General features: G+C 45.5%; 1 protein-coding gene across 1 annotated transcript; it reads left to right on the top strand.

Moving 5' to 3' along the window:
- The first annotated feature begins 15,871 nt into the window (after positions 1-15,871).
- LOC144265915 (scavenger receptor cysteine-rich domain-containing protein SCART1-like) lies at positions 15,872-51,600 on the top strand. Its single transcript, XM_077819016.1, is given in 15 exon segments — positions 15,872-16,232; positions 19,849-20,169; positions 27,546-28,091; positions 30,850-31,167; positions 34,947-35,261; positions 35,742-36,056; positions 39,295-39,357; positions 39,444-39,758; positions 40,105-40,140; positions 40,508-40,645; positions 41,518-41,598; positions 44,133-44,216; positions 46,241-46,330; positions 47,424-47,576; positions 51,476-51,600. Coding segments are annotated over 15 exon segments (3,261 nt in total).
- The last annotated feature ends 20,489 nt before the right edge of the window (positions 51,601-72,089 follow it).

Here is a 72,089-nt window from a genome sequence, read left to right as displayed (position 1 = left end):
GGCACAGTTGGCAACGGGCTTTGTTGCAAGGATAGGTTCCTGGGTTAGTGGTTCTGTTGTGTGGTACGTGGTTGTTGGTGAGTATTTGCTTCAGGTTGCGGGGCTGTCTGTAGGCAAGGACTGGCCTGTCTCCCAAGATTTGTGAGAGTGTTGGGTCATCCTTCAGGATAGGTTGTAGATCCTTAATAATGCATTGGAGGGGTTTTAGTTGGGGGCTGAAGGTGACGGCTAGTGGTGTTCTGTTATTTTCTTTGTTAGGCCTGTCCTGTAGTAGGTGACTTCTGGGAACTCTTCTGGTAAGCTATTACCAGCAGGACAGTGGGGTGGGAGGAGGTATTGTTTCATGGTCTCTGTGTGTATATAATGTCTTCTGCAGTTTCCACGGTATGCATCCGATGAAGTGAGCTGTAGCTCACGAAAGCTCATGCTCAAATAAATTGGTTAGTCTCTAAGGTGCCACAAGTACTCCTTTTCTTTTTGCGAATACAGACTAACATGGCTGTTACTCTGAAACCTGTCAGAATTTCTTTGTGTCTAAACTAATTTCAAGGCAGTCACAGACCTTTAAGGTCAGTACTTTGTTGTAGATTTAACATTTTAAAATAAGTAAAAAAAATGCCATAATTGTTTTCTTTTGCATTGCAACTTAATGTTCCTGTTCAAAATGTTCTTTATAAATTAATTCTATTTTATGTATAAATATATATATATATATATATATCAAAATATAAATATAAAAGCCATTGCTAAACCAAATATGCTAAAAAAACAAATGCAAAAGCACCAAAAAGCTACATCACACCTCTATTAAAATATATATAAAAAAGCAAAATAACAAGTCTAAAAATAAATCAAACACCTATCAATAAAAACAAAATAGCTATAATCAAATCCAGCTTAAAATAACTCCCTAAAAAACTTAATAAAAATAAAAAAAACTTAAAAAAACAAACACTCATCAAACATCAATTAATTACAACATAACAATGCAAAACTCATTAATCTCAATAAAAAAATCGCTATATAAAGAAAATACCTTGCCATAAAACTTTGGGTTCGTCCTACCAAAACTTCCCCAAAGCATCATATCACAAACAACAAAACCCAGCTCCTCCCTACCCATAATCAATTTAGCTAGACACTAAATTAATCCAAACTCTAAACTTTAATAACTATATTATCAACTAGCAAACCAATGTATGTATGTATATAGTATAATTAAATACATATGCTAATTGTTATATCTTCAATAAATGCAGCTTATTGCCTTTTCCCCTAAAAAATATCCCATGTGCTTCTTATAAGCATAACAGTGTGTTGATGCTAAAGGGAGCAGAAGTAGGGTTGAAATTACTGGCAAAAACAGATCATAGAATATCAGGGTTGGAAGGGACCTCAGGAGGTCATCTAGTCCAACCCCCTGCTCAAAGCAGGACCAATCCCCAATTTTTGCCCCAGATCCCTAAATGGCCCCCTCAAGGATTGAACTCACAACCCTGGGTTTAGCAGGCCAGTGCTCAAACCACTGAGCTATCCCTTCCCCTAACATGTATGCCCAGTGCAGTGGCCTGAGTCCCACACGAAGGGGAATGGGAGAAGCAGGCATTTAGAAAAAGAACACATGCAGTGTGGGATTCATAATAGGAACCTAACTCTCATGAACTCAAGTAAACACCGTCTGGCTAGCAGAGCTGGCCTTTGAGCCTTGTGAAGCCCCAGGCTATGGGGCCCGGCCAAACCCACCCCGCCTAACTTGGGATAACCCAGAAACGAAAAAGGTAATATCCGCATTTATGTTAAAAGCCAAGTTTCTGGCCTGGAAAGAATGCATTTACAGCTAGGGCTGGGTGCTTGTCCCTGTTATCTCCTACACATCAAAGGGTATTCATAGTCCACCAGTGTAGGCACGCTGTGCTGAGACCAAATCCGGCAGTTGAGAACATGTGTTCGGGGAAGGGATTTTAGGGTTTTTCCCTCTCTGTCCCCCACTCAGCCCAGCTCCTCTCCCTCTCTGTCCTCCATCCAGTCCTGCTCCTCTCCCTCTCTGTCCCCCACTCAGCCCAGCTCTTCTCCCTCTCTACCCCCCATCCAGCCCTGCTCCTCTCCCTCTCTGTCCCCATCCCGCTCTGTTCCTCTCCCTCTCTTTCCTCCACCCAACCCAGCTATTCTCCCTCTGTCCCCCACCCAGACCAGCTATTCTCCCTCTCTGTCCCACACCCACCCCAGCTCCTCTCCCTCTCTGTCCCCCACCCAGTCCTGCTCCTCTCCCTCTCTTCCCCCGACCAGCCCTGCTCCTCTCCTCTCTGCCCCCGATCCAGCCCTGCTCCTCTCCCTCTCTGTCCCTCATCCAGTCCTGCTACACTGTCTCTTTATCTGTCATCCAACCCTGCGTTCCCCACCCCCAGGTTTGTAGGGAGGATGTTGCCATTTCAGCCTGGCTTGGGCAACCAGTGGCAGTGGCAGCTCATTCTCCTCCTCCCACTCTCCCTTCCCCGGCACCACATCTCCCTGCCAGCTGGTGTACTGGGTTCTCATTTCAGTGTTGCTGCCAGTGGTAGGGACCAGCCTTCTCAATGTGCCTCTGCTCCCCACCTCCCTGTCCCAGACTAGACCATGAACAGCCTCCCCACGGACAAGGAGAGCACCCTAGCTTGAGTTGGTATGAAGCATATGGGGGAGAGGGGGAACTGCCCCCCGATCCAAATGGAGCCCCTGGAAAAATATTCCTAATTTTGTTAACCTCTTGGTAACTTCATTAAAAGAGCCCAGTATTATGACTGTTACCACTTGAAGTCAGGTATGATTGGGAAAAGTTTCCAAGGAAGAAGAGAAATAGGATCTGTTTCCATTTTCCTCAGATATTTTTGATGGGGGAAGGGAGGAAGATCCACTTTGCCAGAGGAAAGAGGAAGAGCACTATGGGTATGTCTGCACTGCAGTGTAAGCCCGTGCTTCAGCACAGGCTCAAGCCCAAACCCCCGTCTGTCTACACACAAATGTTTTGAACTCAGTCTCATACCCAGGATTCTAGGACCCCACACAGGTGGAGAGTCCAAGCCCAAGTCCAGCCAGGACCCAGCTTTCAAGCCTTATCATTTTGTCGTGTGGACACACCCATGCCAGATCCACCAAAGCTGTTTCACAATCTCATGTGCCGTTGTCCTGTGTCCTCTCTATCCCACGAGCTGCCAATCAACTCCCAGGAAATGAAAGTAACCCCCCTTGTTCAAGTACATCTTGGCTTTTAACCCTTCCATTTTATTCTGACCACTGAGCTGGAAACACAATAAACCTTCTCCTGCATTTGCAGCAGCCACCAACCAGAAGAAATCCTTTGCCAAGCACGCTACTTCATGGTTTCAGGAGCACAGCCTAATTCTGGTGAATCTCTGGTGTGAGGTGAGCAAAACATTTGATTTTAGTAAGAGTACCAGGAATGACTAGGCATACCAGCAAATAGCAAAGAAGTTGACAGCATTGGAAATTTACTGACCGGTGACTAGTGCAGGGAGCATATTAAAGTAGCTCAAGACTGACTACTGCAAAGCCAGAAATCAGAACCACACCTCTGGGAACTTGCCCATCATGCCCATTTTAGGATGACTTTGACCAGGTGCTGGGCACTGTGCCTAGTACAGAGCCAACAGCTGTGCACAATGACCTGGATATCTGGGATGGTGAACTGCTGGCCCCACAGTCCAGCACCGGAGCCAGCAGCTGGTGCTGGATGAAGCCACCAAATTGACTCTGGTGTTGAAACAGGTCCCCAAGGTGGCTTTGCTGCAGGAGCAGCTGCAGCATATCCTGGGGCTATACTTTCAGGAGCTTTTTCAATGCCCCCTGGAGGACTGGTCCACCACAGAACCAGCAGAAGAAACTAAAGAGGCAGAAGTCGCCCCAGAGCAGGATAAGTTTCTGGTTCCATTTTTGTGTTTATTAATATAGCTATGAGAGGGATTTCTGATTAATGAACTAATGCAAAAGTTATTACAAGTCATCAGGATGCTGCGTTAGCATCAACATGGTTGGTGCCTTCCCACAGCTTCCAATGCAACTTGTTATGACTGCATGCAAATACTCAGCAATCCTTCAGTATCCCCCCATCCCTCCTACTATGTGGAATTCAAAATGGAGACTGGGAAGTGCAAACAGTGAAACAAGCCTCCTCATGTGAAGTTTTACTGGAAAAGCATACATATTTGCTAAGACGTGCCAGCCTGTTAAAAATAAGATCCTTATATTGTCTTCCCGCTTTGTACCAACCCAACATTGTAATGAGCCATCTGCAAACAGCGAACTGTGGGAGGCGTTGAAATGTAGTCCATTTACAACAGTAGTCCATTTCAGTTAAGCGTAGTCTGTGTGATCCATTTGTCTGAAGTACATCTGGGGGTTTGAATGCTGTCCAGAATTGTGCCAGAGGAGGCAGGGGGATGAACGGGGATGCTGGTGGGGTTCTGTGTGTTTGCATGTAAGTCATAACAGGTTGTATCGAAAGCCATGGGATGGCACCAACCATGTGGATGCCAATGCAGATCCTGTTGATTGCCTAATGAATGTTGACCCAATCCCAGGTGCTGATAGTTACAAACTTTTCCCATAACAGGAACTTCAGATAGGTAAGTCACAGTTTGGGAAAGGACATATTTTTCAGGCCACAGGGGTAGCTGACCTGCCGACACCTCTCCTAGATGTACTGTTCACTCACCATGCATTTGATTACTTCAGTGTCACACTCTGCTGTCTTCCCACCAGCAGCTTGGAATAAAACCTCTTTTTTCCACTCTGGAAACACAAGAAATGTCATACCCTCCAAAATGTGGAATGCCTGAAATGACAGAGTCTTATGTAGAAAGCCACAGCAACCACCTTCCCCCAAAGCCCAAACTGGTCTTCAATTTTTAGAAAAAAGTGCTTGTGATTTTTCACTTGCCATATTCTGTGCATGTAATTAACCTGTTCAATCACAGGTCCAAGGAGCTCCTTTGGTCTGAAGTGTCTCTAACAATATACTGAAGTACATTGCTATAAAGTAACATTTTATGTCCTTGAAATTCCAAAAGGAATTTTTTTCTGCTCATGTGGTGTGACATTTCAGCAATGAACACCTGTGCCTTCTCTACTTCCATGCCCATCTGCCTCGACAGCTCATCCACACTCCAATAGAAGCCTGGGTCACCATAGTGCTGCAGACCGGTCCAAGAGGAAGTGTGTCCATGATGAACTTATCGTTGACGTTCTGGTTAGGGCCAACAAGCAGGTCCAGTACCAAAGAGAGAGGGACTTGCAGCAATTGCAAAGGCAAGATGAGAGGCAAGTGGAAAGGCTCAGGCTGGCTGCACAGCTTGAGGACAAGATTTCAGTGTGGGAGCAGACACTAGCTTTGCAGTTCCTGGAAGAGGAATGGCATCTGAAGGAGGAAGATAGCAGAAAGAACTCTTTGAGTGGCTGTTTTTGCTAATGGCTGCCAGCGTGTAGGCTCCTGATGAGTCCACCCCATGGTGTGAGTCCCCTGCTCAGTACAATGTGCTGCAGATCAGGAATAGTTTGGACAATTCCATGTCTGGGTGAGCCATGCAGTCGGGCCCTAACAATAGATGTACAGGCCAAATGTTCCCCATGCAGTCCCCCAAACTGAACCCCTCCCTGTGGATGCCTTCTCCCCACTGCCCAAGCACCCGGTGTGCAGGAAACATGTAAGGAATGGAGAAGAAAACAGGGACCAGGGGACTCGCCACAGTAAGGAGCTTTCTGTCTTGGAAATTATTTCACTTTTTGCCCTTGTTCATGCACCTTGTCCCTGGTTTGGTTTTGCTGTTCCTGGTTTGGTGTGCTAATAGCAGCTGGCCCACCCGGCAATAGTTTAATACTGTGCTTTTCTAATAAATGTTCAAAAACAAAGATTTTTATTTTATAAAGAAATCATACTACCAGACTGCATCACATCATATAATGTGTATTTCAAATAATAAAAATAAACACATAAGGGACAACTGTGAAGTTGTATAGAAACACTATTTATTTCTTAGTACAGACATCTACATTCACAGTTCACCTCCCCCCACCCACAATTCTAGTTTCCTAAGTGGTCATCTCATTCATAAGGTACAATTCATGGGAATCAATCCTCCCCCTCCCTTACCTAATGTACAGGAAGCATTGCACAAGCACATTGATAAAGCTACTGTTCTCCCTCTTCCATTGGCCCATGCAAATTTATGAGAGCACCGGGCATCCCTAATTTCTGTTGCCTGGGTGCATCCAGCTCCAGCTGCAGTAGCTGCACTTCCTGGCTGGGAGTACTGGCTCAGCAGGATGTGTTGGTGGGCTGCTCAAACTACCTGTGATGCACAGGAATGGACAATCAAGTTATCTCACAGTGCATTGTGACGGGGTGTACACCCGGAGTGAAGCCTGGAAGCTGTTGGAACCACTGTGCCCCCCAATCATTCAGCTGGGTTGGCCTCCCACATTGCTCTGCTGGTGACTCACAGCCGGCCCCTCCAGGCCCTGTTATCACCCAACATGACAGCAGGTGGCGCCACACACCCAGCTGAGTCACTGGAGTGCTTTACTTAAGCCACTCATGACTAACAATGGAGGCACTAGCCAATTTCACAGCTCCCCAGCTTTGCACCCCTACTGGAGTATACGTCCAGAATTATACTGTCTTGCACTGCACAGGGATCTGTATGGTGCAAGCTCATTAATTAGTCCATTCCCCCCCCCTCAATGTGGGGAAGATATGCACAAGCCTTTGTTAACAGAGCTAAGATTCCCTAACACTTCCCTCAAAAACACACTGGTTAAGATAAAACATAAAACAGGTTTATTAACTACAGAAAGATAGATTTTAAGTGATTATAAGTGATGACAAACAGATCAAAGCAAGTTACCTAGAAAATCAAACAAAATCCAATCTAAGATTTATACAAATTAGATAGGATTTGAATCTGCAGGATTACAGATTCTTGAGGCACAGGCTGCATCTGCTTTGCAGTCTGGGTTCCCTTCCCCTATTCAAAGTCCTTTTTCTTCCAGAGGTTCTTCCAGGTGTTGAGTTGTGGAGAAATGAAGACAAGTGATGATGTCACTACCCATCTTTTATAGTTTCTTCCAGATTGCTGGAAAGTCTGTGTATGTGACGTGGGGGTCCACCCCCATTGGCAAAACATTCTCCATGTTCTCTTTGCTCCTTCCGAGGAGGCTTCCTTATACAGAGTTCCTGAGCTAGTGGATTCTTCCCTTGATGGGTGTTGATGACAGCAATTAACACTGTCTGGCTGCTCTACTGTTGTACCTGAAAGGCTGGTTTTGGGTGTTTCCAGTCACACATCACACTTTAGTAATTCACACATAGCAAGATTTCATAACTTCACATATGATGATAGCACATACAATCCACTGAGATATTAATGTTTAGCAGATCAAGACTTTTAGAATGATACCTCACAAGGCATACTTTGTACAAAATGTATCATAATTACATCACCATGGTAAATATATGGTGCTTTGGGGTGCAGAATGTCACATGCATCACACATAAAGGGCTAGAACGGCCACATTTCAGAAGGGCGCTAGGAAATCTGGGATATTGTTAGTTTGATTCAGGACTGTGTGCTGCAATACAGATGCTGGAGCCCCAGGTTGGGCCCCAGGTTTAAATATTCTCAGCCAGGGGTCAGTAATCAATGTAGATGCTCAAGACCTGGGTTCTCATACCCGAGGTTTGCTGACTCCAATTCCGCTAACCCTGGGCTTACGTTACAGTGTACACATGTTAAATGGCTAAGGGCCACTGGTATCCATACAGACAATGTGAAAGAAACTATGGATATTGCTAAATATAAAAAGAAGACAGTATCATCAGACTTTCTATAAAAGGCTGTGTGAGGAGGATCTTGGTCAAACTAAGGTCCTCTACTGTACTGAATAGTATTTTATATAGGATATGTGAGATCCTAAGACCAGAAAATGGGTGAAACAGCTGGTAGTCCCCAGCATTTTTGGCTGGCAGTGAAAGGTAGCTCATCAAGTTCCTTTAGCAGGCCTTACAGGGAGGGACAAGATATTGGCCAAAATTCTGCAAAAAATTTTCTGGATGAATATTTATTAAGAAGGAGCTGAATGGTGTTAATCCTGCCCAGAATGTCAGATAGTGGACCAGAAACAATAAAAAACAGACAGCTGATTTCAATTCTTATTGTAGGTACACAATTTGAAAGGATTGCAATGACTCCATTAGAACAGAGTTACCAAATGAATCAGGTTTGCTGTAGCTCTGTAACAATGAAGTGAGCTGTAGCTCACGAAAGCTTATGCTCAAATAAATTGGCTAGTCTCTAAGGTGCCACAAGTACTCCTTTTCTTTTTGCAAATGAATCAATACATTTTAATTATTTGTGACTGTATGACTCAATATCCAGAGGCAGTCCCTTTACAGTGCTACTGCCATGAGAATTGCAGAGGAAGTGATGATACTCTTTAGTAAGGTGGACATCCATAGAATGTTCCTGACGGATCAGGGAACTAATTTCCAAGCATCCCTTTTACTATCTCTTAGGCATTAAAGCCATCTGAACTAGCCCTTATCCAAATGATCCCTAACCCACTGGTGGATGGGCTAGTGGAAAGGATGAATCAATCCCTGAAATGAACATTAAAAATCTATGCACAGTCTGTACCCAGACAGTGGGACTTTATCTTTCATTTGCTTATTAAAAAGCCACACAGGCTTCAATGTAATTCTCTCCATTCGAGTTGTATGGTTGACAGCTTAGTGAGCCATAGACATGATCAAAGGAAGTTTGCAGGGATGAACTACTGACTTTTCCAATATTATTGATTACATTATAAACCTGAAGGACAACTTGCAGAGGTCTCCCACATAGCTAAGGAAAATCTAGAAGAGCAGGCACAAACAAGATGATATAATAAACTAGTTCAGGAATGGCAGCTTAGGGTGGGAAGTAAAGTTCTGTTATTGTTACCCACCACTACGAAAGATAAGCTGCTAGCTAAATGGCACGGTCTGTTTATAGTATCAAGGCAGGTAGGAGTGACATATTGTGAAATCGAATTATCTGAAGAAAAGAGAAAAAACTTTCATATAAATATACTAAGACCCTGGATTGAAAGGAAAACAAGGAATTTAGCATTGACCATGCCCCCAGAATTAGGTAATAATGTATCAGAGGAGGCATATACCAGAAAGTCATTTTCGTTGCCCTCCACTGGAGTCTCTCCAATCTGTCCACATCCCACTACAGAAGGGATGTGGACAAATTGGAGAGAATCCAGCGGAGGGCAATGAAAATGATTAGGGAGCTGGGGCACATGACTTACTGGGAGAGGCTGAGGGAATTGGGCTTATTAGTCTGCAGAAGAGAAGCGTGCGGGGGGGGGGATTTGATAGCAGCCTTCAGCTACATGAAGGGGGGTTTGTAATGATGCTGGTTCTGGCAGGATAAATTGGCAGGACAAATTCAGGATAAATTGCTTAAAGCAGGGCTGTTGCAGCCCAAGGCTGGGGTTTCTATGCACACCAAGGCAAACCAAACCAGCCAGACAGAGAGGACTTTGGTTTTACCCCACTGGCTAACCACAAGTCACACAAGCAATTCCCTTAGACACTCCAGTTTCCCAGTATCCCCAGCAGTGCCACTTGTTATGGGGACAAATGGTTATGATAACCAGTACCCCAATGAAAGAAAAAAGGTGTCTCGATCCCAAAGGAGCAAGCCCCAGACCCAGATCAATATACAAATCCAATCTTACCCACAAATCACGCTGTCGCCAATCCTTTAGAATCTAAAATCTAAAGGTTTATTCATAAAAGGAAAAAGATATAGATGAGAGCTAGAATTGGTTAAATGGAATCAATTACATACAGTAATGGCAAAGTTCTTGGTTCAGGCTTGCAGCAGTGATGGAATAAACTGCAGATTCAAATCAAGTCTCTGGAGAACATCCACAGCTGGGATGGGTCATTCAGTCCTTTGTTCAATGCTTCAGCATAGCAAAGTTCCTCCAGAGGTATGAAGCAGGATTGAAGTCAAGATGGAGGAGCTGCAGCAGCTTTTTATATTCTCTTGCCATGTGATCTTTCTTTCTTTGTTCCAGAGACAAGCTGTCCATCACATGGCATGGAAAAACCTCAGAGTTCTCTCCATAGGCAGGTCCCTTCATACCTTGCTGAGTCGCAAGGCGTGTCTGCCTTCTCTCAGTGGGTCAATTGTATAGCTGATGGTCCTTAATGGGCCATCAAGCAGGCTAGGCAGAGCTGACACCAACTTGTCTGGGGTGTCACCCAGAAGCATAGCATAAGTTTGAAATACAGACAGTATATAGCCAATACTTATATCTTTAAATACAAAAATGATACATGCAAACAGATAGCATAATCATAACCAGCAAACCATAATCTTGTCTTAGACACCTTATTAGACCCCCTTTATACAAGATTTGGTGCCACTACAGGACCTTGGTTGCAACCATGTTCTATATGGTTCCAGTTCAAGTCAATAACGTGACAGGATTCCAAAGAGGATGGAGCTAGGCTGTTCTCAGTGGTGGCAGAACAAGAAGCATTGGTCTCAAGTTGCAGTGGGGGAGGTCTAGGTTGGATATTAGGAAACATTATTTCACTAGGAGGGTGCTGAAGCACTGGAATGGGAGGTGGTAGAATCTCCACCCTTAGAGGTTTTTAAGGTCAGGCTTGACAAAGGTCTGTCTGGGATGATTTAGTTGCTTTGAGCAGGGGGTTGGACTAGATGACCTCCTGAGGTCCCTTCCAACCCTGATATTCTATGGTTCTATGAAAGAAAGGTATATGAGTGCAGAAGATTATCCAAAGGGGCAGAAGAGTAACAGCTGAACAACATGTGGAGTTGAGCCATCTATCAATAAGTTCTGGCATGTAAATGATAAAATACTATTCATTTGGATCTACCAGTACATCATTAACTAACCACCTTCCACTAACTGAGTTAAACCCAATGAGGGATAAGAACGTGCACTACTAGATGGTATTTAGCCCTACAATTATATCAGTTTGAGATAAAACATAAAGTCTATGGAGAGATGCAAATAGAAACAGTAATTCCCCCTAGGAAGGGAGAGGTATGTGACAAAGTGGTCTGGCGCTTTACAGGGTGTATGCATTATTAGGGGAGGTTTCATTAGTCTATAAAACTCACATTGCATGTAGGATGGTTAAATTAGTGAATGTGATACAAATAGAGTACGAAAGATCACGTTGCCTTTTTTTTCTTTCTTCCCTTTGCTCGACTGCAACATTTTTCTGTTCAAATTCCTTTCTCACTTTCTTTTGGAAATCAAATGAGCACTAGGGAGTGATGACATGTGGGAATCAGTTGGGTTGCCTTAACAATTGGCCAGAAGAGACAGGGGCTAATTACACTGGTTTAATCCTGAATGATTAGGTGGGGCTTGCTGAGGAAAACAGAGTCTGAGGCCTATCAGGATAAGAGAAGGGCCAGATAAAAACAGCTCTCCTGAGTCTGCATGGGGGCAATTCAAATGCTGGAAGTTGTTGGCCTCCAGAATCTGAATGCTGGATCAGTTAAGCTTCAGATTCAGGGGCTACATCTCAGAGGATGCAAGCTGAAACATGTGGTCTTGGGAAACCTGAATTTTGACTTCGGGTTTTGTGTTTGGAATATTTTTCTGCATATTCTTTCCTAGCCCAGGGTAGGGCAAATAAGTGATAACAAATTTTCCCTCGGAGAAAGCACCTGTGACTTTTGTCGTATGAAAGCCAAACCCACCATCTGAGTTATAGAGTTTAGAACCAGAAGAAACCACCTGTTCATCTAGTCCAGGGGTTCCCAAACTTAGTTCGCGGCTTGTTCCAAGTAAGCCCCTGGCAGGCCGTAAGACGCTTTGTTTACCTGAGCGTCCACAGGTACGGCTGCTCACAGCTCCCAGTGGCCGTGGTTCACCATTCCCGGTCAATGGGAGCTGCGTGAAGCGGTGGCTTGGTTCGCGCCTTTTCCCGCAGCTCCCATTGGCCGGGAATGGCGAACCGCGGCCACTGGCAGATGCAAATGGTCGTACCTGTGGACACTCAGATAAACAAAGGGTCTCATGGTCCACCAGGGGCTTAGCCTGAACAAGCCACGAACCAAGTTTGGGAACCCCTGATCTAATCTGACCTCCTGTATATCACAGGCTGCCAGCACCCACACACTAAACCCAACAACCAAAATGAGGCCAAAGTATTGCAGCCCAGTATAGAGGCATCCCTGTGACAAGACTAATCAAGTCACCTCTCAAACTTCTTTCTGACAAGCTAAACCAGATGGATCTCTTTAAGTGTCTCATTATAAGGCATTTTCTCCAGCCCCCAAATCATTATAGTGGCTCTTCTCTGTACCCTCTCCAGTTTTTCAATGTCCTTTAAAATATGTGAACACAAGAACTGCCATATACAAAGGTAAAATCAATTCCCTACTCCTACTTACTACCCATTATTTACCACTCTGCCAATCATTGTGTCATCTCCAAATATTATCAGCAATGACTTATATAGCTACTTCCAGATCATTGCTGATCAGCACAGTATGAGTACAGAAGCCCACTACAAACACACCATTCAATCATGATTCCTCATTAACAGCCACTTTTGGAGATCATAATCCATTTAATGTGCTTTATTATTACAGTAACTCCTCACTTAAAGTCGTTCTGGTTAACATTGTTTCATTATTAGGTTGCTGATCTATTAAAGAACATATTCGTTTAAAGTCACACTCGTTTAAGGTTGTTTGACTCACCCCACTCCACCCAGTGGGGAGCAGGGTCGGGGTGTGGGGGCTTGCCCCGTTCTGCCCAACTGGCATTCCAGCTGGGGAGTGGGCAAGCCGCCGACCCCACTCCGTGGCAGAAGTGTCAGACCCCACGCCAAGCCCCCGTGCCCCGACCCCACTACGCCCCGCCTCAACCAAGCTTCACAATCATCATTGATGAGTACAATATTAAATAGTTTGTTTAAAATTATTTAAAACTTATACTGTATATGTATATAATGTCTTTTGTCTGGCAAAAAAAATTTCCCTGGACCCTAACCCGCCCCCATTTACATGAATTCTTATGGGGAAATTGGATTCGCTTAACATTGTTTTGCTTAAAGTAGCATTTTTCAGGAACATAACTACAACTTTAAGCGAGGAGTTACTGTATTGTATAGTGCTTATTTTTAATCAGAATGATGTACAGTACTAAATCAAATACCTTACAAAAGTCTAAGTATCTTACATTTACAGTTACTTGTATCCACCTGTGACACTGAGTCCAAAAGCAGGCTACAGAACCCAAATTCAACCTTTAGAGACATATTAAAAAGTATGTAAATGGTAATTAGGGCCATTCCATATTAGATAAACTTGAGCTTTGAAATGTAGACTTGTATTGATAGAGAATTAGAAAATGTTTACCTGTATCTTGTTAGAGGTTAACAATGTAACCAAATGGTTCCTGTCTGTCACTATGTTCTGTTAATTCAGAGATCAAAAGGAAATGTTAACATTTAGATGAACCGTGAATGTAACAATATCATTGTCTTTATTTCTCTTTGAAGTTTGTAGTAAGCTACTGTCAAGGTTCCTTCCCCACTCTGAACTCTAGGGTACAGATGTGGGAACCTGCATGAAAACGTCCTAAGCTTACTTTTACCAGCTTAGGTTAAAACTTCCCCAAGGTACAAACTATTTTACCCTTTGCCCTTGGACTTCCACTGCCACCACCAAACTTTATCTGGGTTCCTGAGAAAACATAGTTTGGAAATGTCTTTCCCCCCAAAATCCTCCCAACCTTTGCACCCCACTTCCTGGGGAAGGTTTGGTAAAAATCCTCACCAATTTGCATAGGTGACCACAGACCCAAACCCTTGGATCTTAGAACAATGAAAAAACATTCAGTTTCCTTACAAGAAGACTTTTAATAGAAGTAAAAAAGAATCACCTCTGTAAAATCAGGATGGTAAATACCTTACAGGGTAATTAGATTCAAAACATAGAGAATCCCTCTAGGCAAAACCTTAAGTTATAAAAAAGACACACAGACAGGAATATTCATTCTATTCAGCACAGCTATTTTCTCAGCCATTTAAAGAAATCATAATCTAACGCATCTCTAGCTAGATTACTTATTAAGTTCTAAGACTCCATTCCTGTTCTGTCCCTGGCAAAAGCATCACACAGACAGACACAGACCCTTTGTTTTTCTCCCTCCTCCCAGCTTTTGAAAGTATCTTGTCTCCTCATTGATCATTTTGGTCAGGTGCCAGCGAGGTTACCTTTAGCTTCTTAACCCTTTACAGGTGAGAGGATTTTTCCTCTGGCCAGGAGGGATTTTAAAGGGGTTTACCCTTCCCTTTATATTTATGACAGCTACCTGTAACTGGGGGGAGATGGGCAGTTGCCTTATTCTAATTCATGCAGCTAATTACTGGTGGTGCTTAGGAAATAGAGGTCTTACTTCAAAGCCACGATGATTGCCTATTGTTCACCGGAGGACTGCATGCTGTTAAGAGGCTGCCAGAGAACTATAAAAAGAACTCCAGGGCCCTGATACTGTTGTCTTAGATATCCTTAAGCTTCTTCAGGGGAAGTTTGAGTCACAAGACTGAGGTCTCCAGTCTTGGATCACCCTGATATTGGACCTTGGCCTATAACATATTAAACTAATTCTGACAGGTTTCAGAGTAGCAGCCGTGTTAGTCTGTATCCGCAAAAAGAAAAGGAGTACTTGTGGCACTTGTGTTTTCCACTGCATGCATCCGATGAAGTGAGCTGTAGCTCACGAAAGCTTATGCTCAAATAAATTTGTTAGTCTCTAAGGTGCCAGAAGTACTCCTTTTCTTTAAACTAATTCTGTTTCAACTAAACTAATTCCTTTCAACTCTAAAGCTCACCATCTCTACTATGAAACTGACCTAAGAACTTTATTCATATCTGTATATATAATGATCTTTTAACCAATACTCTCTCTTTTTTTAAAAATAAATTTTAGTTTAGTTAATAAGAATTGGCTGTAAGCATGTATTTGGATAAGATCTGAAATATTCATTGACCTGGAGGGTAATGTGTCTGATTCGTTGGGATTGGTACAACTTTTTATATGATAAACAAGATTTTCAGTAATCCCCTCATCATATTTGACTTGGCTGTCTGGGTGGGAGCCCAAGTCTGGGTTGCTTTAAGCGAACAGTATTTATGGTTTCTGGGTAACCAGTAGGTATTGTAGAAGCTGTTTTGTTGCTGGCTTGGTGAATCTAATTATTAGAAATAACCACCAATTTTCGGAATTGTCTGTCCCATTCTTTGCAGTTTTCCCTGATTAAGCAATCTCACTGTGGCCCCCCTGGAATCCCAGTCGGGCAACCATTCTAGTAATCTCATCAGCGTTGTGGGAATTTCCCCAGTATTCCAAGATTTCTTAAAAATGAACATCAGCAGGCTAGAAATCTTCTCAGCCTGCTCTTGAGTGCAAGTTATCTGGCCCTGCTGATTTTAAAATGTTTATCCCCAGTAAATAGTTTAACATCCTCTTTAGTTACTAATGGACTAGAAGGTATTTCATCATCCTCATGTGATATGACTAAAATATCTTGCTTTTTTCAATATACAACAAAATTATTTATTGAACACTCCTGCCTTTTTTGTATCATTATTAACAATTTTACCATCTCCATATAGTGCCAATGAAATATTTTGAAACAGAGATTACAGAATATTTTAGAAAAAACACTGGGACTTGTTTGTGAAAGATTCACAAAGCATAAACCACTGCTATTTGCCAAATATTATATTTGTTGAATACTATTTGACCAGCTCCATTCATAATAATGATGGGGACGTGGCTCAGTGCTCTCTCTGGTAATTGTGTCCTGATTGTGTTTGAAGGTGGAGCTGCTGATCTCAGGCTGTTCAATGGAAGCAACCCATGTGTTGGGAGAGTGGAGATTGAACGTAACGGTCAGTGGATGAAGCTGTGTTTTACTGCTTCCCGTGCTGCAGAAATCTGCCAACATTTGAGATGTGGAGAGGCATTTGGTGTCCATAATGCTGCCCATTTTGGAGAAGATTCCAGACCATACTTGATGGTAGGAGATGTATGTTATCAATCAACAATCTGGAACTGCAGGCTGGAAAATCTGAATACAGAGTCAACATGCTCTCATCCTTTCTATACTGGAGTGACCTGCTTTGGTAAGAAATTACCCATCCTGCTACTTGGCATTAGAGAAAAGGGATTGAATCCAGAGCTTGTTTCATTCCTGCAAACTAATGTAGAAGTGGGTAAATATGATCAAATCCTGAAACTATGCTGGAGTAACCTGTGTAGGTAAGAAACCAGACATCCTGCCACTTGTATATTTCCAGCCCACAATAATTTCTTCCTGGAAATGACAGGTTTATTTGGATTCTGGAAAAAGGTGAGCCTAGGCACACCCAAAACTAAATGTTGGACCCCTTGCTCGAGGGGAGGGACCTCAAGGCACAAAACACAACTGAGTATGTGGGATAACAAATGCAAAAACAAGAAGGGAGTATGGGTGCTGGAAGGTACAGGACTGACTGGAGCAGTAAGGGATTAAACTCCACCCCACCTACCTTGTGTCACCTAGGAAGACATTGGAAGATTTGCTCAAATATGTGTGTTCAACTTTGAATTCATGTGTATGAACTAATATGGCCAATAGTCTCCAGACAATCTATCCTGGGCCTTGGTGACCTTGCTGTGTAGGAGTAGGAGAGGTAGTATATAGCTGCTGCAATTATACGTTCTATAGAAAAGCCTACACTAGGCTAGAATAGACAGATAGAGTTAGGTTGGGAGTCAAATTCACAAATTTACCTCAATTCTCTAATAACTAATAATTCTCTTCCCTCCACAATGGATCACATACTCCACCCACCTCCCAGCCCCAGGATCCTAACATCTTTTATTGGACCAACTTCTGTTGATGGAAGATACAAGCTTTTGTGCTTCACAGAGGTCTTCACCAGGTCTGGGGAAGGTCACCAGAGTGTCTGGTTAGATTTCTGAATATTCCTGAAGGTGGCGATGCTAAGGAGATATGATTGAATCAATATGCAAATAATTCACCAACTTCATTTTTTAGTATTTGATCAGCTGTAGATACTGCTTTGTTACTGTCCTGAAGATATTCCTCCATTATTCAGAAGGACTTAGCTTCAACAGAATGCTCATGTAGCTGGTGGAAAGCACAGACAAGACCCGTGGCCCTGTGCTAGTTTTGTCATCATCATCTCCTCTTCCTCTTTGAAAATGTATTTCTTTCTTATCAGTAGTATTACCATAGTGCCTAGGAGCCCCAGTCATGCACCAGGACCCTACCGTGCTTCATCTGTACCGAGACAGAAAAAGAGATGGTCCCTGCCTCAAAGAGCTTACAGTCAAAGGGTGTATCTACACTGCAAGCACTACACCAGCACAGCTATGGTGCTGCAGGTGTGCTGTTGGAGCACCCCGGTGTAGATGCTTCCCACAGTGATGGAGACTTTTCCATCGATTTAGTTAATCTAACTTTCATTCTTACATCAATTTAGCCACATCTACAACAGGGTTTAGGTTGGCATAGCTATGGTGAACAGGGGTGTGAATTTTTCACATCCTGAGAGATGTAGCTATATTGATCTAAATTTCAAGTGTAGACCAGGCCTAAGTAATTCTATCCTGGTGAATCCTCCTCCCTTGAGGTATCTTCAGTTCCAGTAGTCATAAAACTTTTGAATCTATTCCCTTATCTACTTCCTGTAAGAAACGAAAAAGGGTGTGGAACTGGGTAGAGCCCCTTCCCCCTTTCTTCTCCCTTTCCCTCTCCCTGCTACTCTGTGCAAACTTGATTGGCTGTGTGCGGGGCGTGCCATTCTAAAAGAAGGACACAGAATTAACTATGAACCACTTGGGAGGGTTTGAGTCAATGGGGGGACAGGGAACAAGCTGTAACAATGCTGCCTCTGGCGGGACATAACTGAGAGTATCGATTCAGGACAAATTGCTTAGAGCAGGGCAAATACAGCCCAAGGCTGGGTTTCTTTTATTACTAAGGCACACCAAATCAGCCAAACAGCGAAGACTTTGGTCTCACCCCACTGGCTGACCTTAAGTTATAGAAGCTATTCCCTCAGACTTTCCCAGTATCACCACCAGTGCCACTTGTTATGCGGACAAATGGTTATGAAAACCAATACCCCAGTAAAAGAAAAAAGGTTTTCTTAATCCCAAAGGACCAAGCCCCAGACCCAGGTCAATATACAAATCAGATCTAACCCACAAATCACGCTGTTGCCAATCCTTTAGAATCTAAAATCTAAAGGTTTATTCATAAAAGAAATAAATATTAATAAGAGTTAATATTGGTTAAATGGAATCAATTACATACAGTAATGGCAAAGTTCTTGGTTCAGGCTAGTAGCAGTGATGGAATAAACTGCAGTTTCAAGTCAAGTCTCTGGAGTACATCCACAGCTGGGATGGGCAGTACAAACCGCTCCCTGATTTATGCAAGACCCGACTTACGCAAATCTGCACTTACAGAAAAAGTTCCATAAACTAGAAATAGGAGGGGTTTTTTTTTGCTTAATGATCAGGTATATGTTTCCGACTTACGCAAAATTTGAGTTACACGGATCAGAACGATTGTGTAAGTCGGGGAGCGTCTGTACTTTGTTCAGAGCTTCAGTTTGTTGTAAGGTTCGTCCAGAAGTAAGAAGCAGGATTGAAGACAAAATGGAGGGATTTCCAAGGCCTTTTATATTCTTTCTCTTGTGGGCGGAAACCCCCTTTTTTTTTGTGCAAAATCACAGCACCAACATGGAGTTTGTAGCCACATGGGCAAGTCACATGTCCATGCATGACTCAGTTCTTTTACAGGGAGATCAGCCATTGTTCACATGCTACTTTGAACAGCCCAGGAAGACTTTTCATGTGGATTGGAGTCTCCTGAGGTCCATTGTCACTTAAGTGTTTTTTGATTGGGCACTTAATGTGCAAATTCCTTTCTCAAGAAACTGACCAAATGTTTCACTAATGCTACACATTGAGATACAAGTACATAGCCAATATTCATAAACTTCGACTACAAAAATGATACACACATACAGATAGCATAATCATAACCAGCAAATAATAACCTTTTCATAGACACCTCACACAACAACCTTTGTACAATATTTGCTGCAAATCATAGAATCATAGAATATTAGGGTTGGAAGAGACCTCAGGAGGTCATCAAGTCCAATCCCCTGCTCAAAGCAGGACCGACACCAACTAAATCATCCCAGCCAAGGCTTTGTCAAGCTGGACCTCAGAAACCTCTGAGGATGGAGATTCTACCACCTCCCTAGGTAACCCATTCCAGTGCTTCACCACCCTCCTAGTGAAATGGGGTTTCCTAATATCCAACCTAGACCTCCTCCACTGCAACCATTGCTTCTTGTTCTGTCATCTGCCAGCACTGAGAACAGCCGAGCTCCATCCTCTTTGGAACCCCCCTTCAGGTAGTTGAAGGCTGCTATCAAATCCCCTTCACTCTTCTCTTCTGCAGACAAAATAACCCCAGCTCCCTCAGCCTCTCCTCATAATTCATGTCCCCAAGCCCCCAAATCATTTTCGTTGCCCTCCGCTGCACTCATCATTTCGCTTAAAGTAGCATTTTTCAGGAACATAACTACCATGTTAAGTGAGGAGTTACCGTATTATATTTTTCAAAACCTATTTGACTAGCTCCATTAGTAATAATAATGGGGATGTGGCTCAGTGCTCTCTCCAATAACGCTGTCCGGATTCTACTTGAAGGTGGAACTACTGATCTAAAGTTGGTCAACGGAAGCAACCCATGTGCTGGGAGAGCGATGATTAAGATTGGTGAACTGAGCGCCATTCTGTGTTCTACTGTCTCACCTATGAAACATGCTGCAGTAGCTTGCAAACACTTGGGATGTGGTTCTGCAGTTAGTGTCCATGGTGCTGCCCACTTTGGAGAAGATTCCACACCATACTTGGTAGTAGGAGATGTTTGTCATGGGAGTGAGTCAACAATCTGGGACTGCAGATTTTTAACACGGAATGTAAATTCAACATGCTCTCATCCTTTCCATGCTGGAGTGACCTGCTCAGGTAAGAAATCAGCCATCCTTCTACTTGCCATGTGAGAAAAGGGATTGAATCCAGAGTTTGTTCCATTCCCACAAACTAATGTAGAAGTGGGTAAATATGATCAAATCCTGAAATTATTACTCTCACATTATAGTGAGCAAATCCCTATGTAATTCCCAACCCAGATATCTTTAGAGTCTCCTTTATTAACCTCACTGCAGTTGTCTCAATACCACATTTTCCATTTTCCTTTCATGGGTTTCAAATTTATTTTGTATATCCAAACTAGGGAAAGTATTGGTATTTAATAAGCTATTCTATGTACATATTTAAACTGCGCCTATCGCCATGGCATTGGTGTGCCTACCTGGAAAGCCCATAAAATCCTGTTGAGTAATAATGTTTTCAAAGGAAATAGACCCATACTTTTCTCTATGCAGCCATTTGAGAGCTTAGAAAGTATCAGACAATAGGAACTTTTAGTGGCAGAGAGTAGCCAGATCCAATTACAGCATCATTTGGGTGGGAGGAATAGCTCAGTGTTTGAGCATTGGCCTGCTAAACCCAGGGTTGTGAGTTCAGTCCTTGAGGGGGCCATTTAGGGATCTGGGGCAACTATGGGAGATTGGTCCTGCTTTGAGCAGGGGGTTGGACTAGATGACCTCCTGAGGTCCTTCCAACCCTGATATTCTATGATTCTGTGATCATGCAAGGCATTTCCATTAGAGTCTTGTCTAACCTCATGTCACACATCTAATGGTAGATCTGTTATTTCCCACAGTGTTTATTCAACTGCATGATCACTCAGGCTTTTAGAAAATTATTCCCAACCACCAGAGTGAAATTCAGAGCCTGATTCTTCACTTTTGGGTATGTTGTGCATGAATGTAAAATGCTACCAAACTGGAAATCACTCTGTCAGACTGGAGATGGACAGGAAGAGAGATACCCCTGGGTGTTTGCCCTTTGCTTATATAGTTCAGTCCCCCTCATAAAATTCTGTCCAGCTGAGCAGAAGGAGACATGGAATCTAGTAAGGAAAGATGCTTCATGTTGTTTATTTCACCTGTATGTTCTGAAAAAAGAAAAGGAGTACTTGTGGCACCTTAGAGACTAACCAATTTATTTGAACATGAGCTTTCGTGAGCTACAGCTCACTCATGCTCAAATAAATTGGTTAGTCTCTAAGGTGCCACAAGTACTCCTTTTCTTTTTGCAAAGACAGACTAACACGGCTGTTACTCTGAAACCTGTATGTTCTGAGATGCAGATTTTCTTTGTCTCCTTTATTTTCTCCCCTGCTGTCTGAGGACTCTGTTTACAGAGTATATGTAAACTGAGGTAACTGCACATCCCTTTGTTTAAGACCTACTTGACCAGTTCTGCCTAATCAGACCACAAGAATTTGAACATGTCCCTTTAACATCACACAGGGGAATTTCATAACTGCACACATAATGATGCTACACACATTTCCCCATGATATTATTACCCAGTGAGTTATTAGTTTCCAAATGATACTTCAGAAGGCATATTTTATACAAAGATTATTACAATAGTGTGCAGGTTGTGATTACAGGGGTGCATTTGGCCACAGTTTCCTTGCCCCCCCAGTCCACAGTGTGTCTGCATAGTCTCACTCCTTATAGCATTCTCTGATTTATGAGTATCTATCATAAAATGGAGTGATCAGAATTCACCAAATTCCTGTTGTGGTTGTGCAAGGGCTGAGTAAAATTGCATAATTGCATCTAGTATGGGAAGGGTCTCCTGTGCACATACACCTTCCACTAGACATAGACATATTGTGTTACCTAGGGAGGTGGTGGAATCTCCTTCCTTAGAAATTTTTAAGGTCAGGCTTGACAAAGCCCTGGCTGGGATGATTTAGTTGGGGATTGGTCCTGCTTTGAGCAGGGGGTTGGACTAGATGGCCTCCAGAGGTCCCTTCCAACCCTGATATTCTATGATATTCTTTGAGTACACAGTGTGACAGACAAAGGCATTGGCACCTGATGTACTAACACAGGTGCCCTCTCTCCTGGGGTATGGCCTTTTCTCTCCCTGGCACTTACTATTGTTATGCTTATAAGAAGCACACGAGATCTTTTTCAGGGGAAAAGGCAATATGCCACATTTATTGAAGATACAACAATTAGCATATGCATTCAATCACACGCACACACACTGTCCCGCCAGTCAATGTTATAGTTACCAGTCCAGAGTCCGGCGCAATCAACTGGCCAGGTAGGTAGGAGCTCGGTTCTGTCAGTTGCGACACGATGCTCTGGGGAAGTCTTGGCAGGACAAATCCAAAGTTTCATGGCAAGGCACCCTGTTTATATAATGATTTTTCTCATTGGGACCAATGATTTTTGAATGATTATGCTCTAATCAATTGTTGTTTGATGAGTGCTTGTTTCTTTAATTTCTTTTTTTTTTTTTAATTATTTTATTATTTTGTCTTTCTATTAAGTTTTTTAGGGAGTTATTTCATGCTGGTTTTGATTACAGCTATTTTGTTCCCGCTGATAGGTGCTTGTTTTATTTTATTTTTTTATTTGCTTGTTCACAGGAGACAATCAAGTAAATAGAACAAACCCCAGCAAAGGAAGGACACATAAAAAATAACAGCATAGCAGTGGTGGTAACTTTACTGTGAACAGGAAACTAGGCTCAAGGGAAGGAAAAGGTTAAGGTTAACTAATCTATATATATAATATAACGGTAACGTACCCATCTATGCCATGCCAAGAGTCCTAAACCACTGTGATATTAGAGTTAACTCAACCATTCACCACCCCTACTCTACAGCTAATTTTCATGCAACAATTTAATTGGTTGTAATGAGTCAGTGATACAAGAGGGACAGCACAGATCATGGGGTCCTTGGCCCAAATGCCACTGTTCTTCAAAGTTTGATTTGCCACCCATACAACTCACCACAAACTCCCCAAGGCAACTGACACACCCAAACAAATCAACATAGCTTTCCCAGCACAACACAACCCACACACAAATCAACACAACCACTCACAGAACACACAATAACATCAAACACACACAGCTCCTCACCTTAGCCCACACCCCTCATTCACCACCTGCACAAATCAGTACAAAACTCTCAGCACAACATACATACTCACCCACCCTCATTCATACTTACCATAAAACCAGTAACTTGAGTGGCAAAATTGCTGGTCATCTCTTGTAATAAGTAAGCCTATTCTCCAGAATTTAACACTCATAAATTCTTCCAAACCCCAGCTGTCTGCCTGGCACCTTACCAAGGCAGACACTATGGCTGAGTTTGTGTATCCTGGTATAGTGTCTGCACCGCTGCAGCATTGGCCGGCTTACACAAAAGTCCCCTTAGCATTTCTCCATCCCCGAATGGGGCAGGATCATGTCCTGTATCCAACCAGGCTTGCTATTCCCTGGTCTGAAATCCTCCTAAGGTCTCAGTTGGCTATCAGTAGCGAGTCCCAGATAGGATCTCTCTCTCCAAATGCTGGTGCTGCCTGGTCCATGCAGCTAGAGTCTAAGAGCATGAATCTCTGAGTGGTGCTGTCTCTCTTCCAGCTTCCAAACTAAAACTCACTGTGTAAAATCAGTCTGTCTTGTCGCTGAGAGCTGTGCAGCTCTGGCTTGTCATAGGCTCAGTGGACTGCTCATCTAGATCCCCCATGCAGAAGCCTCCCTGTTGCCCTTGGACAAGGTTTTTAGTTCCTTCTGTCCCCACCCCTAACTCCAAGCAGGCTGGAAATGGGGTCAGGAGGCTCTAGTAGCCATTATAGCTGTAGTCCTTTAGGATAAGGCCCTCTAGAGGCTGAATCCTGAACTCCAAGGGCTGGCAACCGTAGGTGGGGGTTACACACAAATAAAAGCCTGCAGGACTCTGTGGAACACATGAGGAAAAATAAATAAAATCTAAGGAAGGAGGAGCTGCCAGTGGTGCAGCTAGGTGAGCAGGAGGCTGGCAGCTCAGTGCTCTCCTGGCCTGGCTGGACCCTTTGTACAGCTCATGCTCTAAAGCCAGACATGGGCAAAGGGTGAGCTAGTGCGGATCCCAGAAAGGCAAACAGGTGAGATGGATGGAAGAGGGGATTCAGGCTCCAGCAGCTCTGGTAGGACAGGCTCGGATTCTAAAACACGACCTCTGCGCCTGCAAGAGCTGTAGGCGAGAGGTGGGACCAAAAATATCATTCTCTCCTCACAGCTGCAGTGGTACCAACTCTTGCCATTTTGTTTTGTGTCATACTTTCAAAAGGAAGTTTCTAGCCTTTGTGGGTGGGTTGAAAAGTTTGAACAAGTGACCCCTAAAGGCTCAGAAACCCGAAGGCAAAGCAGAAAAACCCCCTTGTTCTATTTCTAAAATCTCTGTGCCTTTCACTACATGTCCCTCTGCACACACTGTGGCCTCTGGGATCTCATCTACAAGGGCCCTGCCCTCTTCACATTTAGTCCCTCTTATAGCCCAGAGTTGCCCACTCTTGCAATTTTTTCCACAAGTGACACAACTGTGGCTGGTCTGGGGCCCAGTCCTACAATGAGGCAAGAAGCTCCAACCTGAGTCCTCTGATTGGCTGGCTGCCTTACTTGCCCGCCTCCTGGGGTAAAACAACCCCAGTCATAACTGTTTCCGGCAGAGCTCTCTTCCTCCCCCTTTCCCTTCAGCAACCTGAAGCCATTTTCATTGGAGGGTGGGGGAGCAAAGAGCCATCAGCTCAGGGTGGCTCTTCCCCCCCGTTTCCCTCCCTTCCTGTGAGCAACAGGCTTCCCCTCTCCCCAGTGGTCGATTAATGATTTTGCCGCCCCTAGGCCCAGAAATAATTGCCGCCCCCACCCCAGCTCGCCTCCGCTCCACCTCTGCCTCCTCCCCTAAGGGCGCTGCCAGGTCCTGCTTCTCCCTGCTCCCTGCCAGTGCTTGTGCATGAAACAGGTTCGCGAAGGAGAGGAGGCGAGGCTGGGGTGGGGATTTGGGGAAGGGGACCAATAGGGGCAGGGAGGGGACGGGGAAGGGGTGGAGTTGGGGTGGGGCTGGGGGCAGAGGGTATAAATCGGCACTGGGGGAAGCAGCCTCTGGCTGCTATTATAAATTTGCCGCCCCTGCATATTTGCCACCCTAGGCCTAGGCCTTCCCGGCCTAGGCGTTAATATGCCACTGCCCCTCCCACAGCACTGGCTTGGGAGGGGGCGGAGCTCCCTGGAGGGGCAGAGTTGAGGCTGGGGGGCTTAACTGAGGGCTGGCACCTGGGAGGGAACAGAACTGATGGGTGGCTAGGTAGGGACAGACCTATTTGCTGGACAGGGGCAGGCAGATGTGGGGGTGAGAGCTCCTGTAGCCGGGGCCAAAATCATCTTACCCAGTACCGTGGGGAGAGTGGGCAACACTAATTATCTCACATGCCATGCTGTCTCCAGTAAATCTATTTAATTTGTATAAAACTTTCTTTGTATAAAACTAAACTTTCTGTACCTGTCTCTCTGTCCTTGGACCACGTACTCCCTGTAGCAGGAACCTTCCCTTCTAGAATGTCTGGAAAGCATCTAGCACACCGTACATGCTACCGTAACATAATAATAATAAATAATAATAATTAATAATAAGAATAAGTAATAATAAATAAATACATTTGCACCCTCAATTCGCACTTGGGGAGAGGAGTGTTCTTCTCTGACTCCTAAAATCATGCCTATTCTTGCAATTAAAGTTTGCCTCCCCGGATGTTAGGCTCAGACCCATTCATATTGCCAAATCCTGAGGTCCTTACACATTTTTTCTTCTCAGTCTTTACTCTGGCAAAATTTCTTTTGGTTTTAATACAAATTTGCCTTTGTTTTCAGTAAGGCACTGTACAAATGCAAAGTAAATAATCAGTCTCTGCTTCACAGTCTGAATGGAAAAGACAGACAAAGACTACAGGCAAAAGCGGAGGTCCAGAAAGGTGAAATGACTAGTCTGAGGTCAGACAGCAGGTTAATGGCAGAGCTAACCTGGAGCATGGGGCCACAGGACAAGTGCAACCTCCCCCAGGGAATATCTCCAATGCAGAGTGCCCTTACATCAGGGACAGAGCCAGCTGGTTATGCACTGCCACTGCCTCGGTATCAGTATTATTTAATCGCAGCAGCGGGAATAAGGCAGAACAAGTTTTTACACAACAAATATGCTTCTATCTTACCTAAAGCTTAGCATCTTCCTTAAAACTTAGGCAGGTCCAGCTGCTTAAAAGTTAAGACCCATCCTCCAGGGCTTGTCTCTGTTATCAGTTTGCTCCCCTTGAGCAATAACTTGACCACTTCCTCTGCCTGCTCTTCAGGGACATTCTTTTTATCCATTTCAAAGCATTTTATTCCAGTTTCCCACCTGGATCTCCCCCGACTTCACTAGCCAAGCAGCTGATCGCAGCATGGACAGTGTTAAAATTTCAAAGGTATTGTCACCTGTATTTTCTTCTGAATATCAGTGAATGAGTTATCTAAAATATTGTCTTGTTTCTTGTGGAAACAAACCATCCAGGTCTGATTTAACCCTCAGGGAATGCATAGACTGCAAAAAAGTGTATTCTTAACGTGGGTTAGCTAACCCCCATTAGTTAACTCTAATTAAAATATCAGTGAAAACATGGCAACTTGCCTTTTAACTCAGGTTATCAGCTCAAATTCAACCTCAGGCTGCCCTGGGCTTGATTTGAACTGCTAATCTCAGGCCAGGTCTACGCTATGGGTATAACTACACTGCTCATAGGTGTGAAAAATCCACACCCCTGAGAGACCTAGTTATACCAACCTTAACCGTCCGTGTAGACAGTGCTATGTTGGTGGGAGAGCTTCTCCTGCTGATATAGCTACCAGCTCTTGTGGAGCTGGCGTAACTAAGCTGACAGGAGAGCTCTCTCCCTTCGGCTTAGAGTGTCTTCATCAAAGCACTACAGCTGCACTGGTGCAGTTGCTGATGCAGCGTTTGTAGTATAGGCCTGCCCTGAGTTAAAAGCTGAACTGGTGTGTCCTCACTGCTATTTAACCCAAGTTAGCTAAACTGAATTAAGAACACACCTCTTCTTGGAGTACTTTTAGTAATCCTGTAGCAGACAACACAGCAAGAAAACAAGCAAAACTGCATAAAATAATACAGGCCTCTCTCACATCCTTCACAATTAGTTAAAAAACACTGACAGTAGTGTTCGTTTCTAAATAGTGACACGAAGGTCCATATTTCAAGAACAGATATTTAATTACAGGTACTGTATTTTTTAATGTACTCATAGGTATAATCCATGATTTCTAAACATTGTTATGAAAAAGTTTGAAAAACATGTCTATTTACTGAAAGGTGTAGTGGCGAGTATGGAGTGTAAGTGTAACATTCATTGATGGATTGTTTGACTCTCTAGGCTACTCACAGCCTCAGCTGGTGGGAGGAGATAATCCCTGCTCAGGACGTGTGGAAATAAGACATGGTGAAACATGGGCTACACTCTGTGATGCACACTTTGATCTCAAAGCTGCCAGTGTTATCTGTAATGAATTAGAGTGTGGAAGAGCTTTATCTACCCCGGGAGGAGCTCACTTTGGAGAAGGACAGGGGCTGATCTGGACTGAAGAGTTGCAGTGCGTGGGGAATGAGTCACACCTTGCATACTGTCCCAGGATATCACATGTGAATCAGACATGCTCACATGCAAATGATGCCAGCACCATATGCTCAAGTAAGAATTCAGCATGATGTCTATCAGATGCCAACGTTCTCTGTCATCAGCTCGACTGTGGGTTCGCTGTATCAGCCCCAGGAGGAGGGTATTTTGGGAAAGGAACAGGCTTTGTCTGGAAAGACACATTTCATTGTAAAGGGACTGAACCCCATTTGGGCCATTGCCCTGTGACTGCCCTGGGGGCATCTCCGTGCCCGCATGACAATGATGCCAATGTAATTTGCTCAGGTAAGTGCAGCAGAAATGCTGGATTAATGACACCTGCCCCTCAGTGTCTGACACTGCCCTCCAGAGCACAGGGAGAGGAAGAAGGATCTAGAATCAAGGATCATGAGGTAAAATAATAGTTACTACCTGGAGAAATCCCTGTACTCCACACTTCAGCAATGTTGCCTCCCAGACCATTTTATCATGGAAGATGCTAAGACTGAACAAGAAGAATAGGAGCATTTGACTCCAACAGAAAGGAGCTGCTAGGACAGAGCTAGAATTCATCAGACTGGTACCGAGAGTGCCCCTGGTGGCTGCCCCACTGTATTGCGTAAGATGATTTTGGTCCCGACTGCAGGAGCGCTCACCCCCACATCTGCCTGTCCCCTGCCCAGCAAATAGTTCTGTCCCTACCCAGGCATCCATCAGTTCTGTTCCCTCTGAGTTGCCACCCCTCAGTTCAGCCCCCCAGCCTCAACTCTGCTCTTCTTCATGATGCAGAGTGAATCATCTAGCTCAAAGCAGGACCAAAAGCAAGTAAATCATCCCAGCCAGGGCTTTGTCAAGCCGGGCCTTAAAAACCTCTAAGGATTGAGTTTCCACCACCTCCCTAGGTAACCAATTCCAATGCTTCACCACCCTCCTAGTGAAATAGTGTTTCCTAATATCCAACCTTGACCTCCCCCACTGCAACTTGAGACCATTGCTTCTTGTTCTGTCAAGAAACAAAGCAATGAAGCATTCAATGATTTTTAGACTGGTGAACCCTTTTGTACTTTAAGGTGCACCCTCAACTGGTTTACTTTTTAGACAGTGAAAATGGTCCTTTACCACAGATTTCAATGGGCAACATAGAGGCCAATACTCCTTTATTAGGATAAGTTAGGAGGGTGGCCAAAATTATAAAAGAAACTCAGTCCCAACCATAAGTATGCAGTGACTGCCACCGCACCATATTTGGATCTATTAGTTAATTTCTTTGTGTTAAAATCAAGACAAACAAACAAAACAAACTATGTGGGACCACGTACTAGAGTTTCCCCATTGTAAACAGGGTTCTCTCTCTCTCTCTCTCTCTCTCTCTCTTTTCTGATCTTTCTAGAGATTTTGGCACAAAGACTCACTGGTCACTGTTCTCCAGAGCACCTTGGATTGTTTCCTTAATACCACAAGCCATTAATGTCCCTTGGCCAAACTCCCTTAGATCAGTCACAAAACCCATTTGCCTACTCAGGTGCCATTCTCTGTCTTCAAGGTATTTAACTCTCATTGAGACCATAGACCTGATTCTCAGTCACTCCGTTTCTGCACTTGGTTGGCAGGGAAGGCAGCTTTAAGCCACATTTACGTTCTTTATTCTGGTGCCGTGTAGGGCCTTGCCCAGACCCTGGTGTAACTAAGAGCAGATTCAGGGCTGTTCTAAGTTGTACTTTTCTCCCCATAGTCTCCAGAAGAGAATAGCTGTAGTGTTGTGCACTGCGGGAACACTCTGATTAAACCGTGATTGTTCTTGAGGGACCCAGGGCACCTAGTGGTCTCTTGCCTCTGGTAAGAGGTAGCCTTGCCCATGGTGGGTGGGTGTTAGATCGTTAACATCATCAGCCTGCTAGTCACTCAAACACTCTCCTCTGGGCTATGTCAGCCATGTCTTTGCCTTGCAGGTTAACACAAGGTGCATCCTAGACTCCAAGTCCCTTTGAATCATTCCTCTGTGATATCCAGCCCCTGACACTGGCTACTCACAGAAGACCCAGATTCTCCAAAAGTGCAGTGTGCCCTAGTTTACTAGTTTTAATGTAAACTCCTGTATAATACACAGCACTTGTAAGCTCTTATAATAAAACAGGAGAAAATTTATTTAAGAAAGAAAGTTCACTAGAAACAAGAGAGAGTGGTGAAAACAAACGGTTACAATATAAGACAAAACCATAAAACATGACCTAAGGCTTACACTTATCAACAGTTACCTTTCCTATGTAAAAAATAGGTTTCCCGGAAAAGTTAAGTCTGTTGCAGTGCTGTCTGGCTTCACAGGAATCAGGATCCAAACTTGCACAAATACACCCCTGCTCCAAAAAATGTCTCCTCAGTGACAGGATCCAGAATGCCTCTCCCACTCTGTGTTATACTGAACCAGTCTTTTGTCTAAATTCATAGGCAGGGTGATTCCCTGCTGTTGTATTGTTCCTTTTTTACCTTTTTTACCTCTGTTTTGGTTTTGATTGTTTGCAGTTGTCTCTGAGGGTTTCCATTGATAGTCTGGGAATGGAGCAATTGAGCCTCGAATTACCTCACTGGCTAACCAGGGAGGGGTGTCAGCTCCCTCCTGCTTGAATGGGCCATCACTGAGACTTGTTATCCCTGGTGACTAACTTTTACTGCAAGTCCGTAAAGTCTCCATTCAGTATACTTCCATGATTACTTAAATGTTACCTGCACATACATCTCATAATGGTTCTGAGTCGTGATAAGTTATGAGCTTTCTGTAGACACCTACCTGTTACCCCTTATGGATAAATTCCCTACAAGATGCGTGTTCGGTGTAGTGAGTTTGTCAGGTCTGAGGACAGAATTTCAAAGGACTGGGGAGCCTTTGCCAAGGGATCTCTGTGTCACACACACCACTGCCACACACGATCACTACCTCCTTGTGACACATGCAGATGCCTGTATCAATGCAATGACTTGAATATGGGTCATTTTATTCACTGAGCTACTATAGAGTTCATATTGTTCCTAATGTGCACAGTCTATTTCCCATCTCTCCTGGGTCCAGGTCATTCGGAATCGCTCAGACTGTTGAATGGAGAGAGCCGGTGCGATGGGAGAGTCGAGATTTCCCTCCATGGTGTGTGGGGCAGAGTGCTGGATGACCAGTGGGACATGAACGATGCCAGCGTGGTGTGCAGGGAGCTCCAGTGCGGAGTTACTGAGAAAGCTTTTAACCCCCCTAAGTCTGGGCGAGGAACAGGCCCTGTGGGGCTGAGAAGTGTCCAGTGTGCAGGAAATGAGACTCGCCTGACTCTCTGCAACATCTCCGCATTTGAGACAGCCCAGGCAAGAATTACTGAGGATACCGGTGTTGTTTGCTCAGGTGATTTACTGTAAACATTTTACAAACAGCTTGTCCTTGTCCAATAGGAACATGACCCACCCCAGGGCCTGCCTCCACCCACCTTGTGCTGAGATCTCAAACAGATATGGATTTGAGATTCACATTATGGACCGTCTCCAGTAAAAGTATGTGTGTTATATGCAGAAACAACAGCATAACTACATTAGCGATTAAGCACCAGCAGCAATTCAGCAATTCCGCACAATCCAGCCTGTGCACGGAGTGGGGCCTGTGAAAAAAATAGTCTGTGATCAAATACTCCCAAGTCGGTATCATAATGCACGCGCACAAAGAGCCCATGGTAAGGTTGCACTAGCAAATGTAAATCTATTTCCTAACTTTTGACAGCTTGAATCTGCAACCCAAATAACGTTCTTTTAATGTAGTTTTATGTGAAATTTCCTATAAAAAAGAGAGAGGTAAAACCAAATTCTATTATGTGCACCCCTACCACTCACCTCCCCCTGTGACTCCTCAGTGGGGTCTGACCCCTACTTCATACCTTTGGCACGAGAGCCCAGATTGCTGCTACTATTTAACCTGCAGAACTAACAATGTCAGCTAGCAGCAGGAGAAGGCTGTTATCCAAGAAGGGAATGGGTTGCTGGGTCTGCATGATGGTTGTGGGGAAATCCAGCCTGGTCTGGCTCTCTCTCCCTCACCTTCAAAATTGGGGGAACTCCCACGCCATGTATTACCCCAGATTGCAGGATTTTCTGTTGGACCATGTGCTGTGAGAGCAGGATGGTTGGTGGAAATCCACTCTGTGTCTCTTTTACTCCATGGCCAGGTTCTTGGGGTTCTAGCCCCATGTTCTGCCCCCAGAGTGTGGGGTATGGTGGTAAATGGGCCACTGAGGCCAAGTGCTGGGTTTGGGGATTTACAGAGGAGTGGGCAGGAACCCAGTCCTGCTCTCTTCCCCCTCTACAGCTGCTCTGGTAACTCCGAGCTGGTCACAGTACAGTGAATGCTCTGCTGTTGCTTTGATGATAGTGTTAGTGAAGGGTCAGTGATTCTGACGGGCTGCTAACATTTTCCTGAAGAACTCAAATGAGAGAAGGGAAATGGCAATTTTGAACACTGTAGATCTTAGCCAAATCTGAACAGAGTTTCATGGGACAAATAAAAGGCAGAGCTGTAGCCACAGGAGATTCCCTCTGCTGAATAGCCAAGACCTGTTGCAAACAATAGAGATGTGAGAGCTCAAAGAAAGATCACTAAAGCCTGGACCTATAAAGGAAGTAGGCATTGCAAAACTTATCTTTTAAGAGCTTAGAAAATCACAGGAATGACGTGATCTACAACACCTGAGTTAGGCGCCCTATACAATGAGTGGGAAGAGATAGGAGCCTTAGAATGGGACTCACAAAAGCCAGCTCACTAGTCAGGAAGCCTTGTAAATTAGTCAATGGGAGATGCTAGTGAGAGGGGTGTGTCCTAAACTCTGCCCCTCTCATGGAGACAGGCACCTAAGTGTATGTCTACCCAGCAATTAAACACCTGCAACTGGCCCAGATCAGGTGCTGCGAGGATACCAGAGCCTGGGCCCCAAGCCAAGCCCAAAAAATCAACACAATTGTTGCAATTTTGTCAAATCATCATTTTTGGATGGAAAATGTTTCTGTCTGACAAATTCAAATAGTTCTTCTGAGAACCATACTGGGAACCTCTCTCCTCTCCCAGCTCTCCAATATGATGCCTCTATGCATCCAGTCTAGAGTAGACAGCTTAGTTTCTTGTAGTTTTATCACATTGCACGAATGGGTGGCCAGTGACCCGGCCTTTGGGGGAGGCTAGCCCCCAGCCTCTCCCCTTGTGCCCAAGGCCCCGCCCCTCCCCTTGTGCCCCCCTTTCTCCCTCCCCTTGTGCCTAAGGCCTTGCCCCTCCTCTTCTTCTTCCCCTCCCCCACCCCCCCAGGAGCCCAAAGCACCCCACCGTGGCCCCCAGCCCTAGCACAAGGGGCCGGGGGGCGAGGCCCCAGCCCCAGTGCTTCAGGCAGCTGGGCCACCTCCAGCCCCAGTGCGCTGGGCAGCCAGCCCCAGAGTGTCAGGCTGTGTGGCTGCAATGCCCCCAGCCCCAGTGCGCTGGGTAGCACAGCCCCAGCCCCAGCCACTCGGAGACTCTGCAGGAGGCAGGCCAGCCAGCCCCAGCCAGCCTGGGCCAGACAGGGCAGAGCACTGTGTACCACAGGAGAGGGCCTGGCCTGGGGACAGATCGTGGGCTAGGCTGTTTGGGGAGGCACAGCTTCCCCCGTCTTTGATACTTGTTGCCCATGATTGCAGTCTCATATCTATTCTATTTACCTTTCTTGCCGCTAGGTCTCTTTAACTTTTGCTCCTTCTCAGCTGATCCCAATGATTATATGTGTTTCATATTATTTTTTACCAGACATATTCACTTCCATTTTCCTGAACTGAATCTCATTTTGATTTCCTTACCCAAGGGCCACATTGCAGGGCTGGCCAAACTTACTGGCCCGCCGAGCCACATACGATGGTCTTCAGAAGTTCAAGAGCCGGAGCACACCTGCCAGGAGCCAGGGCTCAGGGCTTCAGTCCCATTCCTGCTGAAGCCCCAAGCCTCGGCAGGTGCACCCCATAGGACTGAAGTCCTGAGACCCTCCTCCCTGCTGGACAGAAGCTCCTACCCCACCACCAGACTCCAAGGCAGAGGTCCCGAGCACCCCCCAGCCCCGCACCACCCCGGGTGTGGTAGGCAGAGAAAGGGGGATAGAGGGAGCTTGCGAGCCATAACTTAATGGTAAAAGAGCCACATGTGGCTTGTGAGCCACAGTTTGGCCACCCCTGCCATATAGTGTCATCAGGATGTAAGCACAATTCTCTTTTGACTTTAGTGTGGATTTATATTTAGAAGTTAATGGTATATAATGGGGCTTTATATTTTTGCTTATGATTTCACACTTTTCAGTGTTCATAGTCTCTCCCAGTTTTGTATAATCTGAGACTTTTGCTATATATAACATATTGCCATTTTATCATTATATTTCGTGTTCCTCCCTGTAGCTGATCACATCCTAGCCAAAATCATATCTAAGTCAGAATGCTGAATGCTGAAAGCTTGATTTTGTGAGAAACTTTATCAAATGCTTTACTAAAATGCAGAGTTATTACATCTATTGTATTTTTATCATCCATTGATGTGATAGCTATTAAAAAGCAGTATAAGGTACTTAGCATGACCTGTTTGTAAATTTCAGCTGCTAATGGCTTATGGTTACATTGGATTCAGGATAGGAATATGAATTACAGGACAGTAGTAATCAGGATCACTTACATAATTGTTAAAATAAATTGGTGCCGTATTTGCTTTCCTCTAAGCTTCTAGTACCTCCCAATTCTTCAGCACTTACAAACATAATTATTAGTACTTAAGCAAACTTGTGAGCTAATAATTCCTTGAATGCCCTCTAAACTTATTTTCAAATACATGTTTGAAAAGATTTGAGTTTTGAAGGCACGACTGATTCTGCAAATCCACAAACTCTCAGCTAGTTCTTTCTCCTAGGTAAGTCAAGCATTCAGGATTAAGCCTTATTCCCTTATGCACTTTTAAGATCTCTTTACCATGCCTTAATCACTTTCTAACTCTGCAGACTTCTTCTCTTTATGTTTCATGTTAAAGACAGACTTTTAAAAGCATTTCAATATTTCAGCCATTGGAGCAGCATCATTGGTTTGCATGGAAGCTGTCCAGTTATCATTATATTACATATTACCCACTGGGATTCATCCTTGTAGGGAGCAGGCGGATCCGGCTGGTGAATGGGCCAGGTCGCTGTGCCGGGAGAGTGGAGATTTATTACAATGGTACTTGGGGAACAGTCTGTGATGATTCCTGGGACCTACCAGACTCCAATGTTGTTTGCAAACAACTGGGATGTGGACGCGCCATCAATGCAACTGTCTCTGCTCATTATGGGCAAGGATCCGGGCAGATCTGGCTGGACGATGTGAACTGCTCTGGGAACGAATCTGATCTCTGGGAGTGTCCTTCCCAGGGCTGGGGCCAGCACAACTGCAGACACAAAGAGGATGCAGGAGTTCTCTGCTCAGGTCTGTTCTGTGAATGATCTCGTGAGTTTGGTTACTAGGGAATTTAATGAAGTATATGGGTGTTTGGGGAGAGAGATGAGAATAACAGAAAGTTTATCTCCCTTTCCATTTCTCTGTCTGTCTTTCTTCCTGACCTATCCACCTGCAATGGTCACCATTAAAAAGTCTACATTGACAACAGTTAATATCAAGGGGTACTGGAAATATTGTATTATTACCTTAGCTTTAGAACATGTATTAAATTCTGAATCTTGGGTACCATTGTGTGTAACTATTGGTGAATGGTGTCTTTTAAATACCAATTCCATTGTTAATATGTCTGTCGCTGGTCTCCAGAAAAGTCTTTCTGACTTGAGAAATGAATCTTGCTTCTGTAGAAGAATGCGCAGGTTTGTTAGCGATCTCAGGGATTCAGCCTTCAAACCACAGTGTGTTTCAGAATCAGAAAATGTCACAGCCAACTTCTGCATTTCCTTCTAGGGCTCATGGATCTGAGACTGGTGAGCGGCAGTGCCTGTGCTGGGCGGCTGGAAGTTTTCTACAATGGGACATGGGGCAGCGTTTGCAACAGTCCCATGGATGCGGTCACCAGGGCACTTATATGCAAACATTTGAACTGCGGAGACAGTGGGATTCTTTTAAGAGACTTTACATATGGAATAGGCTCTGGCCCCACCTGGGTGGATGGCATTCGGTGCAATAAGCAGCACAGCTTCCTGTGGCAATGCCCGTCAGACCCATGGAATCAGCAGTCATGTAGTACCAGAGGACAAGAAACCCACATCTTTTGTGCAGGTAAATAGTAAACTATTTACACTATATAAACACTCAAACCACAAGTCTAACTCGCTGACAGGTTTTGATATAATTGTGGTATTTTTTATTTTCACTATATTTTATGAAATTCATAGTTATATTCTTTAAACATACTCAGCAATGGCACAAACTTATTTTCAGTTTCTGAAGTTATAGAGATAGGAATGTAGTCTGTTAATAACAAACATGGAAATCAATTATTAAAAAATACCCATTATACAGCATGATCAGTTATGACCTAATCCAACACCCAGTGAAGTAATCAAATCGAAGTAATCAAATCCTAGATTTTAAGGTCTGAAGAGCCTGTTAAAATAATCTAATATGGCAGGCCATAGAATATTAACCAGTAATTCCTGCATAGCCCAGTGGTTCCCAAACTTTAACAGCCCGCGAACCCCTTTCACTAAATTGTGAAATCTCGTGAACCCCCTCCTAAAAATGAATATTTCTAGGGATTTAAGTTGAAATTTCCTCCGCACTCTGCACTGCGTGGGGCTCCTGCTGCTGCACCCCGTTGACCACCCCAGTCAACTGAGCTCCACTGAGCTCGAGCTGCAGGTCCCGCTGACCGCCAAGTCTCAGGCTGCCAGCCCCAACTGCCCGGCCCTGCTCTCCCTGGGGCTCCAGCTGCCAGCCCCGCTCAGAGCACTGGGGTTCAGGGGGCTGGCTCTCCTGCTGATGGAGGCAGGGCTCAGGCTGCGAGCCCCAACTGCCCGGCCCCGCTCTCCCTGGGGCTCCGGCTGTCCCACCTGCTGCCTCCAATGCCCAGGGTCCTCTGACCGCCATTAGTGAAATTTTTCTGGCAAAGCACCTGTAATGTTCTGCAAACCCCCAGTGGTTCACAAACCCCACTGATCTAGCCTATACATTCTGGTTTAGCTACAGCATGTCTTTTAGAAAAACCTCCCATCTTGAATTAAATTCTTCAAGTAATGGAGAAGCCACCTTGGTAAAATGTTTCAATGGTTAATTACGGTGACTGTTAAATAAACTGTTCTTTATTGCCAGTCTGAATTTATTTAGCTTCACCTTGCAGCCACTGGATCATGTTAGGCTTTTGTGTACTAGATTAAAAAGCTTTCTGCTCTCAGAAATCTTCTCCTTATGTAGGTACATAAACACTATTAACAAATAAAGCCCTTCACTGCCATTGTTAGTGAGCAGTGTTTCATACTCCACTTCAGAGCTGCAAAAACTGGGATCAGAATCCTGCTGTCTACTGTGGCAAACTCAAGTGTCAGCCAAACAAGAACACTGCTTTCCAGAAAGCATTATTATCCCCATTTTATAGATAGAGAACAGATATAAAAACTGTCTCAAGGAGTCTGTAGTATAACCAGGAACTGGCTGCAAACCACTTGTGTTCTACGCCAATGCCTTAACCTCAAGACCACCTTTTTTACCTGTTGATTTCCATGGGTATTGGATCAGTCCCATAGTGAGACCCAGTAAGAGTTATCCACTAAATACTCCTGGGGAAATTCTGCACCACTGCGTAATGCAGAATTTTGCAGAAATTAATGTTATGTGTACAGAATTGCCTTTCCCCCCCCAGAAATGGGCTGCAGTGCTGCTGGCCACCACTAGGGGCCGCTGGACCCAGCAGAGCCCAGCTCGCACATAGAAGACACTGCTGGGAGGAGGGGGAGGAAGCTAGAGGGTTCCCAACAGCTGCAGTTCCCAGCACACCCTGAGGGAAGGAGATGGTGGCATGCAGGAAACTCCACACAAGCTGGGGACCCAGCATGAGACTGTTTCTTCCTCTTGATCCCTGGGCTCTGAGGGGTAGGGGGCAGGTGTCTGGGCTGGGGGGGGGGCATGACTGAGCTCTGCGAGGGAGGGAGCAGGTATCTTGGCAAAGGGGGGGGCGCCGCGGCTGGGCTCCGGGGGCGGGAAGGTGTGGGAATCTGGGCCAGGGGGCCCCCGCATCTGGGCTCTGGGTGGGAGGGGGTTCGGGTCTCTGAGGGAGGCGAGGGGGCAGAGAAACAGGAACTGGGTTGTCATAGGGGTTTCTTTAACTCTCTACTCCTGGGGAATTTTTGTCTGTGTCTGTATTGTTACAGACATACTTGCTGACAGGTATTTTGAAATAAATTACCAAAATAATTGAAACTGGCATGATTATATAGTGTTATTTTGACAAATAAAATTTGCAGAATTTTAAAATATTGTGCACAGAATTTTTAACATTTTGGTGCAGAATTCCCCCAGGAGTAGACTAAAGAACATCAATAGTGTGCCTTTATGGTTAAAAATCTTCCTGGGAATAACAATCTGAGGTCTGGGCTGTGAAGTCCATTGATAGATCCGTGTCCGAAGCATGATTTATATTACTGTAACACCTAAAGTCCCCAAGGCCTCAATGCACCAGGCACTGTAAAAACACCGACTGAGAGAGGCACTGCCATATGGAGTTTACAGCTGAGACAGACAAGGCAGGTGAGAGGAGATGCAGAGGGACATGGAGATGAATTAACTTGGCCAAGATCACACAACAGATTGAAGGCAGAGACAAAGATAAAACACAGGTCTTTTAAGTCCTAGTCTAGTGCCATAACCAGTGTCAATATACTGCCTCTCAGTGTGGGAAGGTACAGACCTGCAACTCCTACATAGCTCGTTCTGAGTATTAATATTCCTCTTCTATTGGTTCCTGCAGTGATGAAGGTGCATTTCAATTCATGTGTCTGTTTACATTCCAGTCACTGTGCAGGGGATTCAGGGATGTTGTCTGAGTGGGGAGATGGAGTAGATTCCAGGCTGGTCTACACTAGAAAATTAAGTCGACCCTGCTAATTTGCGCCGGGGGAAATCCATGCCCCTGAGCGATGTCATTAAACCAACCTAAATGCCATGTAAACAGCACTAGGTCAGGGATGCGTATTACCTACACTGAGAACCCCTCCCTCTGGCATAGGTCGTGTGTACTCTGAAGTGGTGCAGCTGTGCCATTGTAGCATTTCAAGTGTAGACAAACCCTTAGATATACTGTCCTGCCAGTTACATAAAGACACGTGCATGCCAGCTGGGAACTGATCAAAGATTTCAAAATCCAGAGAAACACCAGAAGAGCTAATTATCCCAATTACCAGATTTTAGCTTTTGGCCAGTTTATAAAGTGCTGGTATTGGGGTTTGAAATACCAGTAAACCCTACGGTATCCTGCAGCACACATGCTGCCCAGTCCAGTCACCTCAGTGTTTTATCTCCATAGGTGGGAAAGGGAAACCATCTCAGAATCCATTTGCTGAATGCCCGAACTCTACAGACTGCACAGGTATCTCTGCCTCTCTGTGTCTCCTCCTCAGTCCCTAAGGACATTCCCAGCTGTCCCAGTAACATGTGAGGTTTCTGTATTTCCAGACCAGGAGAAGTTACGTGTCGTGGGAGGAGAGGACAGATGCTCGGGGAGAGTGGAGGTTTGGTACCGTGGCTCCTGGGGAACAGTCTGTGATGACTCCTGGGACATGGCGGATGCTAACGTTGTGTGTAAACAACTGGGCTGTGGATCTGCTGTATCTGCTCCGGGCAAGGCTGCATTCGGTGAGGGGACTGGTCCCATCTGGGTGGAGATGTTGAACTGCAGAGGGACAGAGTCATCTCTCTGGGACTGTCCTGCCAAGCCCTGGGGTGAGAGTAACTGTGGTCATAAGGAAGATGCTGCAGTGAATTGCTCAGGTGAGTGACAGGAGATGTTTCTGCTTTATTATATAATTTTTAAGGGGGAGCAGGTGTCACAGCAGCTGGGTCCCCATTCCTGCCCACAGACCAGGCCTCCTTTTTCCTTAAAAGACAGGATGTGTTGGGACTTTTTTTTATTCTAAAGTGCTAGGGCATCAGATAACGTTGCTTCCTTTATCCGGCACAGGCTAAGCCGCTAAGCCTGTGCTGCTGTGAGGAATATATCATGGGTGAAATGTAGGTGATGTGCAGAGCACATGGGGACTCAGAGGAACAATCACGTAACAGCATGTCATCACCCCCTCACTCCGCGCTCCAACTCTCCTTCCTTTTCCCCTTGCAGGCGTGACAGAGACAACAGCTTCACCGGCTACAACAGGTAACACATTCTCTTCCAAGCAAGGGTTAAATTTACCTACTGCCAGGCTCGCAGGGGAATGAGCTGGAACCTCCACCCTAAGAAAATGAGCTTCTTTACACAGAGTGTGAAATCTAAGGGTGAATGACACCCGGGTGGGAGCTGCAGGCCGTGCTGAGCAGGACGATTCCTGTCTATTGGTTCTAGCCCCCAGTGCAGGGCCCACGATTTAAACAGCAGCCTGTGAGCTGCCCCCATGGTGTACAGACTGGGTCCCAGGCCATTACCCTGCTTCCTAGGTGGTTCAATAATACACTGGTGAGCTCCTCTGGGCCCCCCTGACTCTCACAGAATAATCTCTCCCTGTCGCATGTTCATTTCCACCCAGCTCCCCCGCGCCGCCCTCCAACCGACAGTGGGAGAGTCACGGTGCCCGTGGTCATCTGCATTATCCTGGGGGTCCTGCTCTGCCTGCTGTTAATCATCCTGGGGGCACAGGTGCAAAGGGCCAGGGCACAGCACAGAGGTGGGTCCTGATTAGTGTCACTGTCTGAAATGCCTCTGCAATAGCGGGGGAGCTGCAGGTGTGAAGAGGGGCATTGGCAGAACTATGAGGGGACCTCAGGTCTATGCTAAGTCCTGTCTTATTTAATATTGTCATTGATGATCTGGCTGTAGAAATGACCAGGAGAGCAATAACTCTTTCAGATGACACTAAGCTGGGGGCATTTGAGAGCAGTGGTGACAGAGAAATAATAAATAGGGGATTAGAAAGACTGTAAATATTGACAAAAAATAGAGATCACATTTGGGAAAGTACAAGAAAGTGCATGTGAGGGAGGACAGTGAACAGAGAGACTCAGTAGGAGGGAGGGTTTGAGGAAGAAGAAATGCTGGAAAAGAGCTTGGGTGATAATGGCCAAAAAATCAAAGACAATTCCAATATTTGGCACTTTTCATTTTTTAAAAGGTGCAAAGACATTTGCTAGTTAATGCCCACACAGTCCCTAGGCAGCATGTGTAGAAGTACTAAGTATATATATGTAAGTGCTATTTTGCTCATAGCTGTAAACACCAGTTTGGGAGAGAAATTATTTCAGGTGATACCAGGGAGAATAATAAAGATTTAATGAGATTAATGTACAATGGGAAAATTTTAGGCTAAATATGAGGAGAGACTTGTGACAGTGAACTAGCCCGTGGGAACCATCTTCAAAGGATTGTTGTGGAAAGGAACATGGTCTCCGTCGCCTTTCAAATGTAGACTGGACAGAGCATTAGGAATGTGCTGTAGGGATCAGTCCTGGACTGGCCCCAGGGCACAGGACTGGATGATCTAATAGGGTTTCCTATCTATAGTTTCTATGACCCTATGTAAACACTGTCCTTTTTCTTCAGGTGCCACAAGACCCTCAGATCCCGTGTATGAGGAGATTGATTATAACCTGATGGGAGAGAAGCAGATATTGGGTCACTCAGGTGTGTGTCTCATTCCTACTGAACTTTCCATCTTGAGACCATGACCCACAGCTAGATATCCTCAGCCACCAGCTCTGTGAACCCTGGACTGCTGTGGGCATTGGGCCCGTGAAGAGACCAGTTATTGAACTCATGTAGGTGCAGTGACAGATTAGCCACTGGGCCAACGGGGCCTGTGCCCAGGGTCCCTGGACAATTACGGGGCTCTGGAAAAATCAGTGCTCCCACACCACGATCTGCTTTGCCTGCCTCTCCTGCCGGGGAACGGGATCAGGTACAGAGTTTGCCTCACTCCATATGCCTGCGTGGCACTCCTGCCAGGGAGGGGGGAAGCCCCCACAACCTGACCCCGCTTCTCGGCAGGAGCGCCAGGGGCAGAGGCAGGGGACTACTGATAGAAAGGGTGGGGAGGGGCTCCCACTTGCTCTGGCCCAGGGCCCCACAAAACAGTAATCTGCATCTGGTTAGGTGAACCTAAGAAAAAGGTAAAAGAATCACACCTGCAAAATCAGGATGGAAGGTAGCTTTATAGGGTAATAAAAAGATTGAAAACACAGAGGATTCCCTTCTGGGGTCAGCTTCACAGTTACAAAAACAGGAATGAAACTACCTCTGTAGCATAGGGAAATTCACAAGCCAAAACAAGAAATAACCTAACGCATTTCCTTGCACTACTTACAGTTTCTGTGGTTTTAGATGGATTATTCCAGGTATATGTTTCAGAAGATATTGTACCTGCTTGGCTTCTCCCTCCATCCGGAGAAGGAACAACATACAGAACAACAAACAAATCCTTCCCCCCTAGATTTGACAGGTTTCAGAGTAGCAACCGTGTTAGTCTGTATCCTCAAAAAGAAAAGGAGTACTTGTGGCACCTTAGAGACTAACAAATTTATTTGAGCATAAGCTTTCATGAGCTACAGCTCACTTCATCGGATTTGAAAGTATCTTCTTTTCTTATTGGTCCTTCTGGTCAGGTGCCAGCTAGGTTATTTGAACTGCTTAACCCTTTACAGGTAAGGTAATCCAGTACAGCTGCCAAGGAGAGATTTTATGATACTTCATAATAAAGATTGCTACCCTTCCCCCTATATTCAGGACAGGGAGAGGAAGTACTTTTCTTTAAGAAGTGGTGTTACCTGTACAATTTATGACTCCGCCCCTACCCTCCCTCGTGGGTACTCAGGGCATAATATAGGGCTCCCCCCATCCTCATGGGTTCTCAGGGCATAAGGGACCCAACTTTATCCGTCCGTGGGCTCAAGACTCTACCCCTCTGTTGGCTCAGGGCTAACACCCATTCCGGATGGATTCAGAACATACTAAATATCCTTAAACATGTACAAGTATTTATTAACAATTAGCAACAAATCAACAAAATACACACACCAAGCATCTTATGCTCACCACTCCCAATAAAACAGATGGACGTCTCCTGATGGCCAGTCAGGGTCGTGTTGTTTGTGCTCTGGCTTCTGCACAGTCTTGTCCTGCAAGGTTAAAAAGTCCTAGCAGCTTTGGTCTTGAGCTGTATCCTAGAGTTAAGTTCCAACAAGCTTGTCTTTTGACCCTCATTATGTAATTAAAATAAGGATTTCTCTTATCTATACCTTAACCAATTATTTTACTTAAAACATAGCTATGTAAAAACACTAACCAATCATTTGCACTATATGGGGATTCACACAAGCAAGCATGTGCACTATTTCATGAAATAACAAAACTAGCTTTGGTCGTTGTGTCAGTTTCTTTACTGAAAGCTGAAAGTAGTGTCTGCTGACTATTTAGGTGTATTTTTAATGTGGCTAGCTTGTTTTTCCTTAATTCTGATTCAGAAAGGTATTTAGATGAAAATGTATTGTGATTTGTTTCATAATGACTTTTCAAGTTGCTTGCTTTGTAATGAGCGAGCGATGCATTGCGGATAAGGCCCAGGGGTTTGCCACCTTTAATAGTGAATCAAAATCTTCCTCCCAATCTGATTTAAAACTTTGGTTTTCTTCTTCATACTTGTGTTTCTTACAATCTGAAGATGTCATTGTTATCCACGAAATTAACATAGGGTTAAAACTTAAATCTAAAACTATTCAAATGTGACATATGAACAGTAAACACAGCCTGTATTCTGCAGAATGCGGGGAGATCACAAACACCCGAAGTCAACGCAGCACAACTTTTGAATACAGAATGATGCAATTTCCGGACATAATGCACATATGAGTGAGAGCTTCTCTTTCTGTGAATCTCACTCTCACACTATCGGGTTCACTCAGTAGGAAAGAAAACCAATTTTGAAATTCTTTCACTGATTTGTATAGCTTTTTTAAAAAATTGGTGTTAATATTAATTTTAACCACAACTTGTGTTAGACCGTAGTTTCTTCACGGGTTGCACTTCAACTGTAGAAGAGCCTTGGTCTGGGTATGCCTGGAATATACTGATGCTGTAAATCCTGCTCTAGGACCCGAGTGCATCAGCCAGCGGTCAGTTTAGCTGCTCTCACTTTGATAACATCTCATTTGTTGTCTCTCCAGTCTCCTATGCAGAGGATTCAGTGACGAAGCTGCAGTATTACACCGGGGACAGTAAGGGGGAAAACGATTCTGGATCAGAACAAGGTAATGGGGTAAGGTGGCATACAAAGACTCAAATCTGGGTGGAGAATTTAATTTCCACAGCATTTTCTGTAAAGGCTGTCATTTCCCCTCACTCGATTTCATGGCCCAGCACTGATTGTATCCCTTCTGATGGGATCAGATTTAACCAGACTTTCAAAGATTTCTGATGAACCCTGTAATGGAAATATGCGATCAAATCCTGGCTCTTCCTGTGTGCAGTTCATGGTACCCTCCCCCACAGGAGGAGCTGCAAGGAATGGGGCCCAGAAATATTTGCTTGCAATGGAAGAATCTGAATTTCACATCTGGCACCGAGCATTAAACAAAACGCTAATCTGTTCCCATGGTCTTACCCACCTGCTTCCATGGCATGAACACAAGCCCGAATCACAATCTAGCCCATATAATCTTAGAGATTTTACACCATGTTTATATAGTCCAGTTGGATTCACAAAGGTCAGTTTTAGTGCAGCAGCTACTGTCTTCCAGTCAGTGTGTCCAGTGTTAGCTTAGCACCAGCACAGATCCAGATCCCATGGAAGGGCTTGACAACATTGCTATTGGATTCACTGGGGATGGGCCCCAAACTATTTATGAGAAAGTAAAGGTTGCTGTGACACTGCACCCCATATTCTTCATAGTGATATTATAATATGATTATGGAATAATTATGAAACATTTTGTACAAGACAGGTCATGTAAGGTGTCATTGGAAAAGTTATGATTTGCTGAATATGATTATCCTATTTGTATGCATGTATCATTTTTGTATCTGAAGTTATAAATATTGACTATGGATCTGTATTGGGCTTACTCTGGAACACACCTACAGCCAGCCTTTCAGGTACTATAATGAAGAAGGCAGACAGTGCCAATGGCTCATCAACAAAGACAATGGGCTGTGGAATAGCTTAAACTTCCTGAGAACGCTCCAGACAGCCTGTAAGTAATGGCTGCTATGACTCAGCAAGGTATGCAAGGGCATGTGACCAAGCCACATGACTCTGAACTCCATTTTGGGATGTCTGTATTTTTCCACAAACTGGCCTGGGAACCAAGATTAAAACATATGGTCCTGCCATATGCTAAACCTATATAAGGCAAGAAGTGACATCATCCGTGGTTCTTCACTCCCGACACAAGAAGACTCCTAAAGGAAAAAAGACTGAACTGGGGGAAGAGCTGAACCCAGGCTAAAGGGATTTCTAGCCTGTGTATGAAAACCTTGGGATTCCTAGCTGTAAAGCAAATGCAGCTTTTACCTTGAGAATCTGCAAGCCTGCTTGTATCATCAGTCAGGATGAGAAATTAAGTCAAATCCTATCCTTCTAGTATGCATTTTTGTTTATTTGCTAGGTAATTTGATTTGATCTGTTTGTTATCATGTATAATCACTTAAAATCTATCTTTTGTAGTTAGTAAACTTGTTTTTTCTTTATCTAAATGAGTGAGTTGGAATGAAATGCTTGGAAATGTAAGCTCAAGGAGCAAAGGCTGTTGCATTTCCTGTGCACATTGAGGGGGAGGCAAACTGGATAATAAATTCATAGTGGCCGGGGTTTGAACCGGGGCAGGGTGGTACAGCTCTGGGGTCCTGGACTGGGAAGCCGGCAGTTGTTTTGGCTGTAGCCTCTCTATTTTTGGTTCATACAGTGGCTGGTCAGAGAGCCTGCATGTAACTGCAGCTGGGTGTGATGCTGGTGGAAGTGTAGGTCTGGGAGTGGGTCTGCAGCTTGTCACAGCAACACAGTGTGAGAGGGACCCCAGGCAGGTGAGTCAGAGGGCTCAGTGATACCCCAGTTCCAGGTGGCACCCCAGAGGGAACCTGTCACAGTGACACCACTCCTAGTTTGCAGAACGTCCATGACTTTCCCTTTTCTCCTTGATCACCCTGTGACTTCTCCTACAAACACCATAATAAACAGCCTGGACTCCAATGCAACAGGCACTTAATGGGGAACTAGAAACCTGCTCAGGAACTGGGTGTGTTCAGAGGGAGCTGAGTGTTGTGTTTGCTTTTCCAGAGGGCGCTTCCCCTGGGGGGTCTCAGTTGGATTACGATAACGTGGAGGAGCCTGCATTGAATGATGACCCCCAGACTCCAGCCGACCAAGGTGAGGAGTGAATCTGCCTTCTGGGAGCAGCATTATCCCAGGAAAAAGTTAATAATATTGTCTTTGTAGACACAAAAATTGTGCTTTATGGGTTTGCTCTTGTAAGGTGCTGAGCATCTTCAGTCCCGCTGCGATCAGTGGGAGCTCAGAGTGCTCAGCACTTCACAGGATCAAGCCTTCTGCAAGCAGCTGTTTGACAAACTCTTCTCCCATAAAGCATGGCTGTGTGCAACGGTTTAGTCCAGAGATGCACTGAGAGGACCAAGAAGTAGCAAAGCATGTGGTGCCGCAGGTCAGAATAGAGGCACATTAGCCAACCAGTGTGACTCTAGAAGAAGGTTGTTCTCCCCCTGCCCACACTGCCCGATTCCAGTCACTGATCCCTGGCCCTCACTTTCACGTGCACTAACATTACTCACAATATTAGGGGACAATCTCTCTGGGCTCAGCCCTCTGATCTGCAGTAACGGTCCCTCTCCACCATTCCTGCCTTTGCTGGGTCCACTGATCTAGATGTGAGTTTCACATGCACTGTGAGATGTGAAGGGATGTACAGATTTCACACACAGACCCATATCTTGTCCTGAACTGGTGGCACAGCTTCCAGAGGCTGCAGATCGAGGGTGGTTTATGGGCCAGACTAGTTCAGGGAAATGGAACAAAACAAGATTTGAATCATAATTGAAAATTTAGGAAGTGGGTGATAAACAGATCAAATTAAAGTGTCATGTATCTGTTACTAATTACTAATTGATATATAATTAGTATAATAACAAATTACAGTGCAGAAATCTTCCTCTGACATAGACCCTACCCCCACCCACCTCTTTCCAGATCTCCCACATCCCCACCTGGGTTTCTGCTTTAGGTTCCATCCAGCAATTTACAGACACATCAAGTCCTTAAAATGTGTCAGATAAATGTGACCTGTATAAAATTCCTCTGACACTGAGGTTGCGAGGGGAGAAGGGTACTTATGATCTCTTATCGTTGTGGGAGTGTCAGTACCTCGGGGCTCTTCCTACCTCGTGTATAATTTATTTCTCTATTCAGTGGAAGGTCTCTTCTCATTACCATTAATTCTCTGTTTCAGAGGGCCCTACCTTGCCTGGAGATGTCCCAGGGGATAGTTATGACGATATCAGAGAAGTTTCCGACCCTGAAGATGATTCTGGTTCAGGGCAGTGTGCCCCAGAAGTTACTTGGGCCCCTGGAGAGAGTGACAAGAACAGGGATTCACGGAGAGGTGAGTTGGGGAAAAGCCCTGTTGCAATTCTTGCAGTTTGATTGCTAGTATCATTATGGCTTGGTATACACTACAGAGTTAGGTCAATGTAAGGCAGCTTACGTCGACCTAATTATGACACTACACACTACAGCCTTGCTCCTGCTGATGTAAGTGCTCTACTACACCAACATAATAACTCCACCTCCATGAGAGGCATGGGGCTTATGTAAGTGCAGTTAGGGTGATGCAATGTCTGTGTAGACACTGCCTCAAGTACATCAGCTGATGGCTGTCATTCCTGTCAATTTCATGGCTCCATGCTAGACAAAATTGACAAAAAAAAACTGGGTTGGGAGCTCCCTGCTCCCAGCCAGGCTACACTCGCCCTGTTCCCTACTCCGAGCTGGGTGGTGCCTGACAAGCTCCCACACTCCTTTCTCCCAGCCGCACTGCACCTGCCTGGCTCCCCACTCCCAGCTGGGCTGCTGCCTGGGCTCCCAGGAGCCACCTGGACAACAGGCACAGAGCTCCCCGCCAGGAGCCCAGGGGGCCAGCCACACTTCTGGAAGCAGGGCGTGGGGATCTGGCTCCCAACAGAGGGAAGCCAAGAGATATGGGGCAACCAGGCTCCTCAGCCCCCCACACTGCCCGTCTTAAGTTTGTGGAAGAGCTCCTGGTGAGGACCCACACGATGGGCAGAAGGAGGACAGCGTGTACATAAACCATCGCAGTAATTACTGCGGTGGCGTAAGTGACCTAAGATAGGCCAGCTTAAATTTCTAGTGTAGACTTGCCCGATATTTGGTAAAAGATGCAGCTCCTAGACTTAGATGGTTACATGATAATCTCAGCTTTCAGTTTAGAAAAGGAAGTTTTCTAGCCCTCATGGTTGCAGAAAGAAGCCTCAAATTGTTAGGGGCTTATTGCTTCACCCGCTTCCTTCCCTGGTCCTTCTCGCATGACAGAGAGCAACAATACCCGAAGTCCAAAGGTGCAAACAATTCGATGTTTATTGGGGTGAACTTCCAGCAAGCATGATTCCAGTTTCCTTCCTTAGTGTCCTCCTTCCCAGCTCTGACACCACAGAGCCTTACACCTGTGTCCTTGTTCCCATTCCTGCCCTTAGCCAAACATGATTCCAATTTCCTTACCCCCATTCCCTGTTCCCATCTCCCCCTTTAGCAAAACATGATTCCAATTTCCTTACCCACATTCCCTGTTCCCATCACCCCCTTTAGCAAAACATGATTCCAATTTCCTTACTCACATTCCCTGTTCCCATCACCCCCTTTAGCAAAACATGATTCCAATTTCCTTACCCACATTCCCTGTTCCCATTTTCCCCACACACCCACCCACTCACTTCCTGATTGACTGCAGGCTATATAGTAAAACTTGAGTTCTGCTTTGCTATACCTTAACCAATCATTTTCCTGAAATTTAACTAACCAATCCTAACTTATTGTAACATAATTATGTAACCAATTATATCCCACCACCTTAATTAGTTTACACCCAGCAAAATTAATTATACAGCAGACAGGAACAATCACAGAACCAGACAGAGATTATACAGACAAACAATAGCAAAGTGGGAACTATAATGACAAGACAATACAGAAGTGAGGATTTCACATCCCAGCTATTGATAAGTGAGTTCTTGCCAGACAGGATGCTATCAAACTAAGTTTCCTTATACATTTTCTAGGCACTTCCCTTTTTCTGGAGGTGATAGGCACTATCAGGACAGGATTGTATTCCTAACAGCCCCATAGCACCTTATTTCAATGTGACTAGTTTGGAATGTGAGGATGTGACTGTTCGCTTCCTAGCTTATGGCTGCCTCTGCTGCTTAGCCAAAGGCCTTAGCCTAAGCACAGGGCCTCAAACTGTCACAGTAAGAGAAGGACCTTACACCGGCAGACAGTGATTTTGATTCTTTCTTTTATACCTCTAGAACTAGCCAAGTGATAAGAATACACCTAAATTCTTAAAGTACAGGCCTTTGCAGACAGGCCTGAATATCTATATCCTAACACAAATCATGAACCAAGTTTAACCTAAAGGCTTAGAACCAGAAGACAAACAGAAACCAAAAGGAAACCAAAATGTTTTTTTCATCTCAAGATTTTTAAGCCAATCTCATGATATGTGAGGTCTTACTCCTGATTTCCAAACACTTGGAGATGGCAGTGCTGGAAATGTCCATGTTTCCCCGTGACCCACAGGAACAATCTCCAGGTGGGAATGTGGGTTATGCAGCAAGGAAGTGACGCTGGCCAAAACGATGGCTGTGAGGAGTCTTCTCTCCTTGTCTCTGTGCGTGGACACATTTGAGATAAAAATTGCAGAAAACGTTGCTGGGCCTATGCATTGGGAGCAAATAACCTGGGACAGCCTCTATTGACCACTAGAGGTCACTGTCACTTCACTAAAATACAGCTATTGTTCAACTAATCTTCTCAGCTGTATCCGACTCTGACTTCTGCTAAACACTTTTAAATGGACTGAAATACATGATGATTCCTAGATAAGGCCCTAATCCTGCAAACACTGGAGCCCACTTGTCACTCTCATCATATGAATATTCTCACTGACTCAAGGGTGGCACCAGCCTCTTCCTGGTGAGGGGACTGAGGTGGGCCAGACAGAAAACGCTGCGCGCGGGGGGTGGGGGGGGTCTGTGCTCCTCCTCACCATGAGGTCCCACCCCTCTCTGTTGCCCTGCCCCCGGGCCAGGTTGCAGGCTGGAAGCCAGAGCCAGCCAGTGCCAGGCACTGGCTGATTGCAGCCGTTAAAAGCTGTCCAGGCAGGGAGACCTGGCTCCCGGCTAACAGAACCCTTGGGAGGCGGGGCCCAGGAGCCTGGGCCAGAGCAGGTCAGTCTAGGCCACTGTGGGGAGCTCCAGACTGTCCACCTGCCCTGGATGGCTCATCTCGGCAGGCAGGGACATGGGCTGGGGGCTGCTGTTGGGCACCCCGGCAGCCCACCTGGGCTTACTTCTCTGCTGCTGCTGGAGCTGGGCACCCAGCCAGAAGCTGCCACTCTCTCCACTCTGCCTTCAGAGCTAGTTGACTGGAGAGTGGCAGCTGCTACTGGGTGGCTATGGGGATGCTAAGACAAATTTTGGGGTGGATATAGCCTCTGCAAGCCCCACCCTAGTGCCAACTTCAGTGGGACTGTCCAGATCAGCAAAGTTACATGAGTCTATTTGCAGGATCAGGACCTGAGTGTCTTTTCTCCAAACAAGGTGGCAGTGCCCTGGATGGTAACGGGAAGAGGAGGGCCCTGAGATGAGGTTAGTTAGTGGCCTGGCTTCAGGTTTGAAACCATGCTCTTCAATATGCAAATAGCTCCATTAGCATTGTACCAGAGCACCTCACAGTCTGAGGCTGGGGGCTGAGCTTCCACTTTGTACCTCAGAGGAAAGTGTGTTGGGATGAAATGTGCATTTCATTGTACTTGATGGGAATAACATGTAAACATGTATTGTGTGGGCAGGATGAACTCTATGACATCCTCCCCTTTTGTGTTACTTGCCTTTGCATGTCCCCTGGGGTAGGGACCCTGCCCTGCTCCTCCCCCCCAGGTCTCACCTGGCACATGTCCCCTTAGGGACTATGCCAGCTATCAGGAGTTAGAGCAGTCCCTACTGAATCATCAGGAAGGTGTCATCAAGTCACTGACATCCCCACACTTCTGCACCCGGCAGATCTCAGCATGGAGAGAATGTACTCCCAGATGTTTTCTTTGTGGAACAGAATGACATAATGAATTAAACCTGTCAGGATCCCAATCAGAGGAACAGAGGGGATAATTCACAGCCCATACTATAGGCTGCTCACCCATGTTAGGTGAGTGCCCATGGGTGTAGAATAGATATATTGGCTGTAATGTGCATCCTTTGATATTTTCAGATTGGAATCTGCACTCCCTAAGAAGTGAAGGGGCCTCAGGGACTGAGAGAGATGGCCCATTCCCGCCTCCTGGAGACCCGGGTTATGATGATGTTGAAGCTGTCGTCCCTAAGACATCAATATAAGAATGATTGAGTTCCAATCAAATATCCTGTGAGGATGTAAATGCTGTATGATTAGACTCTTTCTCTTCTAAATGCTAACTGGGCATGGGGGCATCAGAGATAGTCCCTGCCACGGATCTAGTTCAGTCACCTTTTATATTGGGGTTTTATGTAGTTGCAAGAAATATAAGTGTGACTGAGACGGGGTCTGTGATTTTTCCCTGTAATTTCTCATTGATCAGATTGCCTGGATCTTGTCCTGCTTTTTTATTCCTAATATTTCTTCATTGTGAATTTCTGCTTTATCATATTGAATCCTTTTAAAAAGTTGATTCCAGGAATGATGCTTCTCTCCCAAGGTGCACAAGGGATCATAAGGGAGTGAGATGGAGTCTGAACCACCAAAAAATAATAATTGCAAAATGTCACCTCTCGGTATTGCAGGTTGTTCAATAGGGTGTTGGATGGAGAATGAACGTTCCGTCAGTCGTGTGGTAATGGTTAAAAACGCAGGAACAGAATAATCCTAACTCCAGAGATGGCCCTAACCGCCATCCAAACTCCAGACTTTCCTTTAAAATCCAGGAGGATAAATGGACATTATTTATAGGAACCTTAATGCACACACACAATTAGATAGCAGTTAAAAAGATACCCCCTTCCCATCCTCTTCTCTTCTCCTCTATACAAATTCATATACCATGCCTATTACTCTAGCACTGGAGAATCTTTCAGTGGTGCATTAAGTGTAAGGGCCTTCATCTTTGGTTTATACTGATTTTTAATGAACATTTGCTGAGTTTTACAAAAATCATTATTCCGTTTTTAACAATTTTTACCCAACTTTTAGATGTGCTTGAACTCCATCTCGCTGCTCCAGGAGAAATGGCAGCTTGGTAACCTGGGTGACCCAGGTTACCAAGCCACCATCTCTCCTTCCAGAGTGGGAAGCCAGGTCAAAAGCACTGGAAGAACTTGAGTGTTGTGTATGTACTGGTGTCAATCCCACACCCACCACATACATATTACCAGCTGTACAGATAGTGCAGATAGTCATCAGCAGTCAAAGCAAAATAAAGGTAGTGAACTACTTTTTATGATAAAATGGGTTAAAAACAAAAAACTGTAACTGTTTACATTTCAGAACATATTGGGGGGTCAGGGGGGCTTGAAAGTTTAAAAAACAAATGCACAAAAAAATCTTAGGAGAAGAGAGTCATATTTCCCTGATATTTCCCCAGCTAACTGTCAAGTTAATTTTTTGTACTGATTTTCCACCATTTTTTAATTTTTGAAATAAACACTGAGACATTCCTTGGAAATTTCAAACAAAATAAAAATCTAAAAAGAAGGCCCTTAATGAAGTGACATTATTGTCTTTCATCATGTGTGTTCATTCTGCCTCCCTCCTGTGACCCAGGGAGCCAATGGGCAGAGGGCACACTATACCAGAACTCTTATCGGGCCTGACACTCTCATTGCTCCAATTCACTCATAATCTGTATCTAAAAGGTGTTGTGTAAGATGTTCTATGCAAACTGCTAACATGCTGCTCATTAATATAATGGCATGATGCATATACGGGTGTGAAGAAATAAAGATGTGTGCTGGAAATATATTTCTAAAATGTATTTGGCAGACCATGCCTAAGCGCTGCCTTTCTCAAAGAAAGGAATGTGTTTTTGCAGCGTGACTGAGTCTCCAGTGTAAATTAAGCAAGGTGTGACCTAAGACAATGAAAAGGACATTTATAAGCAAGGTAAACAAAGCCATCATGGGGGGAATTGACCAATTAACCATCTTGATGCGGGATGGAGGCTACACTCCCAGAAAGCCTCCCTACCTCTTGAAACAGGGTCAGTGGACTTTGAGAAGATATAAACAGAGGCAAAAAGTTGTTTTGTCATCCATCCCAGACAACAGGTCACAGCACCTTCAAGCCTATGACAGTTGAGTCCTGTGGTGTGGGGGACCAGGGATGCTGATGATTCGATGTGAGTTAGGAAACTGATCAGGCAACGATTGTAACTTGCTAGAATTAAATGTCACTTGAAAGTATGTTTTGTTTGTTTTATTTGTAAACTTTCCTATCTGTTACTTGTAATCACTCCAGCCTATGCCCTCATTAATAAACATTTTTTTTTGTTTGATTACAGTAACATCTCAGAGTTATGCATTAAGCTGAAGTGTGGGTTTTCAGCCAAACTATCGGGCTGCTGTGTGTACTCTGTCTCTTTGGGGGCAGGGAATGCAATAACTTATGTGAGGGTACAGTGAGAGGGACTGGGCACTGCAGGGGAGATGATTTTCAGGAGTCTGTGGACTGAAAGGGTGAGGTTGGTGTCACCCTTCAAGGAGTAAACAGGGTGGTGGAAGCCAGGGTGTGATCAGGCTGCTTATGTCAGGGCCCTGAGCCAAAGCTGCACAGGAGAGAGACACCCAGGGTTACAGGACAGGCGGTGACGCAACCCCTTACTGGTCTGGGTGAAACCCCAAAATGTCAGAAAAGGGCCTTAGTAAAGTGACATTATTTTCTGTCATCATGTGTGGTTCATTCTCCCTCCTCCCCTAAGAGAAAAAGCACATACAGATTTTTATGGAGGGTTACAGGCAGTTATTGGTGGTTTTGTTTTATGATGTGCTACAAGCTTCTGTTAGTGAAGGCAGATTGAAGTAGCCCCCTGGCAAGTGGAACAGAAAGAGGTTCAGGTGATTTTTGTAGATCCGGTGGGAGTTTGTTCTAAAGTCTTTGATCAGCCCGCCGATGCACCCCACCTACAAAAACTGTCTGTTGCACATATGAGCTTTCCCCTGGCCTGAGACAGCTCCATTGTGCCTGAGGGACAAAGGTGATGAATGCAGTCATGGAATATGAGGGAATCCCTGAGGTGTCCCAGGCCCAAATCATTAAAGCCCAGATTTTCAGATGTATTTAGGCTCCTAACTTTCATTGATTTCAACGGGGCCTAAAAACCTCTGAAGCTCTTGGTTAAATATATGAACTGAGACCTTGAATTAGAGATGATATTCTATGGGAATATCTAAGAGAAGGTTAAAATGCCTCTGTATGTGTGATATGGTTGTGTTGTATGTGTAATAGCCTTGGGGTTTAGAGAGCGTGGTCCCTTTAAAACCTTGTGTGTGGCCCTATTAAAACCAGGGTGGGTGTGTCCGTAGCTCAAGACAAGAGGGCTACAGTGAGCAGGCCATCACATAGTGAAGCAGCCGAGAACCTGCCTGCAGCCTGGGAGGGACAGAGTGACTGACTGGGGAAACCCCAGAACAGGAGCCAGGAGGAGCATCCTGCCAGGGAGCAATCACCTGAGAAGGACAAACCAGAGCTGGACCCACTATCACTGTTGCCCAGAGCGATACGGGGCTGTGAGTACTGAGGCTTGTGACCTTGCATTGGGAATAAGGAGAGAGACTGTATTTAGCTAAGTGGAGAAGTTATCGCTCTGTGTGGCATTGCAGAGAGCGGCAGAAGGGGGCACCAGAGGGCTTTGTTGGGGAAAGTTCACTGGCACCAAAGATGACCAGGAGCACCCAAGACTCACTGCCAGACTGGAACTCTGTCCAGTACTCCTGAACTTTGAGTGTAGATGCAGTGCTAGGTGTCTGTCCTGTCATGTTGAGGTACCGCTGGGCCTGTGGGGCCTTGCGTTGGATGTAGGGTGACCAGGTGTCCAGTTTTCGACCAGAACACTCGGTCAAAAAGGGACCCTGGTAGCTCTGGTCAGCACCACCAACCGGGCAGTTAAAAGTCTGGTCGCCGGTGCTGCAGAGCTAAGGCAGGCTAGTCTCTACCTATCCTGGCTCTGCGCTGTACCTCGGAAGCGGCCATCAGCAGGTTTGGCTCCTAGGTGGGGGGCCACGGGGCTCTGAGCGCTGCTCCTGCCCCGAGCACCAGCTCCGCACTCCAATTGGCCGGGAACCGCGGCCAATGGTAGCTAGGGGCGGGGGTGGTACCTGTGGGAGACAGCGGCACGCAGAGCCACCTGCATACCTCCGCCTAGGTGCCACACCTGCTGGCCACTTCCAGCCCGGGTGCAGCACGGTGCCAGGACAGGCAGGCAGCCTGCCTTAGCCCCCTCCGCTGCACCACTGACCGTGAGCCACCGGAGGTAAGCCCATGGCCCAACCCCCTTCCCCAACCCCCTGCCCCAGCCCTGAGCCCCCCCAAACCTGGAGCCCCCTCCTGCATCCCAAACCTGTCATCAACTGCCACACCCAAGAGCCTGCACCCCCAGCTGGACCCCTCACCCCCTTCCCCAGCCCAGAGCCCCCTCCCACACCCTGAACCCCTCTGCCCCACCCCCATCCTGGAACCTCCTCCTGAACCCCAAACCCCTCATTTCTGGCCCCACCCCTGAGCCCATATGTCCAGTTAGAGCCCTCACCCCCTACCGCACCCCAACCCCCTGCCTCAGCCCAGTGAAAGTGAGTGAGGGTGATGGAGGGTGAGCCACCAAGGGAGGGGGAATGTAGTGAGTGGAGGGCAGGGCCTCGGCAAAGGGGTGTGGCAGGGGCGTGTCCTCGAGGAAGGGCCAGGGCTAGGGCGTTTGGTTTTGTACAATTAGAAAGTTGGCAACCCTAGCTGAATGTAACCCTGTCTTCCTACTCCCCCTATTTTCTCCACTGTTGTTTTTCTCCATTCATCCTTCTGTGAATAAATATTTCCCTTTCCTCTATTCACTGTATCATTCCAGTGTGCCTGTGTGTTCACTCCAGGGGGTGTGGAACAGATGCCCCTGGGATGGAAGGCAATTTCCCTGCTGTGTTCCTGCACATGCTTTTTCTTGGCCAGAGCTGCCTGCGCAGCAAACTCCATCTTGGCCAGGAGGGTGCTAAAGTAACATGTGTGTGTGATGGTGTGTATGTGTTGTGTGTGTGTGTGTCTGACAGTGGGTGTGTGGGTGCTAGATGAGTGTTGGGTGTGGGGTGTTTGATGAAGTGTGTGATGGTGGTGTAGTGTATGTTGCCTATGTGTTGTGTGTGGCTTGGGTGATGTGTGAGGGGTGTGAATTGAGTGTGATATGTGTGGAGGGTGTTGAGCACATGTTGGTTTTGTGTGTGATAGGGTGGGGCGTTGGTGGAATGTGTATATGTTGGGTGTTGTCGTGGGAGTGTGTGTGGGGGGATATTGTGTTGTGTTATAATACAATATATAAGTTGAAATAATACATTTAAGTAATTTCCTGTCCAAAATTTTGCTGAAATTGATACTTCCTGTGAAATACACACACACATACACACACACAGCCTAAGATATTCAGACAATTGTCCTAGTATCACTAATGAAAGTGAAAACAAGCAGCAGAACTTCTGAGGAGATTAACATAGCCCTACTGAGCTTTTCAAAAATATGGTCATGTCCATTCTGAGTGTAACAGAAAGAGGCTGTACTGGAAGCAGAAACATACTGAGACAAATAAGCATCCTGGCTGAGTTTTACAATATCTGTCAACTGAATGGTCTGTCTCTCTAGGTACTCTTATGGTCCCCCTCATTGTAGTATCTGAGCATCATTCATCAATTTATCCTCACATCATCTCTGTGAGTCAGGTGTCATTATCCCCGGTGCACAGGGAGAGCTAAGGCACAGAACGGTTAGTACCTTAGCCATATAACTAGAAGCACGTTCCCACAGGAACATCTGGAGCACTGGCACAGAACCTGCTGGGAGTTGAGAGGGCAGAAAGAGAAAACATGACTGAGGTTTTTTTGTGGACAAACTCCTCCTAATCTCTTCATAGGTTGACAGAGCCAGGGGCTGGGATGAGCAGTGGTTGTGCGATCCCATGATTCCCCTACAGAACAGTGAGGACACCAAGAACTAATTGATACAACACATTCATTGCACCCACACTGGGCTTTGGTCTGCAGAAGCCCAGCACTGGTGACGGGGGCCTCCATCTTGCCTAGGATGTAACTAGCATTCATCACACACCTTACTGTACCGCCCCACTGAGGCCCACATCATTGCTGAGGCATTTCAAAAAGGCAGCTATGGGGGTCATGTGCTGCAGGAGAATGGCTGACATGACTCTTACTGACCAGCTTTTACTTTGATCCTGTAGTGTCACAAAAAATCCAGCCGGTCCTTCAGCATATACCCTGGAACAGCTCACTTGCTATGGTGTATTACTTGCATTTAGCACAGTGTTACCCAGGGCTTTTAGAACCCCAAACAGTGCTAACTTAACTGTTTTATTTTAGGTGGTGCTAGGAATAAATTAATGGGAACACAGCAATTTCTGTTTGATAAATGACTGATATAAGCAAGCATGCTTTTATTTAAAACTATTAGATTTAAGCACACAGACATAAGCAATAGGTTTATAATATTTTAGATATAGTTACAGTTCGAGATGTTTTTGAGTAATTATTAGCTGGACTTTTAGGGGCTTTTTTCAGCTGATAGGGAGTTTAGAAAACTTTTTCTTTTTTTAGAAAAGTGGTTTGGGACTGCTTTGAGGTTTTTACTGAATTTTTATAAAGCTAATTTTAATAAAACATATAACCTATAGTGATTTTAAGTGGGTCAGAATAATAACCTTTACTGGGTTACCAGTTCCTTTAATTTCAATAAACTACTTATTATTAGTATTTCTAGCCATAACAACAATATGTAAGGGGCACCTAAAACTAAGTTCGCTATTCACTCATTCTTTTTTTATAACGTTTTATTCATTTTTTCATTCTGATTAACAAACTGCAAATATGCAGCTATCTTACATTGTCTCACAAAGGCCTAAGATTATTCCAAGCTATGTGATGTTTGGTTTTCAGCTATCAGTGGCTGAACACACAAAATGGCTGACTGCAGTACTGTCAAGTTCTTGGGAGCTCTAGCCTGTAACTTCCATGTTACACCAATGCCTTTCATGCAATGGAGGGGACACTGTGTTCACTGCTGACTGAAACTATTAATGCCTTCCAATGGAAGAGCAAAAAACCATCCTGTTTCAAAAGAGCCATTGGTAGGGCCATACTCAAGAACCCATGTCTTCAGTCTGTCATACTTGCAAACTCTGGCCCTGCTTTTACTTTCCATGTTCTAGGAAACTTTACTGAAAAGGTTGTGGGGAAGAATTTGGGGAGATCTCTGAGGTCTCCTGAGGTTGTCTCAGTGAAGTTAAATACTGTGCATAGCATGGAAACTGCTCTGATTTCATTTCCTGTTATTCTCCTAGCTGTGCTGAATCTCTGAGATTTGCCATCAGCCTTTGAGACCCTTGATGCTAAGGTTTTGTGGCCCTGTTGCCATGATAGGGTGGAGGGAACTTCCTTGAATGGCTTCATTCTTTCCTTCCAGAGGGATCCCAGAGAGTTATGGTAGGTAGGGTGAGGGGAATTTTTTTAATGTTTGCAATTTCATTGACATTTTCTGGCAAAAATTTGAATGTAAACAAAAGAAAAAGGGTTTTTTTCATAAGAAACCCCTCCCTCCCAGGTTTTCTCCCAGCTCTGGTATTGGCTAACTGCTCATCTTCCCTGCAAGAACTCTGGTGTGCCCTTCTGCAAGGCTCTGTTGTGTAACTTCTTCTGTCCAGAGTCTATGTTAGGCTGGTGTGGAAGAGAGTCAGAACATAAGAATTGCCCTACTGGGTCAGACCAAAGGTCCATCTAGTCCAGTATCCTGTCTTCCGACAGTGGCCAGTGCCGGGTGCTCCAGAGGGAATGAACAGAACAGGTAATCATCAAGTGATCCATCCCTTGTTGCTCATTCCCAGCTTCTGGCAAACAGTGGCTAGGGACACCATTCCTGCCAATCCTGGCTAATAGCTATTGATGGACCTATCCTCCATGAATTTATCTAGTTCTTTTTTATATCCTGTTATGGTCTTGGCCTTCACAACATCCTCTGGCAAGGAGTCCCACAGGTTCACTGTGTGAAGAAATACTTCCTTTTATTTGTTTTAAACCTGCTGCCTATTAATTTCATTTGGTGACCCCTCATCCTTGTGTTATGAGAAGTAGTAAACAACACTTCCTTATTTACTTTCTCTACACCAGTCATGATTTTATCGACCTCAATCATATCTCCCCTTAGTCGTCTCTTTTCCAAGCTGAAAAGTCATAGTCTTATTAATCTCTCCTCATACGGAAGCCATTCCATACCCGTAATAATTTTTGTTGCCCTTTTCTGAACCTTTTCCAATTCCAATATATCTTTTTTGAGATGCGGTGACCACATCTGCATACCATATTCAAGATGTGGGCGTACTATGGATTTATAGAGAGGCAACATGATATTTTCTGTCCTATTATCTATCCCTTTCTTAATTATTCCCAGAATTCCATTGGCTTTTTTGACTGCCGCTGCACATTGAGTGGATGTTTCCAGAGAACTATCCTCAATGGCTCCAAAATCTTACTTGAGTGGTAACACCTAATTTAGACCCCATCATTTTTTATGTATAATTGGGATTATGCTTTCCAATGTGCATTTCCAATGTGCATTACTTCGCATTTATCAACATTAAATTTTTGTTGTCCAGTCACCCAGTTTTGAGAGATCCTTCTGTAGCTCTATGCAGTCTGCCTGGGTCTTAACTATCTTTAATAATTTTGTATCATCTGCAAATTTTGCCACCTCACTGTTTACCCCTTTTTCCAGATCATTTATGAATAGGACTGGTCCCAGAACAAAACAGACCCTGGGGGACACCACTATTTACCTCTCTCCATTCTGAAAACTGACCATTTATACCTACCCTTTGTTTCCTATCTTTTAACCAATTAACAATCCATGACAGCACCTTCCCTCTTATCCCACGGCAGCTTACTTTGCGTAAGAGCCTTTGGTGAGGGACCTTGTCAAAAGCTTTCTGAAAATCTAAGTACACTACATCCACTGAATCCCCTTGGTTCACATGCTTGTTGACCCCCTCAAAGAATTCTAGTAGATTGGTGAGGCATGATTTCCCTTTACTAAAATCATGTTGACTCTTCCTCAACAAATTATGTTCATCTATATGTCTGACAATATTGTTCTTTATTATAGTTTCAACCAGTTTGCCAGGTACTGAAGTCAGGCTTACAGGCCTGTAATTGCTGGGATCACCTCTGGAGCCCTTTTAAAAAATTGGCTTCACATTAGCTATCCTCCAGTCATCTGGTACAGAAACTGATTTAAATGATAGGTTACAGACTACAGTTAGTAGTTCTGCAATTTCACATTTGAGTTCCTTCAGAACTCTTGGGTGAATACCATCTGGTCCTGGTGATTTATTGCTGTTTAAATTTATGAATTTGTTCCAAAACCTCCTGTAATGATAAATCAATCTGGGACACTTCCTTAGATCTGTCACCTAAAAAGAATGGCTCAGGTTTGGGAGTCTCCCTCACATCCTCAGCCAGGAAGACCGATGCAAAGAATTCATTTAGTGTCTCCGCAATGGCCTTATCATCCTTGAGTGTTCCTTTAGCACCTCAATCGTCCAGTGGCCCCACTGGATGTTTAGCAGGCTTTCTGCTTCTGATGTACTTAAAAAAAATTGCTGTTACTTTTTGAGTCTTTGGCTAACTGTTCTTCATATTCTTTTTTGGCCTTCTTAATTGTATTTTTACACTTCATTTGCCAGTGTTTATGCTCCTTTCTAATTTCCTCACTAGGATTTAACTTCCACTTTTTAAAGGATGCCTTTTTGCCTCTCACTGCTTCTTTTACTTTGTTGTTTAGTCACGGTGGTTCTTTTTTGGTTCCCTTACTATGTTTTTTTAATTTGGGGTATACATTTAAGTTGAGCCTCTATTATGGTGTCTTTAAAAAATTTCCATGCAGCTTGCAGAGATTTCACTTTTGGCGCTGTGCCTTTTAATTTCTGTTTAACTAACCTCCTCTTTTTTCTGTAGTTCCCCTTTCTGAAATTAAATGCTACAGTGTTGGGCCACTGTGGTGTTTTTCCTGCCACAGGGATATTACATTTAATTCTATTATGGTCACTATTACAAAGCGGTCCAGCTATATTTAACTCTTGGACCAGATCCTGTGCTGCACTTAGGACTAGATCAAGAATTGCCTCTCCTCTGGTAGGTTCTAGGACCAGCTGCTCCAAGAAGCAGTCATTTAAAGTGTCAAGAAACTTTATCTCTGCATCCCATCCTGAGGTGACATGTACCCAGTCAATATGGGATAATTGAAGTCCCACATTATTATTATTGAGTTTTTTATTTTAATAGCCTCTCTAATCTCCCTGAGCATTTCACAGTAACTATCACCATCCTGGTCAGGTGCTTGGTAATATATCCTTACCGCTATATTCTTATTATTAGAGCATGGGATTTCTATCCATAGAGATTCTATGGTACAGTTTGATTCATTTATGATTGTTACTTCATTTGATTCTACGCTTTCTTTCACCTATAATGCCACTCCCCCACCAGCACCACCTGTTCTGTCCTTCCAATATATTTCGTACCCTGGTATTACTGTATCCCATTGATTATCCTCATTCCACCAAGTTTCTGTGATGCCTATTATATCAATATCCTCATTTAATATGAGGGACTCTAGTTCAACCATTTTATTATTTAGACTTCTAGCATTGGTATATAAGCACTTTAAAAACTTATCTCCTTTTAGCTGTCTGCCATTACATGATGTGATTGAATGGGACTCTTTTTTATTTGATTGTTTCTGATCAGACCCTGCCTGTATTTTATCATTTTCCATCCTCTCATCCTCACTTGGACATAGAGAGTTTCTATTAATAGATCCTCCCCAAGGGATGGCCAAACCATGTGCTCCTCCGTACCTGTCGACTTTCCCCCAGCCCTTAATTTAAAAACTGCTTTATGACCTTTTTAATGTTAAGTGCCAACAATCTGGTTCCATTTTGGTTTAGGTGGAGCCCATCCTTCCTGTATAGGCTCCCCCTTTCCCAAAAATTTCCCTAGTTCCTAATGAATCTAAACCCCTCCTCCCTGCACCATCATCTCATCCATGCATTGAGAGTCTGCAGTTCTGCCTGTCTAACTGGCCATGTGCGTGGATCTGGGAGCATCTCAGAGAATGCTACCATGGAGGTCCTGGACTTCAATCTCTTACCTAGCAGCCTGAATTTGGCCTCCAGGACCTCTCGCCTATCCTTCCCTATGTCATTGGTATGACATGTACCACGACCGTCGACTCCTCCCCAGCACTACACATCTAGATTCCTTGAGAGATCCGCAACCTTTGTACCATAGATTCATAGATACTAAGGTCAGAAGGGGCCATTATGATCATCTAGTCTGACCTCCTGCACAACGCAGGCCACAGAATCTCACCCACCCACTTCTGCAATAAACCTCACCTATGTCTGAGCTATTGAAGTCCTCAAATCGTGGTTTAAAGACTTCAAGGAGCAGAGAATCCTCCAGCAAGTGACCTGTGCCCCATGCTACAGAGGAAGGCAAAAAACCTCCAGGGCCTCTTCCAATCTGCCCTGGAGGAAAATTCCTTCCCGACCCCAAATATGGCGATCAGCTGAACCCTGAACATATGGGCAAGATTCACCAGGCAGACAAGTCACCATGCAGTTCTCCTGGTCATTGCAAACCCAACTGTGATAGTGCACCCCCTAAGGTGTTATGGAAATATGCTTATGAATGTATATATGACATAACTGAAATATGTTTTATGCTACATATGCCATATAACATATCTCTGTAAAGGTTATGATCTACTGAATCTATTCATCCTATTTGTATGCATGTATCATTTTTGTACTTGAAGTATTGACTGTTGGCTGTGTACTTGCTTGACTTTTAAGTAGCCTTAGTAAAGCATTTGGTCAGCTTCTTGAGAAAGGAATGTGCAAATTAAGTGCCCAATCAAGAAACAATTAATGAACAATGGATCTTGGAAGGCTCCAATCCACATAAGAAGTCTTCCTGGAGACATTCAAGATAGCATGTAGGCAATGGCTGCTGCCTGTAAAAACTGAGTCATGCATGGACATGTGACTGGCCCATATGACTCCAAAACTCCATCATGGAGCTGGGCTTTGCATAGGAGAGAGGAGGGGGTCTCCACCCACAAGAGAAAGTCTATTTAAGCCCGTGGGAGACCCCTCCATTTTGTCTTCAGCTGGCTCAAGAGATAGCCTCTCCACCCCCAAGGTTACCTGAGAGAAACTGGAACAAAGGACAGTAACTACAGGGGGTGTGAGTGATTGCTGGACTAGGAGACTAGTCTGTAAAAGGAAGCTTACTGAAACACCTCTGAAGGTGCAGTTTTATCTGTATTCAGTTTTCTTACTATGTTAGGCATAGGCTTGCATGTTTTATTTTATTTTGCTTGGCAATTCACTTTGTTCTGTCTGTTACTACTTATAACCACTTAAATCCTACTTTCTGTATTTAATAAAATCACTTTTTACTTATTAATTAACCTAGAGTATGTATTAATACCCGGGGGGGGGCACTGTGCATATCTCTCTATCACTGTTATAGAGGGTGAACAATTTATGAGTTTACCCTGTATAAGCTTTATACAGAGTAAAACAGATTTATTTGGAGTTTGGACCCCATTGGGAGTTCAGCATCTGAGTGCTAAAGACAGGAACACTTCTTAAGCTGCTTTCAATTAAGCCTACAGCTGTTAGGGGACATGGTTCAGACCTGGGTCTGGGTTTGCAGCAGGCTAGTGGGTCTGGCTCAAACCAGGCAGGGCACTGAAGTCCCAAGCTGCCATGGCAGGAAAGCAGGGGCAGAAGTAGTCTTGGCACATCAGTTGGCAGCTTCAAGGGGGTTTCTGTGATCCAACCCATCACACCAGCTATCTATGTTTCTAATGATCGAATCATCCATTACTAATACCTGTCTCTTTCTAATAGCTGGAGTTCCCTCCCCCGGAGAGGTATCCTCAGTGTGAGAGGATACCACAACATCATCTGGAAGGAGGGTCTCAGCTATGAGATTGTTTCCCTCTGCTCCAGTTAGATGCTCTCCTTCCCTGGGACTTTCATCCTCCTCAACAGCACAGAGGCTGTCACACTGGGGGTGGGACAGTTCTACTGTGTCCCGGAAAGTCTCATCGATGTACCTCTCTGTCTCCCTCAGCTCCTCCAGTTCCGCCACTCTGGTCTCTAAAGCCCATACATGGTCTCTGAGGGCCAGGAACTCCTTGCACCGAATGCACACATACACCACCTGAGCCATAGGGTAGATACATGCTGCATTAGGTACAATCAACTGAGTAGCCCCCACTCTGTTGCTGGACTTCTGCCTGCATTCTCTTGAGATGCAAGAGATGTTTTGGGCAGTGGCACTATCAGGATGTGTCTTTTCCATCTCACATGAATGGTGCAGTCACCCTGCTCTAGCCGTTAGGTGGCCATAGTGAGAACAAGCTGGCTGAAGATACTGGTAGATGAGGGAAGTATTTGAAGGAAGGGGGTGATGCTGTTATCTCCCTTATTGAAGGAGTTCTCCCCAATCTGCCAGTGAGGTTTGCAACATGTGTGACTACTACATCCCTGTGATGTGGGGTGTACCCCACACTGGTAATGAAAGAACTAACTGAAGCCAGAGAGAAATTAGTGCCTGATTGCACCTGTGGGGTGGGTGAGGCCCAATTAAGGATGAGTCCCAGCTGGGGAGGAGCTGGGTGGTTAATATAAAGAAAGGGCTTCAGGGCTGTAGGAAAGCAGGAAGCATACCAGACCAGACCAGACCAGACCAGACGATCCGATCCGATCCTCTTCTGAGAAGGGAACCCTGGTAAAAGGCCAGGAGAGACATTGGGAGACCACAAGGAAGGCACCCTGGGAGGCATTGTTGCTATAGAGATGGAAAGAAGACTGCTGCAGAGTCCAGACAGGGCCCCTGTCACAGAAGCTGTAGAAAAGGTCTGAGAGACAGGCCAAGGTCAGAAGCAGTCCAGGGAGGCAGTAAGGAGTCTGAGGAAACAGACCTCTGCTGTTTGCTACAGAGTCCCTTGACTGGAACCAAGAGTAGAGGAAGGGCCAGGGATCCCTAGTGGCCACCAAGTAAGGTGGCATGAAACCCCTATTACAAAGGGTAATTACTAGTGAAATCCTGGAGACAAGGGGTGTAAGGAACCCTGGGCCCAGAGTCAGGGGCCAAAGACCTGGCATGAAATCAATGGACCATTTTTGTGGGACTCGCTGCTACCCCGGAAGGGGTGGGACTGAACGTGACTTGGTCGGAGTCATGAGAAAAAGCAGGCCACGAGCCAGGAGAAGGGGAAGCCAGAGAAGAAGAGCCTGCTACCTCATGCTCAGCCATGTGGGGGCACACCAGCCAGTGAGACACTCTTCTACAGTCCCCAAGTCTACTCCTAAATCCCCAGGTAGCATCTGTGACAAGAAGTGCCTTTATCCATTTGAGTTTAGCTACATCACTGGAATGATTAGTCTGTGAAGTGGACCCAGCACAGTTCTCCATGGCTCTGTAATCTTCTCACTGCATTACCTTCTTGTGCTGTGCATGGGCACACTGCAGAACCACGTTTATCTTCTCTCTCACTAGAGCTGTAGGTCATGGGACCATAGCACTCCAGTTCTCTGATGTCTGAATTGGCTTCTCATTCATTGCATGGTGCAATTCAAGGTGTTGCTCTATAATCCCCCCTGTAGTTTGGACCCACCTCTCTCCCTTCATGACATCTGAGATCCTTCCACTCACTTTTCCTGGATTTGGATGTCTGGGGGCAGGGTGCGCCCAGGGAGCAGACCAAGGCTCCAGTGCTCATTCCTCACACTGGTGGGATTAAATCCTGATTTGCTGACCCACAGGACAGAATTAGGCCCCCTGTTTACTCACCCGTTTACCTGAGATGGTGCTAGTGGTGCCTGTGAAGGTCTGTCTGCTGCGACAAGAGTCTCAGTGCATTATTATTTGTTAATAAACAATTTCTATTTTCCTAATTCCTGTGTGTGCCCCCAAGACCAGGCAACTGGTGCATTTTAGAAACCTTAAACAAAGTAAATAAATGCAAAGTTAGTCCCTGCCCCTGGCAATCAGTGGGGACATTTGTGCAGTGACCTTGATTTATGCACAGATGGGAAGCTATGAAACAATGCCGGTGCAATCAAACACGCAGATCCAGAGATAATGCTTGAGGCATTTAAAAATATAGTCCCAGGTATACCCCTCAGGTTGTGATCTGGAGATTAAGCCCCTGAACAAGTATACTGCCCCAAGTACTCCCTGCCATTAATTTGGAGAGCCTTAACATGCTCCATATCTGGTTCTGCAGAGGCTAACCTCACAGAACCAATATGATAGGTTTCAATTGCTTGGGGGGTTTCTGTGTTGAGGACAGCAGAACTAACATGAGCTATTGGTTACCTGCTTCCTCCTAGCACAGGGCATTTATTCCTCAGGTGATCAGTGGAATTTACCCTGATAGCACCTTTTGGGCTCTTCTGCTTTTACAGGAGATTCGGGATGAGGGTTAGAGGAATGTTTTTTGTGTAAGAGGATATTTAGGCTCCCAACCCCCTTCTCCCTTCCCAGGGGCAAAATGGGATCCTCCCTTCCCACCAGTTTTAAACCCCTCTTCTGTGGCCTGCCCTCAATAGATGCTAGAGTCTGTTTGAAGGCATCAGCTAATAGAACCATCTCATCCACAGACTTTACATTTGTGTCCCATAGACACTGCTTTACATCAGCCTTACATATGATCTAGAAATGCTCTTGAGCAACAAGATCAAGCATTCCTTCAAAACTTGCCACCTCTTTACCCTTCACCCATTTTCCCAACAAATCTTTCATCTTTCAAGCGCTGTAGTCTCTGCTCCATTTATCCTCACTGTCCTGGTGTAATTATGCGGGGCTAATGCGACCCCTGCAAGGTGGATAAGGGAGCATGGGAACTCCCAATCCCCCAGTTACATTGCATAGGCTCCTCGGTGCTGGGACACTGTGCTGCTATGTGTCCCCACTCCCCACATGCATAACATCTATAATTGCTTCTAATCACTCCCCTATCCTGGGGGTTAGGGGGTTTAGTCCCAGGGTTCCCCCCACTCAGGCAAATCCCTTCCTTCTGGGGTCCCCGCTGGTTTTCGCCCCCCCCCTTCTTCCACCTAGGACTCCCTGGGGGGGTTGGCTGCCCAACCTTCCAGGGTTGGGGTAAGGTGCTTGCTTCAAAAGGGGCCTTCCTTGGGTAGTTGGGTCAGTTCCCTGGCTATCATCCATCTTTCTACCAGCGTGATCATCTCGTCATACGTGGATGGATCGTTCTGGCCTACCCATTTGCGGAGATCTGGCGGCAGTCCCCACATGTAATGGTCTATGACCAGGGTCTCCAAAATCTCCTCCGGCCTGCACACCTCGGGCTGTAACCACTTCCGCATGAGGTGTATGAGGTCGAATAGCTGGGACCTCGGGGGTTTGTTCTCCTGGTATTTCCCCTCATGGAACCTCTGGGCCCTTACCGCTACTGATACCCCGATCGTGCGAGGATCTCTGCCTTCAGACGGGTATAGTCAGTGGCATCTGTGGCAGGCAAGTCAAAGTAGGCCTTCTGGGCCTCTCCACACAAGAAAGGGGCGAGAATGATGGCCCACTGCTCCTGGGGCCACGCCTCAAGCTGAGCAGTCCTTTCGAATGAGAGGAGATATGCCTCTACGTCATCTCCTGATGTCATCTTTGGCAGATAACCAGTGGCCCTAAGGGTTGGCGTCCCATCGGACCCCCGGGCCTGGGTGGTGAGGATCTTCAGCTGGTCCACCACCTCTCTCAAGAGGGCACACTCTTGGGTCGCCTGGCTCATCAATAATTGTTTGGTTTCCTGCTGTAGACAAAAAAAGCGAGCAGGGCCGCGAAGGCCTTGGGAACCCGGATCCTGACCCAGGGCCAGAAGACCTCCCTAGTAGGCAGATGGACGCGAGCGGCCAACAGAGAAACTTCCACCACAGAAGGTGAGCCAGAGGCTGCCCCCAACCATGATGGCGGCGAGCTGTTGGAAGAAGCAGAAGCCGGCCCCTGGGAGCTTGGACAGGTTAGTCCTGGAAGAGAGACTTTTGGGCTGGACCAGGCGGAGGACCCCAGATATGATAACGCCAGGAAAGAGGTGGCCGAGATCGATGGGATATCCGTGGATGGGAAGGTCCAGGGTCCCGGACCTTACTTTATAGTGAAGAAAGATCTCCTGTACCACGCGGTACAAGTGCAGGAGCAAGAGATACAACAACTTCTGGTGCCACGAAAACATCAAAAAGCCATATTGAGTCTCGCCCACAGTCACCTGTTTGGAGGACACCTAGGGACAGAGAAAACCCAGGCATGGATCCTGCAGAGGTTCTTCTGGCCAGGAGTACATGAAGATGTCCGGCGATACTGCACCTCTTGTCCGGAGTGTCAGTTACATAACCCTCGCCCACACTTGCGGGCTCCTTTGATACCTCTTTCAATAATAGAGGTTCCTTTCGAATGGATAGCCATGGATCTGGTATGGCCCCTAAAGAAGACAGCTTGGGGCCACCAACATGTGCTTGTTGTACTGGACTATGCAACCAGTACCCGGAAGCTGTTCCCCTCCGCAACACAGCTTCCAAGACAATAGCTAAGGAACTAGTACAGATCTTTGCCCGGGTTGGGCTACCCAAGGAGATATTGACTGATCAAGGGACACCTTTCGTGACCAAGTTGATGAAAGATCTCTGTTCATTGCTCCATGTACAAGCCCTATGGACCTTTGTATACCACCCGCAGACATATGGCCTTGTGGAAAGGTTCAATAGGACCCTCAAGGCCATGATCAGGAAAGTGGTGAGCCGGGATGGGAAAGATTGGGATACCCTATTGCCTTACCTCATGTTCGCCATCCGGGAGGTTCCGCAAGCCTCCACGGGTTTCTCTCCATTCGAACTACTATATGGGCGCCACCCTCGGGGCATATTGGATGTAGCCAGAGAAGCCTGGGAAGAGGAGCCAAATCCCAGAAGAAACATAGTTGAGCATGTACTGTAGATGAGAGATCAGATAGACCGAGTTATGCCCATTGTACGGGAACACTTGGAGAGAGCACAGGAGACCCAACAAACCCATTATAACCACCAAGTGAAGCTTTGACGGTTCCAACCAGGGGATCGGGTGATGGTACTGGTGCCCACAGCAGAAAGTCAACTGTTGGCCTAGTGGCAGGGACCCTACAAAGTAATCGAAGCCGTGGGAGAGGTGAACTATAAGGTGCGGCAGCCATGCCGCTGGAAATCGGAGCAAATTTACTACATCAATCTTCTAAATCTTTGGTACGATCGAGAGGCATGCTTAGTCATGCAGGAGACCCTTCCCCAGGAGGATAACTTACACGAGCAAGTGAGGATATCATCCGACTTGACGCCGATCCAAAAGATCGAGGCAGCCGACATGATTAATCGCAACCGAGATGTGTTCTCTACAAAACCAGGGCGGATGACTGAGACCTATCACCATATCCACACGATCCCTGGAGCCAAGGTAACATTGAGACCCTACCGAATCCCAGAAGCCAAAAGAGAAGAAATCAAGGCCGAAGTAAAGAAAATGTTAGAATTAGGGGTTATTGAAGAATCTTACAGTCAGTGGTCCAGTCCGATTGTTCTAGTGCCTAAACCTGACGGTACCAAGAGATTCTGTAATGACTTTCGCCGATTGAATGAAATATCCCAGTTTGATGCATACCCCACACGCCACGCATTGACGAACTGGTTGACCGACTGGGTAGTGCCCGATACTTGACTACACTGGATCTGACAAAAGGGTACTGGCAGATTCCTGTGACCAAAGAAGCTAAAGAAAAGACAGCATTCTCCACCCCGGACGGGCTATTCCAGTACACCGTCCTCCCTTTTGGGTTACATGGGGCCCCAACCACATTCCAGCGCCTCACGGATAAGCTGCTGCGCCCTCATACTAGTTATGCAGCTGCATACCTAGATGATGTCATCATCCATACGCCAGACTGGGGAACCCACCTGGAGAAAGTTGAGGCAGTACTGCCCACCTTAAGGCGGGCTGGCCTCACTGCTAATCCCGCTAAATGCACCATAGGGCTAGCAGAGGCTAGGTACCTGGGATATATTGTGGGAAGGGGTATAGTGAAGCCCCAAATGAATAAGCTAGAGGCAATTCAAAACTGGCCCCGGCCGACCTGAAAGAAGCAGGTCTGTGAGTTCCTAGGTGTGGTAGGCTACTACCGACGTTTTATTCCCCACTTCGCCACTAGGGCAAGTCCCCTAACGGACCTGGTGAAGGCCCAAGGTCCAGACATGGTAAAGTGGACCGACGCAGCAGAGGGGGCATTTACAGACCTTCAGACGATCCTCTGTAATGACCCCGTACTCATAGCCCCGGACTTTAACAGGGAATTTATTTTACAAACAGATGCTTCCGAGGTGGGGTGGGGGACAGTTCTGTCGCAAATGGTGGGAGAAGAGGCACACCCAATCCTCTACCTAAGCAGGAAGCTTCTCCCAAGAGAACAGAAATACGCAGTAGTCGAGAGAGAATGCCTTGCTGTCAAATGGGCTATGGAGATACTGCGTTATTACCTCTTAGGCCGGCGATTTAATCTTGTGACGGACCATGCACCCCTCCAGTGGATGCAGTGGAGTAACGAAAAGAATGCGAAAGTCACCAGGTGGTTCTTATCCCTCCAACCATTCCAGTTCCGCATACGGCACAGGGCTTGATGCCACCATGGCAACGCTGATGGTCTGTCACGAGCATAGTGCCTGGTGTCCCAAGTTGCCCAACTCTATGGTGTTGAGCGGGGAGGGGGGGCGGGGGGGGATATGTGACGGGGCAAGGCCAGATGGCTATAGAAAAGTAGTGGGAGATAGATATATTAGCTGCAGGCCAAACAAATCCCTGGTACCAGGATAAGTGAAATGGCAGCTGCTCTAGGTCAATTAAGACACCTCGGGCCAATTAAGAACTTTTCAGAAGGCAGGGAGAATGCTAGGTTGATTGGGACACCTGAAGCCAATCAGGGGCTGGCTGAAACTAGTTAAAAGCCTCCCAGTTAGTCGGTGGGTGTGCCTGTCCGGAGCTGTGGGAGGAAGTTGCACTGTTGGAGAGACTGAGTAGTACACACCATATCAGGCACAAGGAAGGAGGCCCTGAGGTAAGGGTGAAGTGGAGCCTGAGGAAGTGAGGGCTGCTGTGGGGGAAGTAGCCCAGGGAATTGTACATGTCATGTTTCTAAAAGGTCAGCTACCATAGCTGATACTATCAGGGTCCCTGGGCTTGAGCCCGGAGTAGAGGGTGGGCCCAGGCTCCCCCCCCACCCCTTTGCCCCCTGATTAATCACTGAGACTGGGAGACAACAGAGACTGTGGATAGGAAGGATAACTTCTCCTCACCTTCCTCACTGGTTTATGATGAAAATGGCTCAGTAGACTGTGACCCTTGTCTCTAGAGAGAGAAGTGTTACGTGGAGGGTCACAGTGAGCCTCTGAGGCTAGCGAAATCCGCCAGGAAATGCGGGACCCACGGAGGCAATGACAGAGCTTTGTCACACAGTGCATGGGATTCTTCCATCCTAAGTGCAGGACTCTGCACCT

The sequence above is a fragment of the Eretmochelys imbricata genome, chromosome 1 (assembly GCF_965152235.1).
Source record: "Eretmochelys imbricata isolate rEreImb1 chromosome 1, rEreImb1.hap1, whole genome shotgun sequence".
Lineage (NCBI taxonomy): Eukaryota > Metazoa > Chordata > Testudines > Cheloniidae > Eretmochelys > Eretmochelys imbricata.
Note: the sequence above shows the minus strand (reverse complement) of the source record. Positions and strands in the feature narration are given on the sequence as shown.